The sequence below is a fragment of the Thalia democratica genome, chromosome 4 (assembly GCF_965202585.1).
Source record: "Thalia democratica chromosome 4, ktThaDemo2.hap1.1, whole genome shotgun sequence".
Classification (NCBI taxonomy): Eukaryota; Metazoa; Chordata; class Thaliacea; order Salpida; family Salpidae; genus Thalia; species Thalia democratica.
In genome coordinates, this window is record NC_139168.1 from 79,740,278 (window position 1) to 79,812,366 (window position 72,089).

Below are 72,089 nucleotides of genomic sequence, written 5' to 3' on the forward strand. Positions count from 1 at the left end.
TATATAAACTTTTTACAATGTATGTATAATGTTATTTGTAGTATTTAATTATGTTAATTAACTCTCGATAACGATGTATTATAAAATCAGATTAATTAAATTGGTGATCTTAATTAATTCTTTGTATTATTTAATATATCAGCCAAATAAGTGTAATAATTTTAAAAATTAAAGTATTACCTTTTGTTTTAGAAATATAGTTAGTTTATCAAATAAACAATCAACTCTAAATCACTAACCACGTAACAAATTAAAGTCGTAAAACAATAATTCATATACAGATATATAAAGTAATTTAGTTTTAACTGTTTGCAGAAAAGTAAATACGTAATTTTGACCAGCATGTGCCTGGTATCATAATTCTTAAATAAACAATTAATTTTAAATTTAACAAAAGTTTTTAAAATAACATTATATAAAGTATAGATCTATACATTTGAAAAACGTAACAATTTATACAAGTCCACTAATCAATTGTTAGTAATTACACAATTAAAATAATTTACAAAAATCGAAATGAATTGAGATAGAGTAGTAAAACGAAGTTGTTTGATATTTTTAAGCTGTCTTTCTTTGCTTTACAAACAAAATTACATAAAAAATATGTTTAAAACTAATATATTAGTACAACTATAATGTAGCATGTTTGTGTGTAACTAAATATTAGCAAAACCATAAAAACAAAACTCTTTTATTTTTAAAGTTTATAGCTTTTTTTTACTTACTTTTTAGAATGTGAATCTTAAACTTTTAAGATTCAACCCAACAAAAAAAAACCCAATCACCTACACTACATTATAATGGTCAATTAAAAATATTACTATAACTAAGTTTAAAAAAAATTATAGAAAAAAAATTCAAGAGTATAAACCCTGCCATTAAAGTTTTAAATTAATTAGTTTTCATTAACTTTATTTACCAAGCAATACACGATATTTATGTTTCCTACCTACGTCACCAACAAACTACCACTTACTTTCTACATATATAAATACATAAAATTTATAAAAAGGTTTGCTGTTTTCATTTAATTTCTTCAATTGTATAAAACACGTCAAAAACAATTATCTTCTGTTCAAGTTTCTTAATTCCTGATAATATCAATTATTTATTTTATAACTAACATGAAAGTATTTTCTTTGGAATATTTAACAGTTCATTTCATTAAAGTTACGTTATTTTGAAAACTTATGTAAAACTTGAAAATTCATGATCCTTAAGTTTTATCATAATTATACTAATCTAATATAACTTAACACTACATTTAATTTGAGTACTGGTGTAAAGTTTTTGTTTAGTTTTAAATCAAGCATCAAAATTTATGACTTAAAAAGATATAAGTTAGTTGCTTAGCCTTAGCTGTAAAACAGATTTTGCCTCAAACATATGAATGTTAGTTAGTCTTTGAGAAACTAACAATTTTTTAGAAAGGTTGTAAAAAACAAACTTAAAGCAACTTTGCAATACAAAAATCACAAGTTACTAAAATAAAAGTTCAATAAAAACTGTATTATAATTTTAAAATACTATATCTAAGCACAAACAGTTATATTAAAAATAAAACAAAAACAATGAAAGATCTTGATAGATATAAAGTTTTAATATCTGTTTAGATATGTTGAAACTAAATTCTACAAATTTAATAAAAATTTATACAAAAACAGTTGATATGGCAAGTAAAACCTTTGAGAATCATGTAAAAAAATTAGGAGAAAAGTATGTCTAAATAAATTAACATAAGAGTTTCGTGTTTTTATATATATATATATATATGTTTTAAATAAATATTACAGCTATGTAAACCAACGATTGGTCTATTTAATTTAAAAGTTTTTTACTAAAAACGACATATGGAGTAGCTAAAAATTACTCTAAATCAATATAATAACTTATTTTAAATACGATCTTATTTTATACTCTATTCTTTTAAAATACTTTTGTTAAATTAACAGTATTTATTCACAATTTAACAAAACAAACACAATCACACGCTTCAGTTATTTGTATAAATTTTTAATAGTTGAGGTCTTTATGTGCTAAAACTTTGCACCAGTTTGTAAAGCTGATTGAAACAGCTTTAAAATTGTTGTTAGTATTTTCGAATGTTGACTACAAAAGTAATTTTTTTCTTAATAGCCGAGCTTACTACTCTTTTTGTACCAGTATCACAATTTTTACTTAAATATAAAATAGTCGTATAACTAATAATAATGTTATACTAGCTGTTTTATTAAATATTAAATTATTACATTACTTTTTTAAAATTAAAATGTTTATTTTTCATTATAAGTTTTTTTAAAATTAAATAAAAATAGTTTGCTTTATTTATTTTTTCAATAATCGTACTACTATTATCTAATAACATAATGCTGTGTTTGAGTTACTTAAAAATTGTGATTTTTTTCTGCATTGTAACAAAAACATGCAAACTTTATATATTGATAGATTTTCTATTTTTTATTCGTATCTATTCAGCTAACCAAACCTGCACCTGCAGCTAAGATATAAAGATAATCAATATATGAGCTTGATAATATAGTGCAAATGAGTTAAAGGAAATGACTTTATTTTAAAACTAACTTATCCTTGTACTTCAACTTTTAATTTATTTAAACTTACCAAGATGATAAATCTGACAAAACTGTTCACGGTTACAAAACAGTCTGAAGTTTTTGAACAGATGTCAGTTACGAAAGTTGTATTTTAGATGATATTAAAACAAATACAACCTATCAATAAATTATAAAAGTGGTAAATTATTATTAATGAAATCGTGCTATAAAAATGGGAACGGGTCTAAAGTTCAAGAGGGCAAAAATTGTACGAAGACAATTTTGCACCAATCGTCAATTCTGCACGAATTACATTTTTAGACGAGAGTAAAAAAATACATGAATTTATTTTTAGTTTATAACAAAAACTTTTGATATAATAAAAGTTTAAACATTAGTTTGAATCTGGCACACTACAATTTCATTAAAATATAATTTTAATTATCTGATAGAATTATGAATTTAAGTACACAGAAGAATGAAAAATTTAAAAAGAAATCAAAAACGAAAAATTTTATTGTTCAAACCCCCTTATTGCAAATCTGCAAAAAAAAAAACGTAGGTAAACAGTTTTTTTTTGTAGAATATAGTAACTTAAAAAATATTTCAACAAATAAGAATATAATATTAAGCTACAGCTGAATGACAAACATTGAAACTAAAATAATAAAAAACACAAAGAAGATGAAAAGCTACAATAAAATAAATAAACATGCCCCCTGATAGGATGAGAATGTAGAGCAGAAATTTTAACTCACCAGGCAACAATAAAAACAGACAATAAAAACAGAAAATACACATTTGATTAAGTGCCGATCAGATAAACGTAGAGCAACACACAATTTCACAAATAATAGCAAACCAAACTACAAAAACAACCTCTAGTAAAAAAAAGCAGTTAAACTTTCAAAACTAACACACAAATAAAAAATGAAAACAATAACTACAAATTAACTTGGAAAATACTGAAAAGGGAAAAAATATCTAAACCAGGAACAATAACATGCAGGTTGTGCTTAAAAGAAGATTAATTAATACTTGAATCTGATACAAAATTCTTTAACAAAATAACGGAATTATTGATTCATTCAGACACATAAACATTTTTTTATTAATAAACTGAAAGCAGACAAAACTTAAATCAGATTATAATACTAGTACAAAATAGATGTTTAACTTTCACGTTGAGTTTTGTTGACATTTGGTTTAAATAAAAATTTTTAGATAGTTCTTAATTCAATTTAGATAATTTTTTTGAGTATTTTTTTTTACATAATTCTTAAATCCATTAAAATTTTGAGTAACACACTAACTTAATACAAATTAGATTTCGATATTTTCATTGATTTTGAATTTTATTAATTTTTTATTGATACGTGGCTTAAAATTCTTATTTGAGCTAGTTTTTAAGTCCATTTGTATAAACTTCTACGTAAAAATATCATTAAATTGATTTTTTTTTAATTTCAATTCAGTTAATTTGTTTGACCTTTTATATTAATTAAGTTTAATTCGTTTTATAATAATTACTAATTTTACTTAATTATACACTGAAAAGCTTGAGTTTTCGAATATAAAACATTTTAGTTTTTTGTTTAGACTTTCATGCATGAATAAGTTTTTAAATATCATTTTAGATAAGCAAATGTGCAGTTTATTATTTTAATTTAGTTGAAGAGACTGCAATTTTTTGTTAAATAAACCGGATCGTAAATAAAATATTTAATTTGCACATCTCATTAAAGTGTACACATAAACACAAAATTAAAATATGTACTATGTACAATTTTTTTAACCTATTTTAAATGTAGTTGTGAATATATATCATATAACGTTTGATAAATAAAAATATTAAATCAAAAAATTTCAGAATACTAAATGTTTAATATTTCATAACAAACACTTTTATTTGTAATAATTTTGTTTTCTACAAGCTCTAAAGTTTAGAACTATTTAACATTTTGTGTTTCCATCAATACTATCAAAATTAACAGTTTTTAAAACTAGCTTTATTATTGTTTCGCTTATAAAAGTGTTAGAAAAAAGATTGCACACTAGTTTTACTAACGAATTTACCTAAGTTTAATGTTAACATAAAATTTTAATTTTTAAGAAACAACGAACAAATATAGTCTCTAGCCAATAAGTGCACTCAATAATATGCACAATATATCAAAAGTTTATACTAAAAAAAAAAATAACAGTCTATCTAACTTAAAATATTATAAAAATGTTCTTGATGAGAACAGTTTCAAACAACACAAATGTTAATTTAGTTAGATTTTATTTATACTAGAATAGTTATAAAAACTTTCATTCTTGCTTAGTAAATTTCACTGTAATAAATTAACGATCACTAAAATTTTAAGTTTTACAAAAATTTTTTTATGCTGTTAAATAACATACAAACACTCACTCACATTAATTATTGATATGTTTTATAGTTTCGACTAGAACAGTATTTTACAGTACTTTTAATTTGTCAATTTGTTAAGTCCAGTACATAAACTATAACAAAATTTAAAATGATGCTTATTGTATAAGTGTTATATTAATGGAACAAACTGATATTATTAGTAGAAGTGATTTTAGAAGATTTGACTAATTATAGTTAATATAAAACAGATATTAGTTATCAATAATAGTTATACGTTTAGTCAGATTAATTAAAATACAAATCTAAATACTGAATCATTAAAAACAAAAAAAAATGTTTCGTGACATCAAAAAAAAATTCAAATTACGTAAAATAATTATATCGGGGCAATAATAAAAAAGTAGAAGTATAATATTTGTAAAGACCACTGCCAAAAAGTTTTAACCAGCGCAACTCCTGGCAAAAACGTTATAATTTTAGATTTATTTTATAGAGGTAAATACTCAAAAACTTGTTTGTTTTAAAATTATAAACTTAACTATTTAAAAAAAATTAGATTTTTACCAACTAATAAAGACAAATTTTATTTATTGTGCAACTAAATACTTAACGCGAGCTGTTTTAATAAAGAATAAAAAAAAAATAAAACACAGTTTAGCAGTAAAACAAGTACAACGCTCATTCACTTATCCGGACATTTTTGGCAAGATCTTCTGTAAACATGTCTGGATAAGTATATAAAAATAAATATAACTGTTCTATATTATGCAATGCATAACAAATAATAAAGGCTTAGATCCTATTTTTCTGTTTAGAACTTTAAAGATTTACTTTACTTTTCAGAATGTTGTACAAAGTCAATCTGCCTATGCTAAAGTGCTGAATAATAAAAGACTTTAGCGCATTGTTTTTTACCATTTCACACATTTCTAGTGTATTTTCAATGGTTAATGAAACTCGTTTTTTTTTTGATATCTTTTTCATTTCTAAAACTGGTATGATGAGTGTGTCATGCTTATATATCTTATAAATTAAAATCAAAAGTTTTCATGCACCTCATGTTAAACAAAATTTGTCTTAGTTAAAAAAAACTATAAAATGTTTTGATATAAAAAAAAACATAAAAGAAATGTTATACTCTAGTTTAAACAAAAACTTGAGTTTAATCAACTACAAAAAGTCTTTAAAAGTTTAAATAAAACACTTAAGTCATACTTTGAGCAAAATCATATTCATTGCAAAAGTTTTCTGTCAGCTACAGCTGTTTCGAAGGACAATACTTGTCGTTCTCTTTAGGCGTCAACAAAATGACAAGCACTTTTAAGGCAAATAATAAATACTAATTAGCTGTTCATGCGTCAAAAAAGAAAGCAAGTAAGTGTTTTAAAAGAGGAAGAGAGAGGAACTGTTTTGATTAATTAGATTAGCTGTTAATGATCCGATTAATTTAAATTGCAGTTAATGTTATAATGTTACACAAATAAACTAGATTTAAGCAAAAAAGGCTATAATCTTAATATATTTATACACTATATAAACAAAAAAAAAAACTGAACATAATAAACGGCAAAATTAAAATAAAATACAAGAATTCAAAATAAAAAGAAATGTTTAGCAATAATATTTGCTGACATAAAAACTACGTAAATCAAAGAAATAAAGTTTGAAACTCAGACCCTTACTATTTTTTTTATTCTAGCTACCTTTTTGTTCCCAATTTATCAAATGAAATTTGTTTCTAAGCCTGCAACTATCCTGGAGTTCAGACCTTTTGTTTATGCAGTTGTTGCTTGCTTGTAGTATCTTTAAAGTTTCTTTCAAGTAAAGTTTGCATGTAATTTTCTTGATTTAGGTTTTTTTTTTTCTTTTCAAAAATCTATTATTTTAAGTTGTTCTCTGCTCCGCTTTGTTTTAGTTTATGTATTATTTTTGAAAGTTCTTTTAAGTTAAAATATGTTTTGTAGTTTCAAATACCAAGTTTGTGATCAATATTTGTGTTTTATGTTAAATTTACCTTCTTTATTTGGTTTGCGGTAATTCCATTGTATGTTTTAGTTTTATTTTTTGTACTGACTGATGCTTCGTATTCTACACTTTCAGCTATGCAATTGTCAACTACTAGTGGACATTTGTTTTTGTTACTGCAGTTGCATGATTCATCGATAAAAAGAAACGATCACTTTTAGCTAAATTGAAAGAACGATAATTTTTATAATTAGAAAACTAATATCAACATTTTAAAATATTTTAAAGGTTTATTTAAACTTTGAGGACTTATAAAAAATAAATATGATTTTTAATCCAATTTTATTTATATTGTTAAGGTATGCTAACATAATTACAAAAGCCTACAACCAAAAATTGCTACGAAAAAAACTTAACGATTATTTGAATCAAGACGTTCTTCTTATTACGTATTATACATTGAAGTTACAAATTACAAATTTATAAGCAGACACATAATCTTTAAGGGATATTATTAATTAGGTAATGCCTTTTCCCTGGAATTTTAACCAGCGTATGTCTGGCAATTCAAATCATTTTTTACTACTACATTGATTGTAAATTTTAATATTAGACTTATAAACAGGTATACACATTTGTTTTATTATACTTAATACAACTATCTTATTTTATTTTTAATTAAATGTTTTATTTATATTTCAAATGAGCAGCATTTCTTCGTTAACTAAAGTAAATCTATTTACTTAATTAAAGTAAAAAATATAACCAGGCTCATTTTCTACACAATTTGTAAACCATTTTGTTTTACTTACTTTAAAGTTTGTACAGTAGACATATGGAAATAAATATTTGCTGTTATTACTTTAACGAGTTATTTTATTTATGGACTGTTTGATGCAAATAAGATTTTATAACTGTTTAAAGTTTAACACAAACAAGTATAAATTACCAGAATAAACGAAAACAAAATAAATATAGACACAAACAAAAATTTTTAGCATATTCTACTTTAAAGGCAATAAATATTTAATTATTTTTTAAATCAATCTGTTAAAACAGTATACCAAACATTTAAAACTATACTTATCGTTTGAGTAGAGTAATTAGATAAAAAACTGCAGTTCTAAAAATTTATATTATTAAAAAATACATATTAAGCTAGTAATAAATATATATAATATTGTACCAAGTTTAACTTGTTAGTAAATATATTAAAACTAATTCAATCGTTTGTTTCTAATTAAACTACACAATATAAACTTTTAATAACTTGTTTTTTTGATAATTATTTTTGCATTGATTAAACTTAAAAAGTTTGTTTTACATTTATTTATAACTTCACTACATAGATTTCCGTCAGTTATGAAATCTTCGTTTACATATCTTCTCCTGGTCATGTCAGAAATGTAACTACTAAACTTATATCAGTTGAATAACGCTACTTTAAATTAAAATGGATAGAAATAAATGATAATTTTAAGAAAACATAATGATAATTTACAAGAGGAAAATGTATATCAATTTATGAATTTTCGTATAAAAGATATACTTCAACATTAAAAACTTATATAAAATATATATTAACAGTATCCTAAATCTAATTTTTACAACTGGTCTCTGCTTATAGAATAAAAATATCTACAACAGCCAGTTTCAAATTTAAGTTGTATTGTTTACTAAAATATTGTTTTATATGTACTGTAACTTAAAGTAACAAACTATATATTCATAAATAGGTTTATAATTTTTACGAATTTTCGTAACTTGTTTAGGGGTTTTTCCAACATATTTAACAATCATTTATCTGGCATTAATTACTATTAATAGTGATACTATATATTTCAATGTCAGTCGTGTAAATATGTTATATAATGTTTGTTTTAGAATACTTGATATAACTATTCATAAAATTCATTCTTTATTAAAAATATAGTATTTTTTTTTTATATTTTAAAGGAACGGCGTTCTTTTATTAAGTAATTTAAAGTATGTTAGTTTTTATATAGACTTTATTGATATTTCATACTTTATTTCATGTTATTTGTTGGCAAACTAAAAACATTTGAAATATCACTTAAAAAAACATTGAGAAAGACCAAACATGAATTATGCATACGTTTGATAAATACGTAACTGATAAAGTAAAAGTAGTTATGTAAACATAATCAGGTTCATATCTTACTGATATATTTACTTAATGTCCATCCTTTACTGGTGAGTATATGTACTAATAAATGTCTAAAAATTAAAAAAAACATTTCCCCTTAGTTTTCCTAATTTATATTCAAAGATAATATCTTAAGGGTTTCTAATGTTTTTAAACTAGTGCTTTGAAATTAGTTTGTTGTTAGCTAGCTATATGCTAATTATAATTTTATAAAAAATGATGCTAAATTACTTTAATTTTATACACTTACTCATATTTTTTATGTATTTAAGGTTTAAAATTCTACATAACTAAAAAAATTATGTTTGATTTTTTTCAGAGTTGTTTAATCAGTTTTGACTTGGTGCATTATGATAAATTCAACTTAAAAGTAGTGATATACCGAATACAAAAGTTTTCGATTGGGCCGGAAACCTAAATTTTTAGAATTTAAGATCCTGATCTGGATATTTTATTTCTAAACTAAGATCTAGATATGAATGTTATTTGAATTTAGATCTGGCTGGATCTAAATCCGGATCTGAAAAAGGCATTAGACGGGTCAGTTATGCACAAAAAAAACTTTTTTAACGATGGTTAATTTTTCACAAATGGTCAATTTTGTATTGCAAAACAGTAAAAAGTACATAAAAAAAGACAAATAAGTTAACGAGAAAAAAAAAAAACCGAACACAGGTAAGGGTTAGGGGTAACATTGTTAGTAAAAAAAATTTAGAAATAATATCACATAAACAAAAATAAACTTATGCAAAAGTGACCCTTCGAGAAAAAGTAACTTTTCATGCATTTTGACACTTATCTAAAACGACAATATTCGGCCGAATACTTTACATATAATTTTGTGTCCTTGTATTAGTTTTAAAATAAATAGAAACATTTTCAAACGCCTACACAACTATGTGAGTATCTATAATTGCCTTGTTTGAAAACAAAAAAACGAGGTTAAGAAGATATTTTTTTAAGTTCCTTAAGTTTTCTAAAATAATAATTACAACACTGAAGCTAAATAAAATTATTAAGTGACAAATCTGTTAATACATTTGTGTTTTTCCGAAAGACTCTTTGTCTTTTTTTTTTTCAGTATAACTAATAAAACTTATTGAACTAAAAAAAAATTCAAAAAAAAAGGCTACTGATCGTCGGTAAGGGTTAGGGGTAACAATTTTAGTAAAAAAAAAATAATAATAAAAAATTAGCCATTGCAAAAATGTCTACGTCCAAAATGTTCTGCTCCTGCAAAAGTGTCTTTATGCAAAAGTATCTTCGTTAAATTTTATCTCTGTGCAATTTTATCCCCCATGCAAAAGTGTCTTCATGCAAAAGCATCTTCGTGCAAATTTATGCACTTATGCACATTCGTCCCCTCGTGTAATTTTGTACGCTCGTGCAAATTTGACAGCTACCCATTTTAAACAGCTTTATTTTGAATTATCAAATGAATATACTCGGACCGTTAGGAAGTATTTATGTGTTTTAAAGTTGTAAAACTTATATTTTTAAAAGCTATAAGTTTTTATTTTGAAATCAAATGTTTCATTGCTTAGTTTTCAAAATGCTAATCTTACACTTTTAAGTAAACATATTATGTATAAATTGAACTATTAAATTTTTACTGTGAACTATTAGTTTAAATTTTATATTAGAAAAACTTAAATTTAAGTTTGAATGATTTAACATAATACAACATTTTAAATTCTTTGTTTGCTTTTTTTTAATATAATACGTTAAAACAAACTTGTTACAGATCGCAAGCATAAACTCAAACTACTGAAACTTATAAACTTTTAAGTAAAATTAAAATGTAAAAACTTTTTTTGATATTTTTAGAATAACATTTCTCTATACATTGATTTAGTGCTTGATAAAAAAAAAGTTTTATGAGTATTCATATTATTCTGTTTTTGACATTTTGTACTACCTTTGTCGAATTATTTGCTACATTTTGTAGCTAAATATATTGTAAAAAATCAAATACACTATAAATCATTATAGAACAATGACAGTAAAACTAGTATCGGTCTCTGAAACAAACAATTTTTACTCATTACCTATGTAATAAATTAAACACGAAAAACGAGTAAAGATAAAAAAGTGTAAAATATCGCTTTATAATTAGCAACTATTATGAGCATCACTGTTGAATTCTTACTAGCGTATGCTCTGTGTCATTCAACGCTTATAAAAGTTTATATCACAGAATAAGAATTTTAAGATACACTAGGTTTTTGTTCTTATATTTTAGTTTATGAAATCATAGTTTATATAGTTAAGTTTGTAATATATCTTAACATTGTTATGTAACTACGGGTTAATGAATTTTACATTAACTAATGTTGTTATAATTTAGAAATAAGTTTGAATAAGTCAGTTAAAGTTTATAAAAAGTTAAACACTTTAGTATTATTTTCTGCTCTCTAACTATATAAACATTACTTTCTAAAATAAAATTACAGTTTTTTTCTAAACTTCTGCACATAAATTGTTTATTCTGCTAGCATTAGCAAAAATTTCACGATATATAATATGCAAATTTGTTATACATTGCATTAAGCATAAAATAATGTTGTAATATCTAAGGTTCAAGTTTTAATTTAGTCACTTAATCAGACAGTCCTAAATTTTTAAATGTTTCAACTTTCTACTAGTTTCATTAATTCTTTCTCAAAATGTAAATGTTATTTACTAAAATATAGTTAATTTTGTATTAAACTATTTTGCCAAAGAAAAAATTACTATGCTATCACTGATCGAAATTTCAAAGGACTATTTATGTCGTAGTCGTTTTACATTTCATAATAATTTGTGATTTCGTAATACAGAGCATAATACGACTTATATATAAGTTGATGCTAGTTCTACATTGTTAAGCACATATGAAAAAACTATTTTCTAGTTTTAAAATTAATCTACATAAGTTATTATTAAGTTATTTAATCTATATAAGTGTACGTTACGTATCGTTCAATTTTTAATTTTTTTTAAAGTCTGGTCGAAAATTCCTTTAAGTTACTTGTCTCTCTGGTTATAAGTTATTGTACAAAAGTTTTACAAATATATTTGTTTATTTTAGTTCTTTAGTTAAAATTAAACTATTTACAAGCTGTTTTACTAAACCTTACAAATTAATTTTCAAAAAAAAAGTTACCTCATACAAGAGTATTAACTATACATACAAAGAACGTTAACGATTCTTGGTGTGTTTCTAATAAAATATTTAAATCTATCTTTTATTTTATATATTTATAGGCAGCTTTTTTTTTGTTAACATTAAACATGAAAATATAACTATTTCAAGTCGACAAAAATTATATTTTGGTTAGTATATTTAAAATCAACTTTGTTTAGTACTTTTGTTTATAAGTTTATGCATTATGATAGTTATTAAGACTTTAAACAAAATCTGATAATCTATTGTTTTAAAGATTTAAACTAAGTTTTATATTTCGTACTTTATACTTTAAAGGTGGCAATTAAAGTTCTCAACTTAAATAAAATAAAAGGAGATTGATCAATAATAAATTTATTATTGAAGTTTAATATGTAAGAGACTCATATTTTCAGTTGGTAAAACTTTATTTTAGTTTGAAATTTCATACAGTGAAGTAAAGTGCTGTAGGAAGTCACTTAAAACATTTAGTATATAAATGACACTTGGTACAAATTATTATAACTTTAATAACACATTCATAAAATTGTTTTTGACAATTAGATTAATTTTTTATAAAGTTTTTTTAATTTTAAAATCAAATCTTTGACCAAAAGGTATAAAAGAAATTTGTAAGTCATTTTTGAGCTGTTTTAGCAGATGATAAGGTAAGGTCACTATATAGACGTTTTCGTTACTATTTGTTAAAAAAATTTATCTTTAGAAACCACTTGTACAAATTTAGAACAAAAGTTAAATTTAAATTATTTTTTAAATCATTATTTAGCTGTTTTTCGCAGCTGAAAACTAGATATACTTAAAGAAACAATTCTTTATAAACGATTAAATACATAAACATCAAACGTTAGAGATGATTTGTGTGTTTTTATCAAAATGTATTCAAAAATTTTTTTTATGATAAACTATTTAGTAGATAAATTTTATGCTGTTTTACATTGAAAGCATAAAAGTATAACCTTAAAACAGAAAATGTGATATACAAGGTATTGATAAGTTTAATAAAAATTTAGTTTTGTTTAGTGTTTGTTTTGGTTGCTTTTTGTTTAGAAGTTTAATTTTTAGATAACTTGTACCGCTTTAAAACAAAACCTTTACTTAAAAAAATTTTTTTTTTTTTAAAATTGAATAACAATTAAAAAATTTCATGTTGTAACTAAAACTATAACTATTAAGTATTCTTACCTTGAAACTTAGCAAGTAATTACAAAATTACTGCCGACTTTTGCTTTAAAGGTTTATTTAATGCAAAATTGCTTAAATACAAAAAAAAAAAAATGACGTAATCAAAATGCCCAAAAACATACGCTTAAACTGTATAGATTTTATTAAATAAGTATTTTAATAAGACTTTTATGACTATAATCAAACTTTTTTTTTTGTAGAACTGTCTAAAACAGTTCAAATACATTTTAATACTACTAAGCAAAAAAAAAAACGTTGATATTTTTAAAAATTTAATATGTTTTTTTTATTTCATGTTCAGAAATATTTCTAAAACTCATTTAAACAGTTTTAAATTTGAGTTCTAAAATCAATCAAAAAACAATGTTACAAATTTAAGTGTGTGTAAATCAGTTGTAAAACGTGTTTAACACGTAATAAGTTTTTAATAACACTTACCATAATGTATCACGAGTAGGAACATAAATAATAATTTAAGTTGACCGTTTGAAATTTACCTTTTATTATGTATAGATTTTAACTTTATTTACATTTACTTAGTAATTGGTCTATAAAAAAGTTCCTAAACCTCAGGTAAAATGATTAAAGAATTTTATTTTCATTTAATTAAAAATTTGATTTAAAAGAAAGTAATACTTTAAATAACATTCTAAAATGCAAACTAAAATTCTTATCCATATAAGTTATAAGGTAATAACACATACGAATACTTTTGTTTTAAGACTAAAAGTATTTTTTAAAGCCAATTAATTGCTAATAAAAGTTATTACTAGTATTATTATCATATTTATGATATTTTAAACCATGTTTGTTATTATCTAAACAAACCTTATGTAGAACTGTCAACATTTAATCTAAATTGTTTACTTAAACGATTTTTGGTTAAAAGTAACAGTATGTTTTTTGACTTATGAGTAACTTAAGTATGATCAACTCTAGAGCTTTGTTTCTTTAATTTTTTTTACTAACATTAAAGTAATTAAAACATAACAGTTTTAAAAAATTATAAAATTTTAGTATAATCTGAAGCGTGATTAAAAGTGTTAATTTGAATAAAATAAAACCATGAGTTCTAAGTAACAAAGAAATACAGGACAAATCAAATCCAAAATAAAACACTTATAACTCAAAAACAAAGCATTAAACCACAAATAGTTTTACAAAAATATATATCTTAAAAAGTTTAAACTAGATGTAAAAATTTCTTTTTTTCCCAAGTATTCTGACTAAAATTTTTTAGAGAAGTCCTAAACAATTATAATCTTATATTAATTTTATTTAACTAATTTTAATTATTAATATAATTTTCTTATAGACTAATTACTTTGTTTGTGTTTACTGCGTATAATACGTAGTAAAATGTACAAAATAGATGTTTAAATAATTTTTTTAACCACTTTCATCGTAGAAATTAACATGTAAAAAATTTTAAAGTTGAGTGACACTAACTTAATTAATGAATACAAAAAAAAACTCTAAAAAGACACTTCACAAAATTAACAACGTTTTTAGTTTGTGTTATAGCACTAGTTAATTGTAACAAAAACATAGTTGACAAGTTATTAAGCAATAAATCAAATTTATTCTTGTTGTAGTTTTTTGATGAATAAAGTAATTTTTAAATAAAAATTAACAGTATATGCTATGATGTGACTTTTAAATTTTAGTTAAAACTTTTTTATCTTTTACTTTAATAGAAGCCTATAATGTTGCTACAGTTAGTTTTATATACTTAATGCAAGGTAAAGTATGTTTCTTATTTTAAAATTAATATTTTTCGAACAGCGATTGCTGGTATCATAATTGCATTAAATTTCAACGTATATAAAAGTTTTATATATATTATTTAATTAAGTATTTACAAAATTTGTATGCACAAATGTTAAATGGAAACCAAAAAAAAACTTGGTTTTGATTTTTAAAGAAAATTAACTAAACGAGTTTAAATTTTAACTTATATTGTTGGATATCTAACATCTTGTACTCAAGTTTTAGACAGTATGATTTTTAAAAGTTTTTGAACTTTAAAGAAATGTACTTAATATTTTTAATAGCCGGCGGAATCGTAGCTTTAATTTTATAAACTTCAACTTTTAGTTATTACATTTAATTTTCTTATGTAATACAGTAAAAAATAACTTAACGTTTTTTTTTTTAGAAAGTTATTTAACTTTATTTATTTTATGTTTTAGTTTTTCGAAAATTTATAAAAATATCTCAACTTCTAGAGAAAAAATTATATTTTTAAATATCTTTCGAGACTTTTTAATGCAAACTCAGTCTCGGCCAAACTTTACTTATATTGTAATTTTTTGTACTATAGTAAAAACATCTGACGTCATCATTATAATTCAGGTAAATGCTCGACTACCATGTAATGTTTATTATTTTCTTGACATTGGTCTACACTGCTTCAAACTGATTTTAACAATTTGTATAGCTATTCTTCATAGCTGAAAAAATCATTAAAGTTTTCTTCTAGCAAAGATAGTACAAGACTAGAAGTAGATTGTACTTATGGTAACTGATTCTGACAAACTGTTAAGTTAAACTTAATTGATAAAATATTTTTATTTTTCTAAGTTTTTAACTTTTATTATGTGTCAAAATATTATTAATTAAGTTTAACAAGACTTTAATGTTAATTGTTTAGTTTAATTAAACATGAAATTATTTTTAGCTTTTTAAAATTTAAAATTGCTGTGTAACAAATAAAAAATCATTAGTTTTTTCTAGTAACTGTATTTAATCTAAATAGTCAATTCAGATATTTTTTTCTATCACTTTGCTTGTCGATGGATAACAGTCATTTTAAAAATATGTATATCGTTTTAAATAAAATAGTTATTTTTATTTTACAAAAAAAAACAACAAATTTATAAGTACTTGTTATATTGCCTAAAGTACTTTCAAAAATTCTTCTCATTTAAAACTGAATTTATTCAAATTCTTGCATATAAAAAGTCCAAAAAAAAGTATATTATGACGTAAATATAAATCAAGTTTTAAGGTAAACTTTGTTTTAAAATGCCTGCTTTTGAAAATTTTAAAAAATTTTCAAGTAGTAAATCTTATTAGTATCTCTAGTTTAAACCCGCAAAAAATAAATAAAATAAATAAAAATAAAAAAATATGAAATAAAATCAAATTAAAGTCAAATGACTAAATGAAATTATATTGTTAAACTTTGATGTGTTTGATTTAGTGTTTTATAATACTTTAAAATGTAAAAAGAAAATAAAAATAGTAATAAAAATAGTAATCGAGCTTATTGTTGGTTAAAGTTAAAAAATCAAAAATAAATAAAGTAAATAATCATGATAAATAAGTAGATAAAAGTAGTAGTGCGTATCACCTTAACTTGTTAAGATATTTAGAACTGTAAAATAAAAAAACTTTATTAACATTAAAAAATGTTAAATAAAGTAACCTAGTCAATTATCTGTAAAATGGTAATATAGTTGTGCTTATATTTATTGCTGCTTCGAGTTTATTGACCCATTTACTTTCTAAAAAATCTGAGTCTAAATAATTATTAGTGGTGTCTAAAAAGATAATTGAAAAGGCTTCTTTTAAATCTTTTTTTGATGTTTTGTGTTGTTAGGCGTAATGTAATTTAAGTGATGCTCTATCACTAACATCATCTGTGATTGTACTCTTCCAGATGTGTCTGTGAGAGCACCATCTTTGCGAAAAGGACGTGATTGTCTGGCCGACATAGAACTCTTCGTATTCACTACATTTTGCCGCATATATCCCAAAATTTTTGCAATTTTAGTTTTTTTTCAATTTTATCGTTTTTCTGATTTTTAAGTTTACTAAGCTTGTTTTCTTTACCATTGTATCTTTGCAAAGCAAACACTTATCACGGGCGAATGAAATTCCTTCTTCCATGTTAACTTCATGAGCTTTTCTTGTAGTTAGTTAGTAAAGTTGCAATAGTCTGCGGTCGTTTGTATGTTTTTATCACGTTTTGAATAATTTTTTTTTCTCTTTCTGTCAATTTAAGCTAGTTTGGAAAGATTGTCGTCCAAATGCTTATGTTTTTGTTACTTTCCTTCGTTCTTTTTGTTGATGGTCTGAACCGATCTTTCCATTTATCTGTTTTTTCTAGCATCTCTACAACTAAACCCTCGCATAAGTATGATTTTATGCACTTATCTTTCAATAATTTTAAAGCTTCCAAATAGTCACAATCCCGTTCACACAACCTTTTTAATCTTATAGATTCGCTAAATACAACAGATTTGTAAGTTGAACTAGAATGATAAGATCTTCCATTGATGTAAACCCTATTGATAGCGGTAGGATTTATGTAATTTCTTACATAAAAACAACCTTTTTCTTCTTCATCTATGATGTGATTGACATCTAAAAACTCCAACTCTTCGTTTTTACTTTTGTGAGAAATTTCTCTAAAATAAATTTTAAATCATACTTTTAAAACACAAGTTTAATTTTGTCTTTGATATTATCTGTGGCTGTTCTTTTTTGGGTAAAAAAGATAGTGTTATCGATATAACGCTTGAAAAGTATTGATGTTTTTAAAGTTATTTTAACTTTTAATATTATATGATGTACCGCAATATTACCAATTGAAACAGAATTGTTATCACCGGTAACAATTCAGTTTATTTGCGAATAGAATGATGTTTTTTCGTAAAATAAAAATAACTTTTTTATTTAAAAGATTTAGATAAAGACAAAAATCACGAAGATCAACAAACAACCAAGGGAAGATTTGAAATACTTAAAACTATAATATTCTTAGTGAAAAAATATGAATTTAAATGGAAACAGTTAAGTTTTTATATTTAAACTGCATGTCAAAAATCATTATTGCTAATTATTCGATAAATTACCTTTCACCATTTACTTATAAAACATATAAAAAAAAATATTAGTTAAACAAAAACCTAACTTATTTTTTTTTTAAATACGCCTTAGATATTAAAACTGTCTATAAGGTAAAACAATAAAGTTGATTTTAAAACCTTAAAAACTAACAACATTTAATATAACTAACAAAGTAAAAATGTGAAGTTGATATCTAACAATTAAATATATAACGTTAAAAAAAACATAAGTTTGATAAATAAGTATATTAAACATTATCTAATAAAATCATTTTACATGATTTATCCATTAAAAGAATTACCATTATTAACAGTAAAGTGTGTTTTTTGATGCCAGACATAAATTTTTAATGGATTAATTTTTCTGCAGATGCTTAGACATTAAACAAAAGATTGTATATATTATATATCCGCTTGAAAATAGCACTGTTACTGGTTTATTTATTACGTAAACATTTTAACAAGTTTATTACTTTTACTTTAAAATTATTACTATTGTTTGTCTCCTTCTATAAGTTAATACAAAATTATATATGTATTTTTTTAATTTTCACATTCTTAGACAAAATTTTAAATTTATTTTTAAGTACGAATTCAGTTAATTTTAGTTTCTTTTTCTTTCATTTCGTTTAATTAATTATTTTATTGAAAAGATTCAAATATTAAAGTGATACAAACTTATGTTTTATATCTAGTAAAAATTGTGAAAACAAGTAGTGTAAGTCTCGATATCTAAAAGGTTCCTTTGTACACCAATTCCTTAGACAAAACTTTTGAAACACTTTTTTTATCATTCAATAAACAATTACACTCTGTATAAAATTTTTTATATATATTTTTTTCTACACAATACGCATAACCGATTTTAGCTGATAGTATTAATAGTTTGAATGAATAAAATGAAAATCAAAAATCACTTATTAATATTGTAAGATACATCTATGATATTACTACTTAAACCGAAGCATTCCTTTTAACTTTGATCAACTAAAACTTTAAATTTATAAATTAGTTGCCAGACGTATGCTAGTTAAAATTATACTACGTCAATGTTTCGTTATATTATTGGATAGCAATAATCTATACCTATTTTAATCTAATCAGTTTGGTAAATTTATTTTGATACGTCATTAAGAATACACTTTTTTTATAAAGCTAGAAAAAAGTACTAGAGTGGGAATTTTTTTAAGTGACCAAAAGAAATTACAAGAATATTCAACTAAATTTTTTAATCATTTAATGATTTTTCAAATATAACATAAAACAAATACGTTAACTTTAAATTTTTATCAGAGTATTTTTGATTTATAAAAATTTATTAAATTATTCCTCATTGTCTTTTTGAACAACAAGCATTTAGTTAAATATACTAAAATAATAAATTAAAAATGTTAGCAAGTACTATCTAAATATATTCAAAAATATTATAAAAAAAAAGTTTTTTTTTTATAAAATACAAATGATATTAACTTATAATATTGTTGCCAGCCATTTTCTTTTAAATATTTTTCTAGCTGCAGATTTTTCAAAAATTCTGGTATAAAAGTTTTACAAGGAAAACAAAAAAAAATCTTTTTTAAAATTACAAAGTGTTTTATTTTATTTAAAAAAAGCCTTCGAGTTAAAAAAAAAAAAGTTTTTAAAACTTTTAATTTCGATTTGCTTTTTAAACATACGGACTTGTATTCGTTACTACACATTAAAGAAAATCACAAACTTAGTAGTTATAATAAGCAGCCTTATTTAGTTTTTCAATACAACTACTTGTCAGGTAAAACTTATACCTTCCAGAAATTTCAAACAATATTATTTTCGAGCCATCTGAAAAGTTTTATATCGTGATAAAAGATTTAATTTGCTTTATAATCTAACACTGGTACAAATGTCAATGAAGTTTATTTTTATTGTCTTAGCTTTACGCATTTCTTTCAAATTTATATTCAGCATCATGCATTTATTCCTTTAAACAGGTCTAAAAATAATATAAGTTTTTATATGATCTTAGGTCCTTAACAAGACATTATAAGGTATTTATATCGTGTAATTTGATAATCAAAAGGTTGTTCGTGCACCAAGTTCTAGGACCAAAAATTTTGAGCGTTTATTTTGTTATTTAATAAACTATAACTTATAAAACCAAAGTTTAAAACTATGGTACATTATTTTTTTTCATATTTCAAAATAAATTTTGTATTTTTGTTCAATTTCATTGTTAAGAGGTCAATCAATTTTAGTGAGCAAGATGAGTCACAAAATAAGTTTAAACTTAAAAAAGTTAAGCTAAAATTTTAGTTACTTAGCACATAATAAGAATTAAGTGACACAACTAAAGAAAGTGAGCGTGTGTAGAAGCATGGAAATATTGTTACTATAGTAATTTCATGAAATAGTTGTTGTAGTAACAACTTTAAATTTTACTTTTGTGTCACTAACTGAAAAATATAAAACACTAAAAGTATTTAAATGTTGTTATGCAGTCGTAGAAAATAAATATTTGTATGAACTCTCATATGACATAAGTAGCATATTTCGGTTTCAAATAAATTACTCAATACTGCTTTTAGTTAAAAATATTTATAAAGTTAAATTTTAACTAGTAGTTAATCTAATGTTTGTTGCACACCATTGTAAAATGTGTTTAAACCCTTTTCACTGGAAAAGTTTATATTCATTAGTTGTTTTAATTTTCATTTATTGTCTAAAAAGTTTATTTGTTAAAGTGCGATGTTAGACACACTTATTTTGATTAATCTAAAAAAAAATTATACAGAATTAGTAAATTTCACAAGTTTGTTTTATGCAACAGAGCTTGAAAACAGCTAACGTGCTTAAAGAGATGTCAATGACGTCGTTAAAATGCACAAAAAGATGTTGTATAATGATGTTAAATTGTATTATTTAGTTGTTTAGGTAACTAGTATTCAGTTTGTTAGTATAAATCAGTATTATACTATAAAATCCAAAACACTGAAGTAACTGACTGGTTTTTAAGCTTTGTAAAGCAACTCTGAAAACTTTAAACTGTTATATCATGAATGCAATTATAACAATTTTGCATTAAGTTTATTAGAAACTTATAAATAACTAATGATACGTATGACATTATTCGTAAAAAAATGGTTTTTCATAAATTATGTACATACAAATCTAAATTTTATTACTTTTTGTAGTTTCATACTAATTACTTATCATACAAATGTTAAAAAGGTATACTATAGTTTTATAAAGAGTACTTTGTAAAATAGCTTATTTTGCACAAAAACATATTAAAGTTTTACTTTAGAGATTTAATTGCTATTTTTAGACTAAACAGCATTAATAATAAGATTTTCATTTAAGTTTTTATTTTTTTTATTAATTTTAAAAAAAGTTCATTTGCGAACTGACTCGTTATACAAAATGTCATATTACAAACTAAACAAGATGTTTTTAGAAATTAACATAAAAATGAAAGTAAATATTGAGTTTAAAAAATTTTAAACTTATTTTTCGTTGCTCATAGCAACCATTCTATTATCAAAATAATTTTCAATGCTAATTAAACACTTTATAATATTTGTAAGTTTGTTTTTTTATTTGAAAAATAAACTATAAATTAATATGTATTAAGTAGTAGAAATCTTGGCAACTGGGAGAATAAGTTAAAATTTTGTTAAAAATATTGAAACATATTGAAACATACGTTAAATCCAAAATAAATTTTTTAAATTCATTAAAAAAAATCTAAAATAGGTGTATCTATTCTAATATATTTACATATTTACTTAACTGAGACCAGCATAGTTTAAATAGCAAATTTGTAGAAAAAGTTAAAGCAAAAACTACTTTAGTATAAAATTAGATAGGTTATATGGGTGGGTGTCACTTTTGCACGAGCGTCATTTTTGCACGAGGGTCACTTTTGCACGAGGGGACACATTTACACGGCGACTCTTTTGCACGAGCGTCACTTTAGCACGAAGGGACACTTTTGCACGGCGTCACTTTTGCACGCAGGGTCACTTTTGCACGAGGGGACACTTTTGCACGGCGACTCTTTTGCACGAGCGTCACTTTAGCACGAGTGGACACTTTTGCACGGCGACACTTTTGCACGGAGGGTCATTTTAGCACGAGTGGACACTTTTGCACGGCGACTCTTTTGCACGGAGGGTCACTTTTGTACGAAGGGATACTTTTTCTCGGCATCACTTTTGCACGAAGAGACACTTTTTCACGGCGACATTGTTCATGATGATAACTTTTACACAGCGGAATTTTGCCACGGTGACTTTTTTGCACGGAAAATTAGTTTTCCATATTGCCGATTAAAAGTATTTTAGCTAGTCTCAAATCAGTAACATAAAAAGAAACTAAAAACGAAAATTTTATAATGTACTTACATAAAAGGCAAAAAATGAAAGGTTTAAAATCTTAAACAGTTAAAGTTAAATTAGTAACAAACTAACAAAAAGATAGAATAAAATTATTTTTAAAAGATTCATACCAGGGACAAAAAGTTAAATTTATTTAGAAACTAGAATAAAAAAACTTCTTTAAGTGTAAGTAAATTGTTCTAGTTTATTTTTTTTTTATATATTTTACTATACGGTTACAAGTTTATTGTTGATATGATGAACCCAGGCATTAAAACCGAGACCACTTAAACTGGAAGACACATAAAGAAAAAATAAACTAACACAAATAGTTTATTTATTATAACAAAGATAAAAAAACATAATTTGATATAAAATTCATAGGTTAACATAAAATGCAAAATTTTAACAACAAACTTATTTTTATTTACGCTTTGATGTAGAACGATCAACATCAAATATTTAAATGCATTGACTATCAATAAAAATAAAAACCTAACGCTCCAAGGACATTAACATTAGGCTCTCATTGGCTCATATTATGATCATGAAATGCTGGTGTAAGCAACTCTTAATACTTTTCATAAACATATGTTCAAACTTCCAAATGTTCTACTCTCTAGTTGGCTTATCATGATCATGCAACATTATAGTAATGAAATAATCAAAGTTTGAATCATAAAAAATGCGCTGTTTTATTGTTTTTTTTTTATTCTCACGCTAAATTGAAAAATAAAAGTAAATAACAAGTAAAGTCTGAAATCCCTTTACACTTCATAAACTAACTAAATCCTTTTTGAGTTTAACAATTGTTTGAAATTAAAATAAGTTTAAAATAATTGTTTAACAGTTACATAATGCTAACTTTAACATCAAGAGAAAGTAAGTAAAAAATAGTACTCAAAAATTGTGTTTTAAAGCTTTACTAAGTTAAGTTTATCTTTCTGTTTAAAAATTAACAAAATTCAGATTATTTTCATTTAGTGTATTCAAAATTGTTTTTATTTAAAGTTGTGTATTAATCTAGTTTGTCTAAACTGATATAATAAATATAAATTAGTGAATTGTGGTACCTTATTATATAGTTCTACGTAAAACTTGATTTAAAAACTTTACATTAAAATTTCATTAAAAAACTACCATATTTTATTTATTCAAAACAACTTGCGTATAAAAGCAAATATTATTTAAGTTGACTAAAAAATATTATTTATAATTTTATTAGAGAAAATAAAAATTAGAAGCGTGCAAAAGTGAAGCTCCGTTCAAAATTGTCTGAATGTTTAAAATTTTTGCAGTTTATAAGTAATTTAGTGAAAATATAACGCTGTGCAAAAGTGACGCTTTGCAAAAATGTCGCTATGCAAATGTTACGTCGTGCAAAAGTTTTGTCGTGTAAAAATTTTGCCGTGCAAAAGTGTCTCCTCGTGCAAAATGACGCCGTGCAAAAGTGTCACTTCGTGCAAAAGCGGCCCTCCGTGCAAAAGAGTCGCCGTGCAAAAGTGTCCCCTCGTGCTAAAGTGATGCTCGTGCAAAAAAGTCGCCGTGCAAAATTGTCCTCCGTGGTAAAGTGACGCTCATGCAAAAGAGTCGCTGTGCAAATGTGTCCCCTCGTGCAAAAGTGTCCCTTAGTGCAAAAGTGACTCTCGTGCAAAAGTGTCTCTTCGTTGAAAAGTGACGCTCGTGCAAAAGTGACCCGTTCCCAGGTTATATAGATAGAAAATTATAAAATTATTACTTTATTACCTTGAGAATTGAATTTAGTAATTTTAAATTCTTTTTTTTTTACTTTCGCAAGACATTTAGCTGGTACAAATATTTAGTCGTAGGTCTCATACATAAGTTAAGTTTATTAGTCAACTATTAATTTGTTTAAGAACATATAGGTACAATTAATTTATTTACTACGTACTTATCAACAAGTATGATTTTTTTTTCTCTTTATAAATCCCAATGAAAATAGTTTAGTTTTTTTTTAATTTTCTTTTTACATATCATAAATCGATATTGCTTATTGTCTAATAGTTTGTCTATATCAATATACTTCAAATAATTTAAATAAAAATAAACTTTTTTGATAAAATTAGTAAAACTTTTAAGTATAGTAAACTGTAATTTTAAGTTATAAAACATAATGAAATAAAACTTATTTTCCTTAATTGAACAAAAAATTTTAAACACTTTTAATTAACATGTTAAGCAATATTGCTTAGCAAAAGTCGATTTAATAGATGTATAATGTTAAAAAATATAAAAATTAGTTTAATTAGTATTTGTAATAATAAGCTATTTTACAATTCTAACATTTTAAAAATTAATATTAGTTTTTTTATTATCTAAACTATTGCGAAAAAGATTTATAAAAAGGCATCGACATGTAAATAAAGCCTGATCAGCTGTTTGTTTAAAACTAGTTATTTGTCTCAAAATTTAACTTTATATATATAACAGTGTTTTAAATCCTAGTAAATAAAGACACGTTTTGTAGTAAGAAATATTACATACTTCAATTGACAACCTAACTGAATTGATAACACAGCTGAATTGATTTAAAATATGTGTTATATGAAAATTAAGAATATTAATTTATAAATAAGTGTATGAGATGTTTTATAACAAAGCCATATTTCATGCTTATTAATACTTTTAGAAATTTATAGCTTTTTAAATAATAATCGCCAGACAGATGCTGGTTAAAACTAGAAGTTGAGGTTTGGATATCTAACAAATGCTTGTATAGCTTATGTACTGGTTTCAAAATTATTATGTTATAGTTAATAATCAATACGTAGTTAGCAATATATGTTACAAAACTTGTTTATAAAACCATATCTACTACTTTAATCTATTAAAAAAAAATGTCGTAGGATGTTTTTAAAAGGAGTTACACAGACTCGTTAAGTAAAAAGGTAACTAACAGCTTTAATGTTTATTTTAATTCTTTTTAAAAGAAAATTGCTTTAATATTTAAGATATGATTTTTACAACTAATAGGGTTAAGTATTGATGAAAACCTTTTATTACTTTCAAAGATTATAAAATTTAATGATAGAAGATTATATTGCCAGACATGTGCTGGTTAAGGTTCATAAGACGAAGTTTATATTTTATAACATGTACTTTTTATGTCTCTGCTTAAAAACAGTTGTGTTGTTATATCAGTTCATCGCGTAATTAGGATTACAAGTTTAATTTACAAAACATAAAAAATAATTTAAACAAATAAATAAGTATATAGAAAAATTAAGAAGCAACAATCTGATACTTAAGTACAAGGTTTTTATTAAACTTTTGTAAGATACTTTACAAAATATAGAAAGTATTAACTGTTCTGCTATTGTTTGCTATTGTTCTGCTATTGTCATTTACATTTTGCTTAAGTCTCTGCTATATATTTATTATTTTTAGAATGTATCATAATAATTGTATTTATTTCTATCAAACACTTTAAAGTTTAAAAAACTTTAGATAAACATCATTGATAAAAATTTTATAACATAAAACAGACGTTTTTTATGAAAACTCTTATAAAAATAAACTTAGTTTTTGTAAGTTACTCTTAAAAAGGTTTAAGCTTTTACTTAAATATTGTATTTATATATATTATATTACAATATATAAATACATAATTTTATAATATATAATAAAAATATATATATAAATACATAAGTATATATAATAAGTATATAATACATAATTTATATATATTATGTAATATTATATATATTTATATTATATTAGATTTATACTTAAATAGATTTTTTTTAAATTAGTAAAAACTGCATTTTTAAAACGATTGTTGTCAACATATGAATTTTTACTTTGTAAACAAACGCAATATTTTTTAGTAGTAAAAAAACTAGTAACTACAATTATTAAGTATAGAACTTTTAGTTATGTATTTTACTACTAAATTTTACAACTTTATACTCTTTATTATAAAATATATCATGATCTTTTTTATTGTTTCAAAGCCTCTTATACAGTTCTAAAGTTAACATAACTGTTTAAATGTTTATACAAAATGAATAAATTAGTTGTTTTAAAGTTATTAGAAAAGTAAAACAAGTTTTGTTTAACTAGTTGAATGATTTCTGTAATAGAGATGAAGTGTATCGTAAAAGTATTTGTTTGGTAAATATTTTCAACAAAAAATACAAGATTAGGAACTTTATAAATATATGTTTTTCTGTAATCATATATATATAATTAATCTCAAGGTTTATATTTCATATAGAAATTTATATATTAGTTTCATCATTTATAGAGTTTTATAAAAAATCCATATTACATACTTAATACTATAAATTAAAGTAATACGTTTAAATGTTAATCGCCAGATATTTGCTGGTTAAAACTTTAGTTTAAAGTCACGGACACTAACAATTTGCTCTATAGATTATCTACTTACTTCAAAAAAATTGTGTTATTGTTTAAAATCATTACGTAGTGAAGAAGATAAGTTACAAATCTTGTTTACAAAACTAAAATTATTACTATAAGTTTTGACCTTAGTCAATCTAAAGAAGTACGTTTGTCGTAGGGGCAACTGAGGTTTTTTAAATGGAAGAACACAGACTCTATTTATTAAGTAAAACCTTTATAACCTTATTTTATTGTTTAATTTATTTCTTTTTTATTGGAAACTTTTAAAAACTTAATATATAAATTTCACAGATGTTCTTGTGCTAAAACTTTATTTCAACAAACGGCGTTTCACTGCTCTCAAATAAATTTAAGAACAGATCTACGGAGTCTATAAAATGTTAACACACATTAGAAAAAAAGCAAAAAAAAAGCATAAAAAAAAAAAAAATGTGTGTTAACATTTTATAGACTCCGTAGATCTGTTCTTAAATTTATTTGAGAGCAGTGAAACGCCGTTAGTTGAAATAAAGTTTTAGCACAAGAACATCTGTGATATACATTCCGATAAGCTTAGCTTATCAGGATCTCCAGGATTTAACGCCTATAACATTACATCTTATATAAATTTCATGTCTATTTGGACTAAGTGTTAATTAAGATTTTTTTTTACACTTTTAGGATTATAAAAGTAACTAATAGTAAATTATATAACCAACATGTGCTGGTTTAAGTTCATCGGATGCGGCCTAGATAAGTATTAAAAGGTTATATAACCTATTAAATGGTTATTTACCTGTTTTACAACAGTTATACTGTTGTTTTAGTTCGTTATGTAGTTAGGAGAACAAGTTAACCTATTAAAAAATATGTTTTTGCTTTTATGTTGTAAAAATGTTGTCGTTTTTATAACTACCTTTACTATTAATTTTTTTGAAAAAAAAAAAGTATTTACCATTTGTAGGAATTCTTAAACACACTTGATACTTCTTTTTCTTTATACTATTACTGTTTTTGTTTAATTTACAATGATTATGAAAGTACTAGTTGTATTTATAACGTATTCAATACCATATGCTTGCTAGGTCAAATATTTATGTCGATGTCTTTTTAATGAGTTTTATACATTTTTGTAAGCTTGTATTCTGTTATTTGTTTGTTATTGGGACTGAAGAATTTTTTTTTTATTTGAAATACGGTTAGAAAACCTAGAATTACTGTTTTGTTTTTAAGTTGTGTTTAACAACTCTACAATCTGCAATTTTGATTAAAATAGAACTACATCAAAATAAATTGATATAAATATAGAAAAAAAGTTTATAGAAAATATTTTAGTAAAGTCTTGTTATTAACTTCAATTTAGTTATAATTCTACACATCTAAATTTTATAAGTTAGAGTTAATAAACTAGTAAACTGTTGTTCTAAATTAAGTACTGTATAATGTTTGTAAAAATATTTAAGTTTTAGTTTGTCTTATCATTAGTTTTCTAGACAATAAATTTTTTTAAATTAAAACAAAATAAGTTGCTAACTGACTTATTATATACAATGTTAAATAAATATTTAAACTATAGTTTTAGTACTTATCAATTATTCATTGGTTTAAATGCTATATTAGTTTGCTATAATTGCTAAAGGTTTGTTATTTTATTTTGATAAACTTAATAAACACTTTTAAGTCTTTATTAGGACAAATTTTCATATGCTTGAATACATTACCTGTTTACAACTCGTTAAAAATGTGATTTTAAGTAGATTTCAGCTCATGTGTTGCAATTTTAATATTTTTTTTTGTTTTTTACTTGTCACTTTATTATCCATCAGTAAAATAGTTAGGTTTTCTTAAATAAAATTATCACACCTAACAAGTTTTCTCAACAAACTTCTATTAATTTCAAAACACCTTTGCAATCAGAGGTAGCCTAAGAGAAAGAGGTGTAGAAGATACAAAATCGTTTAGATAATTAGTAAAATGCAAAATATAATATTAATAGCTTAATGATTTTTGAATCATCTAAATTACGATTAAAATATTAGTAAAATTATATAATTGAATAAATAAAATATGAAAAGTTATCCATTAAACTATTATTAAGAAAAAAAAGACTAAAACTTTCAATTTAAAATAAGCACATGCTTGTTTATTATACTCAACTTAATTTATATTTTACAAAATTAATCAATCACCCATAGTTCATTCATTTGTTATAACCAAATAATATAAAAAAGTTATTTGACAAGTAATCAAAATCTTACAAACAATTTTAGAAAATATAAACAAGTAAAACTAATTAAACAATTTAATTTTACTGCCTAATTTAGTAAAACTTAGATGTTTTTTACAGACAGTACAATAATTAATATTATCTGTTAACAAACTTACATAACAATCACTAAGACTTATAAGATAAGGTGCTGAAAAAATGTTTAACTGTAATTTTATCATATTAAAAATATTGTTAAGCTCTATCATACATGTTGACGTCACTTTTTAATTCACACAAATATTGCTTTTAAAGTTTAATATTATTTTATAATAAAGTAAGAAAAAAAGCTTTTTAAAACGTTCTAGTAGTTTGTGATGATTAAACTTAAGTAAGTTTTATTAAAAAGTAAATTAAAAATATTTTCGGAGATTACTAAATTTCAATAAATTTCAACCTTAGAAGTTACATAAAATAAAAAAATTTTATGTTTTACCACAACCACATACATTTAATTTTAATTATTTAATTGGTTTTAATATTTTGACAAGTTAGAAGAAACATTGTCCAATAATTTGAAGTTAAAACTGTTTTGTTCAATTTTTTTTAGTATTTTTTTTTGGTAGTAGTATGTTTTAATTTTTTTGTACAGTAACTTAAAAAAAAATAACAGCAGCAGATACTTGTTTAGTGTTACCTTTTATAAAAGTTAAACTCCTCAAAAAGACAAAAATTATACAAACAATCGTTATCAATTTAAGCAATTAGTGTTGAGTACGAAAAGAAAATACAAATTATAACTATTATAACTAAATTATTTCTAAATATAACTATAGTTTAGTTTGTTAAGTTTAATAATTTATAAAAATCAGTTGTGTATCATAAGTAAATTAAAAATTAACTAAAACAGACAAATGCTAATATAGTTTGTTTATATGCTTTTAATTCAATGTTGACATGGTATACTAAAGTATCACATACTAAAGTAGCAACTGTTATCTTAAATTTTGTATAACGTATTATGTCATCTTATTTTGTTCTCTAGTCACCGTAACAACTAAACAACAGAATAAAAACTTACGAAAGTGTACAATATTATTTTCAAAATTAATTTAGACAATGACATAAAAACGTGAACTCTCGAACACATGGTATTAGCATTATTATACATACAATACAGCTAGTATTTCTATGACTCTTAAAAAAAATACTAGTACAAGAATAATCTAGTATACTAATCGATTCCAACTACTAAAACGTACATTTTATTTTGTGAATGAAAAATAATAATTAAGTAAAGTTAGGAAAAAGATAACAGTTTCTACAATGACATTATTTCGACAATTAAACAAAATTTGACAATGTTATATTTAAAAAATGATATATTCATAAAGGTAAACTTGTACTTCTATTTACGTTATGAAATTAAGTATCGACAAAAGTATTTTTAGGCAAGTATATATTTTATACAAGTTTGAGTCAGTTGTCGAAGCTTGTTGCTCTGAATTTTAACCAGTTAATGACTGGCAATATAATCTTCTATTACTGAATTTTGAAGTCTAAGATAAATAATAAATACTAATTAAGTTTTTAATCCAACTATTTATAATGCTTATGTTTTTTATTTTCAATAAATTACATCAAAAAGAAATTAGATAAAAATAAAGTAGAGTAACTGCGCTTTCACTTAACAAGTAAACTTTGTGTTTAATAATTTGATAGATTAATATTACAATTTGAAGAAAAATATTTCATTAGATTGACTAAAGAAGTTATTTTTGTTTTGATAACAAGTATTGTAACTTTTATTTCTGGATAAGAAATTTTTTTTAATAACACCATCTTTGTATTTAAGCTAGTACAAAAGCTTAACGAACTAGTTTATTTAAGATATAACTAAATATTTATATGAAGTTTTTACAATAACGTCAAACAAATCATTGTAATTTTTGTACAATTTTTTTATACGTTTAGCTGCTCCTTATAGTTTAGTATAATGTTTCTATTAGGTGTAATAAAACTAAATTTACTCTCTGCTTGTTATTTAAATATAAAGTTTAAAAGTACCTTCGCATAATGAAATTTGAATTTGTTTAAAAAAATCAAGATTTTTTTTTTCAAATTGATGAATTTATATTTTCTAATCTGGAGTTTCTGCAAAGTATTAGCTAAGCAATTTTATTTATTATTTTATTTTGTTAACAGTTGCTATTTAAAAACTTAAAAAATATAAAAAGACTATGAGAAAAACATTTTTATAATTGTTCTTTTTTTTATACATAAAGAAGATTTCATTCATTAAAAACTTAGTTTTAAAATTTTAATATATTAAGTTACTATTTAGATTGTCATTTAAATTTAGTTAAATGTTCTATATATGAAAAATCTTTGTTGAAAACAACATCAACTTTTAATGGCAATTTTATGTTTTAATGACATACTTTCTTTATTAGGTAGCTTAAAATAGGAAAACGAAAGTCATACTAAAAATCTAGATTGAATGTTAATTTAAAATTTTCAAATAACTAAAAACTGTTTCCGAATAATGAATCTTTATTATACAATTTAAAATACAAAAATATATATATTTTTACGTACAAGTTTTGTAAAATATATTGATTCTAGTTAAATTAATAAAAACAAACAAAGTCTTCTACATAACACAAGTATTATTCAACAATTTTATTCAGTGTGTTACAATTGTTACAAAATAAAGGAAATATTTAATTTATATAGCCTTATATTTGTATCAGCAATAACTTATTCAAACAAAACACAAAACAAAAAATAATCATGTTTCTAAATAAAATAATTAAACATAACATAAGAGCTCAAACTAACTAAACAAGGATAATGAATAACCTGATTTTTTCTAGTTGTATAGTTTTAATTTATATAAGCACATGTTTATGGCTTCAACCTTTTGAAGGTCATAGATATTAATACAACTTCATAAATTTTATTACAGTAATCTAATTTTTATTTCATTCTAACTTTTTCCACAATTAGAAATTTTTATTAAATGATTTGATATTGAGGATCTTTTCATTAAAGGGCTCGTTGAAAACAAAATAATATAACAAATAAATTACACTTTAATTAGACCAGTAGGTTCCATTAGACCTCGTTTCTATGGTTTACCATAATCACATAAAACTGATATGCTGCTTCGTCCTATACTTTCTATGATCCGATCTCCGCAACATGAATTGGCTAGATATTTAAATAGTCTTTTAAAACCAGTTTTGAAACATTTTTCAAAATATATTGTGAAAGATTCCTTCGAAATTGGAAATGAATTAAAACATCAGAAAGCTAATGATACTTTTATTTGCTCTTTTGATGTAAAGAGCATATTTACAAATGTAACTTTTAATAATGCGAATTATATTTGTGCTGATACACCATATAGCTTAGAAAATCCAGTTCTTAAAAAAATATTTTTTTTTCACTTATAAAACTGGCAACTAAAGAAATTGAATTCTGTTTTAACAATGTACTACACCGTCAAATTGATGCTTTAGCTAAGAGGCCCCCTGTAGGACCTACACTAGCCAATATATTTATGGGTCATTTGGAATAAATTTTTTTTATCTAATTTTATTTTAAGGTGTAAGTACGTAAGATACGTAGACTATTGTTTCATTACTAGTGACAATGAAGAAGTTGTTAGCTCTTTAACATATTTGAAATTAAATTCCATACATCTACATCTTCACAAAAGAAACTGAAGTAAATTGTCTAAAAAAGCTTTTGAATGTCTTTATCAAAAGAAAGATAATAAAGTTATAACGTCGGTATTCAGAAAACCTTCATTCATGGGTAAAATGTTAATTTTCAATCTTATTGTAGAAAGAGGAGAAAAATTTGTTTAATTAAAATCTTATTCCATAGAGCTAGGAAAATATATTCTAAAGAAGATTTTGACTATTAGACAATAATCAATAACAATTTATGATATGCATAAAAAAAATTTAAAAAAAATAAATTATTTTCATTGGGATTTATAAAGTGAAAAAATAATAATCATACTTGTTGATAAGTACGTAGTAAATAAATGACTTGTACCTATATATTCTTAAACAAGTTAATGTTTGACCTAAAAACTTAACTTATGTATGAGACCTACGGCTAAGTATTTGTACCAGCTAAATGTCTGGCAAAAGTGAAAAAAAAGAATTTAACTTTACTTAATTCAATTCGCAAGGTAATAAAGTGATAAATTTATTACTTTCTATCTATATAACCTACCTAATTTCTTATCATAGCAGTTTTTACTTTAACTTTTTCTACAAATTTCTTATTTAATCTTTATTGGTCTCAGTTAATGTAAATATATATATTTGAATAGATACACCTGCTTTGATTTATTTTAAACGAATTTCAAAACTTTGTTTTCGATTTAACGTATGTTTCAATATTTTTAACAAAATTTTGACTTTTTCTCCCAGTTGTTAAAATTTCTACTACTTAATACAAATTAATTTATAGTTTATCTTTCAAGTAAAAAACAAACTTACAAATATCATAAACTAATTTATTACCGTTTAAAACTATTGTGTTACTATAATCGTTGTTATGACAACGAAGAACAGGTTTATAATTTTTTAATGTCATTTTTTATTTTAATTTCTGATTTTAGTTTCATGAAAAATTTTGTTTAGTTTGTAATATGACATTATGTATAACAAGTCAGTTGGCAAATAAAATTTTTCTAAAAAATAATTGGTAAATAAAAATTAAGATCAAAAACTTAAATTTAGTATTTTTTAGTGTAGGAATAAAAATTAAATCTTAAAACTGTAACTTTAATACTTTATTATGCAAAAATAAAAAATACTTTTTATAAAACTATTGCTTACCTTTTTAAATTTAAATAATAAAAATTAAACTTGTTTGCAAATAATTTATAAAAAAGCGTAGTTTTACTAATAACTTCATACATAAATGTTAGTATCAATTTCCCATATTATTAATGCAGTATTTATATAAGTGCACTCATTTACAATTTAAAGTTTGCAAAGTTGCTTGATACAGCTTAAAAATGAAACAGTAAATTCAGTATTTAAAATTTTTAACGATAAAATAGTTTTAGGTAATAGAATTGAACACTATTAGTCACCTAAACAACTAAACAATACAATTAATCGTTGACCTTTCTTTATGCAAGTTAGCTGTTTTCAAGCTTTGTTGTATAAAATAAACTTGAAAGTTTACTAATTATTTAAAATAAGTGTGTCTAGTATCACAATTTAACAAATAAACTCTCAACATAATAATTTAAAGTTGAAATAAAGATTAGTCCGCTGATTAGGGTTTAAAGACATTTTGGAGTGGTGTTAGCAACAAGTATTAAATAAAGTTAAAACTAAACTACTATTGAAAATGTAAATTTATAAACGTTTATACTTAAAAGCAGTATTTAGTAATTTATTTAAAACCGAAATATGCTTCTTATGTCATACAAGAATTACTACAAATATTTACTTTCTACGACTGGATAACAACATTTAAAAAATTTGATTTTACTGTTAGTGAAACAAAAGTAAAACTTAAAGTTGTTAGAACAACAGCTATCGAATTTTTAAAAAACAAAAACAAGCTTGTTATAAAGAATTATAAATTGAGTTTAAAATTGTTTGGAATAATTTTTTTCTTAAGAAAACTTGGTATATTAAATTTGTAAAATTTTTATATTTTATTTACAAAAATTATATGAAGATTCTACATAAGCTTGATCTAAAAACTCTAGATATAGGAAAGCTGCTGTTACTTATTTGTTTATGATACCAGGCATGTGCTGGCCAAATTTTTAGGGAATGCATTGCAAATAGTTAACATCTAGAAACATTATATACCTGTTTATAAAATATGATTTACAGTTTAGTTTATTACTAGGTTAGTGAGGTAGAAAACTAAATTAATATTTATTAAGATAACACTTGTCGAGAGGATTAATGGTAGAAAGTTTTTTTTCGTACTATATAATAATTTCAGTAATTTCAATTAATATAATAAATTCACGTATAGTTAAAGAAATACATTTACTATATTAGATTTTGAGAAACATTAGTATTTTATGATCTTTTATTTTTCAAACAATTTTCAAGTTTTGTAAACAAGTGCTAAAGCAAATCGGTAAACACTTTGTATGTTATGTAAAGTCATTTACAAAAAAAAATTAATACTTTGTTTACAAATGCTTTGGGCCCCTTTACGACAAACGATTTTAAAAAACATTTAAAACTTAGTTATCAAGCTTGTTCTCATAATTACGTATTTGATTGAAATACCAATAGAAAATTTTTTCAGCAGGTACATAAATTATAAAAGTTTTTATCAGTTGTTCAGCTCTGTCGTTTGAACTTTATTTCTGTTGGCAATATTGTTTTCCATTCCTAGTTATAAAAATTTTGTAGTTTTAAAAGACTAAAATATGTTTACAATCAAGACTTAAATAAAAAACAAAAACTAAAATTTACTCGAAGAATATAAAAGTTTTAGTGTTTTTAGAAATTCATTAATTATTCGGTTGTAAAAAAATCACTTACGAAAGTTAAAACTTCAGACACTGTTGGTTTTTCTAAGAAGTAGTACTTTAAACATAATTGTATTGGTATATAAGTACTACAGTTTTTTTTTTTGTTAATATCTCACAAATTTTATAAGTTATAAAGAAGTTCCGTATTTAGATTTAATAATCTTTTTTTACGCTACTGTGTTCTTAAAATACTCTAATGACGTCAAGTAAACAATACACGCAAATAAAATTGATAACAAATGATTTATGTTTTCTAAAATTGTCGATTACCAATTATTTGTATTTACCATAAAACCTGTCTTTTTACAAGACTAAAAATGTGATTACATTCAAAACTTTAGCTAAAAAAAAATTACTTCAAGGTCACTTCTGTAGCACTCTAGTTTTAATAAAAAACTAAAACATGCAAAATTCAAAATCATAAAAATACTGTTTAGTACTTGATAGATTCTTAATAACCTAAGACAATATTCATTCAAAAACATCTTTATTAAAGCAAACAACAAATAAAATCAATGTCAGCCAACACTTTTCAACTACTTTTGTTAGCAACTAATTTTAAGATTTGAATTTTGAGTAAATAAATAGTTAGAGGTTAAATCAGAAAAAATCAATTAACACTAATTAGCAAAATTGAGCAAAAATTAATTAGACAGTCAGAGATCATAAAAATATATACAAAACAGTTGATCAGTAATTTAACTAAGATAAGCAACAATAAAATTAAAAATAAAATTAAAAAAAAACAACAAGCGACAAAATTTCTTTGAACTTTCCTTTAATTTAATCTATAACAACTTATAAAGATTAGATTTATAAACGTATTGTTGCTTAGACAGATTAAGTTTGCATATTTATATATAAAAATTCTAAAACATCTAGGTGATAATCATTACGAACTTTACTTATGATTGAAAAGTTACTATCACTATAGTTCTTTGCACACTCTGAATTGTTTAATAAGTGTTCGGCAGTCGCTGATGATCTATTAGATTGTTTTGTTAAACCAGTGTCCATCCATCTTCTGAGGGAATTAAAACGTGTTGGTCCCTTCTGTATGGAATCTCTGGGACGTTCCGCCAATGTACACACTGTCACAGTGGCATTTGTACATATAAATTACTTTGCTTTATCGTGATCGGCAGTACGGTCTTTATAAATACCATTTAGGGGCTTTCTTGTAGTATGACTAATTCTTAGTTGTACAGAATTAATGTGGAGTTTACTGTATATTCGACAGTTTTTTCGAGGGCAGTTGCTACTTTACCGAGATATGACAATCTCAAATATACAGGGCATTTACTAGGACTAAATTTTACAGGTTTTCAAATTTTGAGATTGTATTGTTAATTGTCTTTCTGATTATATGTGATGGATAAGCAAGAGTTTCAAAAATATTTTTTATTTTATCTAGTTCTTCTTTAAACAACTTTTTCGAACAAATCTTGTGTGCTCTGAATACTAAACAGGAAATCAAACCGAGCTTTTGGGATAAAGGGCAAAATGACTGAAATGGAGTATATTGGCCAGCAAATGTTGGATTTTTATAAACATTAGTAAGCAACTCAGAAGATGTACGCAACAAATGTACATCCAAGAAAGGTACACAATTGTCATTTTCTTTTTCAATAGTAAATTTTAAATATGGGTGTAAATTCGAAATTTTGCTAAATAGTTCCTCAATGCTTTATTCATCATTGTAAGACACAAAAATGTCATCTATATATCTAATATAGTTTATTGGTTTTTGATACTTGGAAAAGGGCATTGTTTTAAAGTATCCCATGAAATGTTGGCTAAAATAGGGCCAAGTGGACTACCAATCGCCACTCTATCTATCTGTTTATAAATATTATAATTAAATCTGAATTCAACATTTTTTACAGCCATAATTAACATACTTTGACAAACTAAAAACACATTCATAACATATATGATTTATTTAATTGAAAAAATCACATTAAACCTATGCTTAATTCATGTTATTTCATACTGAAACAGCTTCTACCTAAACTGTTAGTGCTAGCTTTTATTCTTACAACTTATTTCATTAAAACCTCTAGGCTAAAATATACTTTTATTATTAATTTATGTCTGGTTAAGGTCCATTACTAGAACAAAATAATGAATAAGTAAAAACCTGACAATTTAAAAACCTAAAATTATCTTTATAAAGTTTAAAACTTCTTCATTAAAGTTGCCAATATAGCTTATAATATAGTTATTTTTGGTTTTTTGGTTTTTGCTAAATAGTCACAATACTATTACCCTTCAATTCTTAATAAAAATAATATATATAACAAAAGGATTTTTTTATATAAATACTTCAAAACAAAGTTTAATTAAAAGTTAAAATAAAGCTTTACAAGTATTCAATATAGCTTGAGTTAGTTTTACACAAAAATTTCAAACAGGAATTGAATACATTCAAGCTGTCACGAGTTAGCAAAAAGTTTCTTAGACTTTGTCAAACATTTATAATGATCAATTTAAAGAAAAAACTTCTACCAGGGCTTTCTAGTTTATTAAGAACAATGATTGGTCTTATTTTTAAATCTGGAATATTTTTATCAAGCCAAAAAATATTAAAGCAGATACCTTTTCTTTGTTGTAATGTAGTGTACAACCACACTAAAACCCATAATTAAAGTTATACTAAAATTTAACTAAGTTATACTACAAAGTATTATATACTACTTATAAAACTAGGTATGAATGTTGACTTTTATATTTTTTATAAAAGAGCACATCAAACACTTAAATTGAAAAGACATCACACTTTAGAAAATACTTTAAATGTAGTCAAAACTTTTGCACAAAAGTTAAATGTAATAGAAGTATACTATAATAATGTATTAAAATTAAAAGAAATTTACTATAAAATTAATTACTTGGAATCAAAATAGACTGAATCAATTAAAAGTAATAAAAGTTACTAAAAAAGTAACTATAAAATAAAAAATATACTTGATATAATTAAATCAAATATAGCTTTTGGATTATATCTCGAAGGTTTTGATTAAAATATCACTGCAATCACACTGTGGCTGGTCAAAGTTACCATATCTGAAAAATGTAAACTTGATTCTGATCAACTTGCTTTCTGGTTGACTGATTTTATACAATTTGATGTCAACTAAATCGACTATGTGAACGGGTATTATACTACATCTTTTAAAATTCAACAAATTAAGTAATAAATATGTAACTTAAAAAAAAGTATTTAAAACGTTATTTATTTCTATCTTAAACTTCATTACTAAAACAATCTTATGAATGAATGAAATCGTAGGTAAATTTTTAATACTTTATACTAAAACTTGTAAATAGAAAACAAACAGGCTTAAATTAAATAAAAATTTCCAGAGACGTTGTTTTTTAAAATGAAGTAAAGTAAACTTATAGAAATACAGTAGACTACCGCTTAAGTACGCAAATTGAACCCGACAAAAAAGTGCGTACTTAGCACGGGTAGTGCGTACTTTTGACGACATAGTATAATATGAAATTTAGTTTTTTGTTTTCTTTCTCACAACTAGCCACATAATAATTAAGCCAAATAAACAAGTCTTTTTATTTTAAACAACAATTAATACATAACTCTAATCTGCAAAATTTTTTAATAGATTTTAAAATGACTTTTTTTATATAAAAAGTTTCTACATAATTATTAAATACATTTATTATAAAAATTTTTTTTAGCTAAAAAGTGTTTGATTTTTTTTATTTGAAAGAAAATCGTTTCAGGACTTTTTTTGTAAGAAAGTTTATATCAGTAGAAACATTTTTAGTGTAAGTGCACAATGATAAGATGCTCGAATTTTTTTTACATTTTAGATTTTTTGTTGTTGTTGTTGTTTCTATTTATATGTTTATTTTGACTTTATAAAATTTGTAACTAGTTTTTGTGGTTAACTAGTTTTACAATATGTCTCATTTAAATTAGCCTTTCTTTTGAGGATATTCTGAAAGCTTTTGAATAAAAAAAAAGTTTAGAAATTTTGAAAAAATTTAGAAAAATGGATGGAAAGCGTCAGAAAATTAATCTATGGAACAATTCTAAGGATAAAGGTAAAGTTGCACCACCAAAACCAACATATGACTCCCGTGATAATATGAGGGAACTTCTTAGGATTTTTAATGCTGAAATGAGAATGAATTCTCGATTTTGTCTTTCTTGATAAGAGCGTATTTAAGGCGAGGTGCGTACCAAAAAAAGTTCGTACTTAAGCGGTAGTCTACTGTATAAACTTCAAGATTAAGCTAACTTTAATTTTAAGTTTGTTCTTCTGCTACAAATTTATTAAACATCACATAAATATCTTTTTTTTTTTGACATTTACTTAATACACTTTGCTTAAATGTTTCAAAAAATTTATGTTTTTAAAGGTTATTTGTAATACAATATTATAACAATATTTATTCCTTCAGATATTATTTTGGTTTTCTTAAAATTTCTACAATACTTTTAATAAGTTTTCTGACTTAAAATACAAATTGGAAAATACAAATTTTACATGCTAGTAGTCAAAAAATCATAATTTTCTTTCATTTATTATACTAGTTTTGGATCAGTTTCTATTTTAAATTGAAAAACTCAAACAGAAACTAATTAAGTATTGTAAGTTAAAATAAAGAATATAGCAAACACTATATATTGTATATATACAAACTAAATTAAGTTTATTCTCAAACTTCGCTTCACTTTAATGCAATTCTGTTGATAACTTTGGTGTATAAGTAATTTTTTATCATCTTTTAATTAATTTTATAAACGAATTGTACTTATTTAATGTTGTAGATTGATTTTTACATGTTATGTTTGCATGCTTTTTAAGTTCATACATTTACGAAAACTATTTTTTTGTCAGTTTTACCTGTAGTAATTTATATCTTTAACTTTTAACCGGTTATGCTTAAGTTTTTTAATTTTGTATTAGTTTTTGCAAACTACACAACTTTTAAAGAATACTTTAATGTTGAGCAGTGAAAATATTTAAAAAAATATATTAATTTCAATTACAATAACAATCTAATTTTCAGTATTTTCAGGTTTACTTTTGCGACTTTAAAGTAAGAAACAAGTTTATTTGACTAAAAAGGTAAAAAAGTTTATTATTATTGAAATTAACTTAATATGATTTTAAATAAAATATTTAAACTGATAAAACTATTTGCGATAGTTAAAAAATATTAAATATTTTAAGATAACCAAAATATGTACTGAGTTACGTATTAGATTAATATCATTCACTGTAACCAAATAATTAAATAAAGTTCTATAATGTTACTAAGTTTTAATATTTTTCCTAAAATTCTGACCAGCATATTTATTTTAAAATGTACACAAGTTTTATAATTTCGTCAAAAAAAAAAAGTTTGTTCCAAATGTTTCTTTTATTTGTTATACGTAATTTAAACTATTTTTTGAAGTCGTTATAAACTTCATGTATGCTGTATATGAACATAAAATATTAAACGAAATAGTTCTATTATAATAAACTTTTCTGGTGTACTAACTTTTGAGCAAAGTTTTTCTGACTACTTTAAATATTAAGTGTCAACATTGTCATTTAAAACTTGTTGAAAACATTTAATTACTTTTCTGCGTAGTCCAAATATAAATTCAGACATTATCTTTAAACTTAATTGATTTTTATAGTTTTTCTAGTACTTTATGAAAATAACCAAATTTAGAATAGTATACAGCTATATGTTCTTGAATAACTTTATCTTTATGTACTTATGAATCTTGCATGAGTTTCTCAAAAGTAAAAAGAAACAAAATTAAATTATTTGAAGGTTAACTACACGTTAAACATTATTCCTTAAATAGATTATAATAGATTAATAGAAAGCTTACAATCATTAAAAGTTGCAAATTTAAAGATTATATATATAAACAATTACAAACAATTTATTGTTTGCATTTTTTTAATCCTATTAAATATAATAAAAAGCATGAAAAATTTGAATGCATTTTGAATTTTTTTATTGCTTTTATACATAATATAATTCAATGAAGTTTAATTAATTCTAAAAAAAAATTAACTTTAAACTTTATTTCTAAAATAATATTGTATTCAAAAAACCAGTTTTGATTTATTATGTTAAACTGTATAATAAATGTATAACTTTATCTTTTTAGTTATATAAATAGTTTAAGAACTTAGTTTTAAAAATTCATTTATTACTATAGATATAGTGTAAAGTTCCCTTTTTTACTAGTTTAAATTCTAGAGACTTTACATGGAAAAAGATGTCGTTTGTTCAATAAATTTTATCTTCTTGTAAAAACACTTGTGTTGTGATTTTAAATTGTTAATAAAGACAATAAAATTTTGTTTAAAAGTAGATCGTATTAAAACTAGAAACTTTAAGTAACTGTAATAAATAAAAAATAAAAACAAACTAATGTCATATAAAGAAGTTTTTAAAAAAAATTAACATTAATTAAAACTTTCTAATTACAGAAAAACATTCCTGTGTTAGTTAAGACACACATACTTTTTTAAGGAAATATTTCATTTTGATGTTTATGATTCATTGTCGTTGCAGTAAAAAATTTATTTATTTTTTAATTGACAAATTTAATAAAGTTTGAAAAAAAATTTTTTTTGATATATTTTCCGACTTTAGAGTTTTACTAACAGATTTAATATGTATAAAATTGTTTGCAAAGTTGATAAGATATGAGTAATTTAATTGTGTTAAAAAGTTTACAGAATTCTTTTAAGTGTTTTATTATCATTGAAGTTTCATGTAAGAATATATTTTTAGTAAAAATTCTTAGTGATATATCCATTTTATATCTGCATGCTTGACAAAATCAATTAAAGTTTTATTAGATATTAGTTTAATTACTTTAAACACATAACAAAAACCTTATATATAAATCAAAGTCAAGTTTTGATACTACAGTTTATTATTTTGCAAAAGCATCTGAATACTAATTGTTAAAAACTATTTAAAATTGTGAAACGTAAAAAACTTATAGTTGTTAGTATAATAATATTAGATTAACTAAACAGATTTATTACACACCCAAAAGTTTAGAAATTATATTCAGATTAAGCATTAAAAGCAAATACTTAAACGAAAAAATCAGTTTCTAAAAATTGAAAGTTTAATATGTTTTAAGTTTCATGAAATAAATCATAAACTTATCAAAAAAGTTTGTTAGAAAATGTTTACACATATCTGATAACAACAAAATAAAATATAAAATAGTTATAAATAAAGTTTAAATTCAAGTAATTCGTTTCACAACATTAGTTATCTTACTGACGTCACTAACAAACACGCATCTAAAAAGATTTAATGTATAAAAAGAAAAATAATAACTGTCAAGTAAGAAAATAAGTCATAATTTCTATAGCTGTTTTAATCAGCTAATTTAATGAGGTTTATTATGAGTACATGTAGAAGTTAAATAAAGCTGGTCATCAAATTCATTGTTTATATGATCAAAACTTTTAAAACGTGGCAGAAAACAAAATCTAAAATATTAAAATTTTTCAAACATTTGTTTTTTATTAAACATATGAACTTCGATAAAACTTTTTGAAAATGTTCACTTTGTTAATTGAAGTTTTATAATATAATAATATATATGAAATACATTTTTTAATTATCGCAAACAAAGTGAAAAGTGTAAATGATTAAAAATATATTAATATTATCTCTTATAACTCTAAATAGGGGCTCTTAATACATTCTTGAAACTATTATTTAAACATTGTTATAATTAATTTTTAAGTTATTTTTGTATTTAAAATATAGTTATAAGATATTTTGTTGATTATCAAGTGCACATAAAACACCATACAATTATTTTATATATTTTTTGTAAGCATTTTGTAGTGGCGGGGTGAACTTCAATATAAATATAGTTTTTTAATCACAAGTCTTTACTTGTCAGTTAATTTGTTTCAACTGGATTTAATTTCCTAAGTATAAGTTTTGTTTCAAAGTTATACAAATTATTTTAAAAATTGAAAACTTAAGTTATATTAGCGACAAAAAACATTAAATAAAATTATAACCCAAGTTTATTAATTTATATCTTATCTATCACAATATCTGCTTTAAAATTATACCTTTATGGTTAACTTTTTTTGCAATGATTGCATATATGCTGAAAATTAAAAGAAACCTAAATATAAGCTAATTTACTTTAAGTTGTATAGCTAATTCATGACAAAATATATAAATTTCTTATATAAAAGGTATGCTTTAAAGTGTTTCTTTGAAAATTCTAATGAAAACGAAATTATTAATGAAAAAAAAAATATTATTGGTAAACTTGATATATATAGTCTATAATTCTGTATACTTGAATTAATTTTTTTTTTTTAATTACAAGTTACAAAAGAAATCTTGGAAAATATCAAGTATCAATTTTTAAAGTTGTTATTTTAATATTTAAAAAAAAAACACTTGCTCATGTAAATAGTATAATTGTTAAAAAATTATTTTCAATTATATTACTATGCGAAGCTGTAGAAAACGGTTCATACACAGTAAATAACCCAGTACAAATCAAAATAATACCTTAATTACTTTTGAAAAGTTTAATATTTTTATTCATCGTAGCACTTCTTACTAATTGTATTTATTGCTTAAGTTTTATGCAGTTTATTAGAACTATTAAGTATATATAAAGTATTGTTTTACTGAAACTTGACTAACACTAAAACGTAAAGCTTGGAATAAAAACAACTTTACGAACTAGAACAAATAAAAATCGTAAAACAGGTTATGTTTTTATTAACAAAATATATATATTACTTAAAGGTCAGTTAAAAAAAAGTTGAGATTTAGGTTTTGTTTTTACAGTGCTTCTGTTATCGTGTGATTGAAACTTCAAAAAGTACTTATATGAAACCGGGCATATGCTAGTGAGAATTCCAAACTAATGCTCATAATAGTTGCTAATTATAAAACGATATTTTAAACTTTCTCATCAATATTCGGTTTTCGTGTTAAATTAATTACATAGGAAATGAGTGAAATTTGTTTGTTCCGGAGATCGAGACTTGTTTTACTACTATTGTTCTATAATGACTTATAGTGTATTTGAAATTTTACAATTTATTTAGCTACCAAATGTAGCAAATAATTCAGTATATTTAATATAAAATTTCGAAAACAAAATCATAATACTTATTTTTTTAACAAACACTTAAGCGATATATAAATAAACTTTATTCTAAAATAACAAAAAAATAATTCACTTAAACGTTTGTAAGTTTTAGTAGCTTGAGTTTGTGCTTGCGATCTGTAAAAAATTTGTTTTAATGTGTTATTTAAAAAATAGCAAACAAAGAATTTAAAATTTTGTATTATGTTAAAGCATTCAAGCTTAAATTTAAACTTTTCTACTATAAAAGTAAAACTAATAGTTCACATTAAACATTTAATAGTTTAATTTGTACATAATATGTTTACTTAAAAGTGTAAGATTAGCATTTTAAAAACTAAGCAATGAAGCATTTGATTTCAAAATAAAAGTTTATAGCTTTTAAAAATATAAGTTTTATAACTTTAAAACACACAAATATTCCCTAACGGTTCGAGTATATTAATTTGATAATTCAAAATAATGAATTTTTATAATTTTAAATTATTAAGCTGTTTAAAATGGTAGCTGTCAAATTTGCACGAGCGCACAAAATTTTACCAGGAGACGAATGTGCATGAGTGCAGAAAATTGCACGAATATGCTTTTGCATGAAGAAACTTCTGCATGGGGGATAAAATTACACGTAGATAAAATTGCACGAATATGCTTTTGCATAAAGATACTTTAGCAGGAGCAGAAAATTTTGCACGGTGACATTTTTGCAAGGGCTGATTTTTTTTTAGTTTTTTGTTTTTTTGATAATTTTGTTTTTTTTTTTTATTAAAATTGTTACCCCTAACCCTTACCAACGATCAGTAGCCTTTTTTTATTTGGTATATTTTTTTGATCAATAAGTTTTATTTGTTGTACTCAAGATAAAAAAAAAAGAGTGTTGATAAAATACATATGTCAATAAAATTTTGGAAAAACACAAATGTATTAACAGATTTGTCACTTAATAATTGTATTTAACTTCAATGATATAATTAATATTTTAGAAAACTTAAGGGACTTAAAAATATCTTCTAAACCTCGTTTTTTTCATTTAAACAAATTTTTTATACATGTTATAACTAAAAACTCAATCAAAATTGTTTCGATTTTCAAAAAAGGCTGTAATACTTAGGTAGATAAATTTAAAAATAAAATACATATTTTGTTTTTATTTTTTAAAGCTTTTGAACCAAGTTTTATATTTCATACGATAATTTTTTAAGTTAATTAGTAACTATGTTATGAAGTTGGAATACTTTAAATCAAACTAAAACTTTCATTTAATATTTTAAAACAAATTTATCTTTATCATAAGCTTTTTTAGTCAACTAAACAAACTGTTGAGCAATGATTTAAAAAATAATATATAAACAATATTAAAAATTTATACAAGCAAACTGAAATTAAAATATAAACTTTAACATTTGGAGCTTAGAGTAGCCTTAAAGATGATTTTTAAGCTAATAGCTTTACAAATTTTACTAAAATGTTTCGAGATAAAATTTGAAAATGTATGAGAATATTGTAAAGTAATACTGAAGCGCTTGTTTTAGTGAATTCTTAGTCAGTAGCTTTATTTTATTATCAACGAGAAATAAAAAGACGGCAATTACAAACTAAAATGTACATACATACTTTATACAGTACTTGTTTTAATAAAAACAGCTTGTAATCTAAAAGCATTTTGTTTTTTAACTAAATTTAATCAAATTAATTAGAAAAATATAAGCTAAAAACTTAAAACGTATTTGTAAATTACTACTAAGCTGTTTTAAAAAACCTAATACTATAACTATAATAGTATAAGTCGATATTAGATAGTTTAGGGTTAAAAGGTATGTTGCTCCTAAGATGTCTTAAATAAAATTATTTGAAATGTCAGCAAAAATAATAACTCAGTTTTAAGATTATTTTAAGTCGATTATCATCTTTAAAATAGTATCATGTTCTAAATTTTCAAAAAATATAATAAAAACAATGTAACGCTTGTTAAAATGAGATTTTTAATAACGTCAGTGTAAAATATAAAGTTATTAAAAATAAAAAAATAAAAATTCAAACTATACTGTAAAATTAAGATATAGTTAGACCTTTAAATATAACTAAGTACCATTTAATTGCAAGCCTAGTTATAGTTGTTTTTATGATAAACTTTATTAAAAATTATAATTTTTTCACAATTTACAAACTCCCTTATTAAAAATACTATACACTCACTAGTTAACTTATACAAAATAAATAGAGATTTAACAAATGATTTAGTTTCATTTTATTTATTTTAAGTTTAGTTAAATAAAGAGTGTATAGTATTTTTGAAAAGGGAGTTTGTAAATGCCGAACGCGCTATAATTTTAATAAAGTTTATATTGAAAAAAAAATTGTCTTGCAATAAAGTGGTACTTAGTTACACTGTAAAAACTTTATGGTTAGATTTAGGATTAAATTTTTTTTATATTTTTGTATACTTTGTAGAATATTTTAATTATGATGTTATAAAGTTTTTAGTCATAATAAATTTTTAAGTTAGTTATAACTATGATTTTTTGAAGTAAATCTTTTATCAGTCAAAAGCAAACAAAATACATATCTATTTTATTCTGTTTTAATCAAGCACATAAGATGAAATATGTATCTAAGTAAAAATACTTTAATCTAGTTTAGAAACTGATATAACTTGTAGGAAATTAATTATTAAGTTGAATTTAAAACTTAATTAAAAACTAATTTAAACTAGTTTAAATTTAGATTAAACGACTCAAATCTAACGTACAAAATGTACTTTACTTTGTGCTTTACACATAAACGTGCTTAAAATAATTTTAAAATATAAGAATTAGTTAAAACCTTAGTTAATTCAGTGTGTTTTTACTGTAAAAAATGGACATTAGTACAAAAATAAAATAAATATCTCTCTTTCAGTTTTTAATCAGTCAGATTAAGATGGTTAAGATTTTTAATTATTTATTACTTCTTTTTCTGTGGTTTTATATTGTTACGTATTGTAATTCATTTACCAGTTATAAAAATATCTAGCTAAACAACGCTCAATAACTTTATCTTATCTAGAATATTGAGCAAAAATTTTAATATTACTTGTGTTATATTAACATAACTGACTTACCAGCTTATTTATCAAATTGAGTTATGTTGCAAAGTACTCTAACTTTGAATAAAAAAAAAGTAAAAAATTATAATAAATAAAAACATAGAGAATGGGCAATCATCACTTTTTTTGAAATAAGTTACGATAGTAAATTTTTCTTTTTTAGTTATAAGTAATAAATGTATTTCACTATTTTGACATTACAGTAATTTTAAGCTAAACTAAACTTTTTTAATATTTGACAGTAAAAATATAACTGTTCAAGTATTACGAATCAAAACTTAGGTAAATTAAGTGTACAATATAGAAGTCTCATAACACTATTAGTTTTCCAATCCTCAACCTAAAAGTTTTAACCAGATTATATCTGGAAGCAAAATATTTAATTTAAATTATTTTTATATAAAGCTTGATAAAAGAATTTATTCACAAAATGGTTAACTTTATGTATTTAACTGAATCGTTAAACAACTATAGGTAAGTACTTTTGACACTTTTGGTAGTATAGAAAAACTAGCTGAGGTATTACTAGTTTAGTCTTGAAGTTTAGTTTTTAAAAATGTATAACAAAATAAAGCTAAAAACATTTAAAAAATTAACATTTTATATAAAAATCTATAATAAATGGTTACAAATCTCACTTGTACTAAAAATATTAAAAACTTTCTCAAAAAACACTTAAATTATTAAAAAAAATATATAATAGATCCTAGAATTTTTAGGTCTTATCCAAGTGGCGTAGAACTTGATAAGTGAAATATAATTTTGTACGCAAATTCCTAGAACCAATAATTTTTGGCGCCTTTTATTATCTGTCAATTAATAATAATAATACTCAGCTTAGTTCATAAAACATTTTTAATTAACAATTTTCTTTCTGATATCTTGAATATAAAGTTTTCTGAGCGGAATGAGATTAATTTTGTTATTTTGTATTAGGTTAGTAAATTATAATAATTAAATACATTTCAAAAACAAAGCCTTGTTCGGATACAATTAAAAAAATGTTGTCAAATAACTTAAATAAATTATTTCTTAACAGTAATTTTTAACTAGCGCTATAGAAAATGTTAATAAATTCTTAAACTTTTTAATAAAAAGTAAAGTAAATATTGTTTTTAAGATTTGTATTCCACAGGTTTACAAATCTTTAAGTTGTAAATAGCATTTGCTAAAAAGAAACAAAAACTTTTATTCACAATAAAACTAGTTTAAGTTTTATGCTTTATTAAGTGGATTTTTATTTTATAATTGAAAGTATTTTTTCAAAGTTTATTTTTTTTTACCTTATATCTCAGCTATTTATATTGAGTAGTCTTCCAAGTTTATCTAATATAATTATTAATTTTTTGAGTATTTCAATCGTATTTGAAAAAATAGAAAAAATGAAGTAAAATAATAAGTAAAATAATTTTATTATCGAGTTATTTTTAACTGTAAACTTGATTTTAAGTTTATAAAAAAGTTTGTTTCTAATTATGTATTAAATATGTGCAACAATTTTTTTTTTTTTAATTTAATTTTCTTTTATTACTGTTCCAAATATGTATATTGTTTTTACATGAAGGAACTTTTATCCAACATAAGTCTTGTAAAAAAATCAAAGCTATAATTTTCATTGTAGAGACATTCATCAAAAATGTTGTTTCTTTATAAATGAATTGTTTTGAGTTGATTAAAAATTGTAGTTTTATTTTACTATTTAGTCCTAAAATATAATCATGCTGTTTGACAACAAAATAAAGTAATTTAGAAATACAATTTTATCATTAATATCTATATAACATTCGTTAAAAAATGAACTCGTGAGAAAATGTAAAATGAAAATTTATTCTATTAATAAGACCTATTTATATAAGACTGAAAATTTTTTGTCCAGACAAATTTGTTTTGTTAAAGTTGTTCTAACTGTCTCTTAGCGTCTTAGCTTTAAATTTTCTTAAACGGAAACATCTTAATAACTTATTTTTAGAAATTTATTACTTTAAAACATATTTTAGTAACTTGGTATAAAACTTAATGTATTACCGAACTATTTTACAAATTTATTAACTTTATAAAATTAAATAAGGTAAAATAAAGTAGCCAATTTTCAATTTACAGTTGAAAGAACAGTTAAAACAAAATTTTAGCTTAAGCTTTTGTATTAATAATTTCATGCTTAATCTATCTAATATTAGCATTTTTCCTTATAAAATTTGTTTCGTGGTAATAATCAAATTTTGCAGCAAACATGTTTTTAACTTTTAACTTGCATATAACTTGCAATTTAAAGTCAAGCTGTATTAAAACAGATTCCCACAGTCTTTTGACGATTCATATTATTTCAAATAACTGATAATATTAGTTACATTACAATTAAAATTCGGACAACTCAATTTCGGATAATTCGAATTCTTAGAAGAATATATAAAATACTTCAACTCAATAAGTAATACACATTTAAGATAAATAAAAACTACATATGTAGATCTTATTAATATTTACAAGCCAATATTTTCTTTTCTGCAAAATCTTAAACATTTTCCAAAATATTTAAAAATTACTAAAAACAACTAAGTTTTAACTTTATTTAAGCCATATCTCAAAAAATATTTAATGTTTTGCAAAAATAAAAAATTGTCTTTAGTTATTCATATGACCTACATAAGTATTTTTTATGTTTGATATATATACATTACTTTATTATTTGTTTCTCTTAAAATTGTCTTTTAAGAACTTGAATTGTCCGAATATTATTGCACCCGATAGTATTTATGGTTAGTAATTTTTAAATTTTGTAATAAAAGTCTTATTTAGTTTACTTACACATTAAACATGTGAAACAGCTTTGTATATTGATAAACTTAAATTCACTCAACTGCCGAAAATTTTTTATATTAAATAAATTTTTAACTATTGAAAATTTATACTAGCAAACACATAGTACGGATAATCTTTATTATATTTGTTTGAAAAATTAAACAAAATAGTATTAAATATATTAAAGTAACAAGTTTGTTGGTCTAATTCCACTATTAAAAGTATACAATTTTTTGAAAATAAAAAGCACTGTAATAAAAAAAAACTTAAATAAACTTAAAAAAAATACAACTATTTCTACAATTTAAAAAGTTTCTACAATGAAATAACTTAACAATGACATTTTAAACATGTAAACTTTTTCTCCTAATTACATATTTAATTGAAACAAAAATATAACTATTTTTAAGCAAGTACATATGTTTTCCAAGTTTTTGTCTTAGTTTCTTGGAGCATTATCTTATTAATTGTAACCAGCACATGTCTAGCAACATAGTTTTCTAGACTATTTGTCATAGCCGTAGAATTTCAATTTATTTTTTAATTTTTGCTTATACTTGTTTAATATTTAGTAATTTATTATTTTGAGATTAATATACGTTACTTTAACAAATAGAATTTATGTACATTGTTACATATTAAACTAATATTGAAACTTAATCTAAAAATTTATAAAATATGGCATACCATTATCAGTTATAAATATCTCGACTGGAAAATTTTAATTATGAAGTGTCTTGCATTTAAAATCCAAGATTAAGCGTTTTTAGTAGAAACATATAGTGAAAAAAAAATGTTTTATAAAATAGTATTAATTCAAAATTTATTAGTATTGATTAAATTTATTTTGAAATTTAAACAATTTAAGTCTAACAACTTTATAAAAAAATCCATTTTAATTAGTTGAAAGATGCTAATCTAAAACATTCGAATTTTTTAAGTTATGCCTTTTACTGTTTGTATAACAGATTAAATTGTTTTTTTAAAAGTATGTGTGTAATAATTCAATATAAACTAGAATATATAATAAAAACAAATTATACAGTAATCTTCCTTTATTGTACCAACATATATTTATGTGTGTTAACGAATCAACACAATTCAACTGGGTTCTGTAAAAAAAAATTACTGTAATGTAAGAATAGAAGCATAGAATAAAGTAGGTTTATACATTTAAAAAACCTAAGTATAATTATCATACATCATTTTGAACACTTTAAAGTCATTTTTTATTCATTTAGTTAGCTTAAAAAATATGAAACAAAAGTAAAATCTAGGTAAGTAAAATAAAATAAAAAAATTTTTTTTAAATATTTCCGGCATTAAACTATGATTATGTATTTTAAAATAACAAAAAAATGTTCTTAATTACGAACTAGATCAATGCCATAACTTTACTATAACATAACTAATTTAAAAAATAGCTAAACTCTTTTTATTTAAAATCTTAATCGTCAATATTTTAAGCAGCATATGCCTGGATACAAAAACTTATGTTTAAACTTGTATTTTATAACATTACATGGATAAGTTATTTTATTTAAATATAAATAGGTTTAATTGACTTAAATGATTTTAAAATAATTTTTCTATTTTGCTTTTAATTACTAAAACTTTATGCATGATGTAATGAAGTCAGAAATTGAAACATAATTAACAACTTTCGTATAACAATAAAACGTTTTTTATGTTTTATATTTTAAGTGTAGTCTTCCTGACTACTATTAATGGTAATTAAAAAAAAATATTAAAATACAGCGTATCTTTATCATTTTGAAATAAATAAAGATATTAATATTATCTTAACTTAGTTATTTTTTTGAATTCTTTTAATCGTTTAACAAAACAATAAGTTTCTGACAGTAACCATATTGAGATATTTAAACCAATATTTCAATATAACTTAGGTTTGAAAATTATTCGTTAAAAGTTAATTTCAAAACATTTATAGATTATAAACAGTTTTGAAACTATTCCTTACCCAAACAACTAAAAACATAAATTATGCTTTTAAATATTGAGAGTTACGCGTTTGTAAATTAGATAAACATTTTTTTATTTCAATTCTTAGAATAAAAGGATAAAAATACTAATACTGATTTTTTTTTTCAGCTAGTTTGTCTTAGTTTATTAAAATATATTACACTTGAATAACTGCCTTTTTTCTTTCTTAACGATAGTACTTTATTTAAGAAAAAAATTTATCATTTTAAGTACCTGTATTGATTTAAACAAACTATAAATTTTATTTTGTATCAGAAAAATGCTTATTTGATACAAAATAGTATAAAATACTTTTCGAATGACAGCAAATAGGTTTATAGATTAGACAGAATATTAGTTGTGTTCGACATTATAATGATAATATCTATTCTTATTGTATAAAAATAGATACACTCATATAGCGATTGATAGTGTTTACAACGTCTTTTACAATTGTTTTCTTGAAGTGCATTTTTACAAATGTAATATGTTTAAAATTTTTTGCAAAGTTTACATTAACTGATTAAGTAAATTATTTCTAAAATTTGCATAACTATATTAAAAATATTCAGTGTTAGATATAAAAAAAGTTGCTCAAATGTTTTCCACATTGAGAATTCATTATAAATCTTGAAACTAAATAAAATCCAAACACGTAACAAATTTTTACCACAAGTTATGCAAATTAAATGTAGAATATAAAAGTTTATAACATTATTAGTTATTTAATCCTTGCCCAAAAATTTTAACCAGGTTATATCTGGAAACAAAAAAATGAGTTTAAACGTTTCTAATTTAAATTTTAATAAAAATTTATTTTCAAAAAATGGTTAGTTGCTATGTAAACTGATTTGTTTAACAATGATAGGTGTGGACTTTTGATATTTGTGGCTGTATAGAAAACTTAGCTAAGGTATTACGAGTTAAGTTTCGTAGTTTAATTCCTAAAATGTATAAAAATATAGCTAAAACATTAAAAAATCAACATTTTTTGTAAATATCTATAATAAACGGTTACAAATCTTACCTATACTATAAATATTAAAAACTTTCACGAAAACACTTAATTTTTTTTAAGGTTAACATAAAAGGTCCTATAATTTTTAGTTCTCCAAGGTATCCAAGTGGTGTACAACTTGATAACCGAAATGTATTTTTGTACGCAAAGTCCTAGAACCAATAATTTTTGGCGCCTTCTATTATCTTTCAATAAACAATAATACTACTTAGTTTAGTAAATAAAACTTAATCAAACAACAACTTGCTTTCGAATATGTTGAATATGAAGTTTTTGTGCGGAATGATATTAAATTGGTATTTCTTATTAGGTTAGTAAACTATAATAATGAAATATAAAACAAAAACAAAGCCTTGTTCGGACACAATTAAAGTATTATTGTTAAAACCTCAAATAACTTAAATGAATCATTTTTTAGCAGTCATTTCTAACTAGTGCTGAAGTAAAATATTAACAAATTCCTGAATTTTTCAATAAAAAGTAAAGTAAATATTGGTTTTTAGATTTGTATTCCACAGCTTTACAATTCGGTAAGTTGTAAATAGCATTTGCTGAAATTAAACAATAACTGTTATACACAATGAACTAGTTTACGTTTTGTGTTTTTCTAATAACATTTTTAATTTTATACTTGAAAAGTATTTTGTTTAATCAGTCAACGTATTTGAAAAGTACTTATGTATAAAAAAACAAAGTTTATTTATTTACCTTTTATTACAGCTATTTTTGTTTAATAGTCTTACAAGTTTATTTCATGTATTTATTTGCTTTTTTTGAGTATTTGAATTGTATTTTAATAAATAGAATGATAGTAAAATATTAATTTATATAAGTTTGTTACTGAAGTATTTTCAACTGTAAACTTGATTTTAAGTTTACAAAAGAATTAGTTTTTAATTATTTATTAAAACTGAGCCACAAACGTTGTAAAACAAATTGAATATATTTTATTACTTTACCCAAAATGGTTACTGTTTTTTTTACTAAGAAAGTTTTAACCAGCATAAGTCTGGTAAATTTATTCAAAGCTTTGTAGAAATAAAATGTTGAAACATACATCATAACAGTTATGAATTGAACATACATCGAAAAATGAATTATTTTGAGTCGATTAAACAACTGAAAATTTATTTCACTATCTAGTCATAAAATGTAATCATGTTGTTTGATAACAAAAAAAGTATTTTTAAAATACAATTTTATCTATAATAGCTGGGAACGGGTCACTTTTGCACGAGCGTCACTTTTGCACGAAGACGCTTTTGGACGAAAGGACACTTTTGGACAAGAGGAGATTTTGCACGAGCGTCAATTTTGCACGAGGGGACACTTTTACACGGTCGTCCATTTTGCATGGCGACATTTTTACAAATCAAAACGTTTGTACGAAATAACATTTGCATGGCGACATTTTGCAAAGCGTCACTTTTGCACAGCGTTATATTTTCACGGATATACTTAAGAACTGCAAAGATTCTAAAAATAAGTCAATTTTGAACGGAACTTCACTTTTGCACTCTTCTAATTTTTATTTTTTTAAATAAAAAACTAAATAAAGTATTTTCTTTTTGTCAAATAAAATAGTATTCGTTTTCAAAAGCGAGTTGTATTAAATGAGTATAATCAGGTAGTTTTTTAATTTAATTTTAATGTAAAGTTTTTATGAGTTTATTCTTTCAAGAATTTATTTTACAAACTAAGTTTCGGTCAAAGACCTCGTCAGTGCTTAAACAAAATTTTTTATTTAAAGTTTTACGTAGAACATTATAATAACTTACCACAATTTATTAATTCACATTTACAACCTTAATTTTAATAAACTATATGAATATACATTTTCTAATTAAAAAATAAAAATTGATTACTTCAAATAAAAAAATCTGAATCTGGTTAAATATTAAACAGAACGATAAAGTTAATTTAGTAAGGCTTTAAAACACGAATGTTGAGTATTACTCTTTACTTATATTCTCTTGATGTTAAACTTAGCATTGTATAGTTGTTATACAAATATTTTAAAATTATTTTATTTTAAACAAATATTACATAAAAAAAAAGGTTTAGTTGAGTTATGAAGTGTAAAGGTATTTTAGATTTTACTTGATGTTTATTTTTTAGTTTATATTTTAATTTAGCGTGAGAATAAAAAGAGCAATGTAAAAGCGCATGTTTTCATGATTTATATTTGGATTATTTCATTACTATAACGTTGCATAATCATGATAAGCCTATGAGAGAGTAAAATTTGGAAGTTTAAACTTTTTTTCCAAAAATATATTCTTTATAAGTCTTTAACTGCTGCAATATTTCAATAATGAGGCTTGGCAGAATTTTTTTTATATCGGTCAGTTCAAATATGGAACAAACTTCCAGCTGAATTATTTTCTTGAAAAAATTAAAAGAAAATTTAATAAAGTTTAAAAGTTTAAAGTTTTTTATTCTGTTAATAAGACCTATTTTTTATAATTATTTTGTAACATTTTAGAAGAAAACTGATCACAAACCTTTTTGACACATGATTAAACTAATTATAATTTAGAAATAAAGCTACACATTGGTGTTAGTTCAACAGTTTTTATTTTCCAAAAAAACTATAAACTTTAAAGAAAATAAACAAAACGATGTTTTAGTTAACAATTTGAGTCTGTGCTTCTTCATTTTAAAAGTCGACACGAGAATTAGCTAAGAAAAAATATTTTTAAAGATTAATTATCGTGATTTTTTAAAGTCTTGTAAACGAAAGTATTTATGTTTTTTATTACGTATAAGTTGAGATCACAACACAAGTATGTATAAGCAGATACAAAAACTATAAATAATTTTATTAAATATCTATTCTTGGCCGATAAAATTTTAACCAGCAAATGTCTGGCAGTTTCAATCTATCACTACTAACTTTTTTTTATAATATTAGATTTATCAAGTAGAAATAGATTTATCAATAACGTTTTTTAACTACAGTTTTAAATCACCTTAAATTAAACTTTTTTTCTCTGCTCTTGGTTTCAAATCGAAAAATGTACAATGTAATATTAAAAGATTTGTTTATGCGGGCTAGATTTCAATAAAATCGTGACAAAGTTTTGATACAACAAAATAAATTAATTTAATTTTGAATCTTAGACAAATGGCATATCATCATCTAGAAATTTATAACCAGCAAAAGTCTGGCAACAAAATTCAAAGCTAAAACTTGTTTTGTAGAAACATCAAAAAGTTATTTGTTTTGACATAATTTATTTTTACTTAGATTAATGAAATAAATTAGAGTTTTTTTGTACATATCATTCAGAAAACTTAATGTATATTGTATGACAACAAAAAAATATAATTAAAGTAAATTAGTAATAATATTTATATAAACATGAACTCCTAAAATAAAAATTCTGTAAAAAAGACTTAAACACAAATAGTCAAAATAAAAAGTTTATTAAAGTTGGTTTAACCGTCTCGATAAATTATTTGTTTGTCTATACAAAATGTTTTTATTATGTATGTTTTAACTTACAATCTCAGTTGTAATTGTACTTATCGTATCTAAAACAATTTTTTATAAGTTTTTTAAAACAAAACTTAATTACGAATTATTTAACAAGCATATAAAATTTCAAACGTAGGTAAGCTAGTTATAAAAAATCAAATTAGCTTTTCGTTACTACATTAAAACAAATAATTTGAAAATTATTAGAATTAAAAATATTAGTATAAGTAAGTAATTTAAGATTTTGCATTATAAATTGTTTAGTAATATTATTATTAAAACCTGCTAAATAATGATAACAACACAGAGACTGCAAATTACCTTTCATTTTATTACATAAAACTTAAAATAGATATGCTTTAAGTCAGATTCCCACAAACTTTTAGCACTATGCTTTCTATTTGATATTAAGTCAATTTTAACTCTCTAAATTGGATTATTAAACTCTAACAAACATTTTTTTTTTTCGTTTTGTGACTTAAAAATTTTTATTTGCCTATATAGAAAACTAATAAATAACACGTTTGTATAAACACTTAAATTGTCAGCTGTAAATGTGTTATTTTATATGTATGAAACAATAAAAAAGAAATAAGGAACTTAAACAAAAAAATTCACCCATCTAACAATTCACAAAAAATAATATTTATAGTGCCTTCAACTGCTGAAACTTTAAAAGTTATTATCACCTAAGTTATCGTAACTAACCAGCAATTACAATTGCCATTTCGTTTTATTAAATCATTACAAAGAGTTGAAGTAGTAGAATTTTAAAACTTTCTATACGTAAGGAAATTTTGAGAAAAAGTGTTTATAAGTTGTGTTGTGGACAAACAGAGAGGCAGATGCCGGAAAACGCACACAACGATGCGTTGACGAAAGGATGTTGTGTATAATGTATGGCGAATGATGTAATACAAATTAATATAATATATTGTGTATGATATATTGCGTATAAATAACAATCGAGAAGGGCTTTTATGTGTTTAATGTAGTTAAAAATCTTTATGGTCAAGTCTTTTTACTGTTCATGTCAGAAATATGTTCAGTATATACTTAACGTGCCTACTGAGCTCTTTTTAGCATTTTTTGTAACACTTTTATTGTATTTTGTCACTTACTACATTTTGTCTTGTCGTATTGTTTTGTATATAAGTCACGTGCACAAATAACAGATTGATAAAAACTATTTGTATAATAATTTGTATTATATTAAATTAAGCCGGCGTTCATCTAAACATGTGTAATACACAAAATAACCGTTATTAATAATGTATATAAGCGCAGCAACAATCTTTCAAAAACCCAACCTATCAACATCGTTATTGATGACGGTTACATTAATATTTTGAACTTTAGTTTTAAAAGAAACTAACTACTAAAGAATATTTCTTACTTTAAAATGTTACATAAAATTTATAAATATTTTTTTCTTCCAGTTACGTAACAAATTTATATTAATGCACTAATAAATAAAAGCAAATACTGTATTTTTTTTTTACAATTATTTGTAAAAAATCTGCGGCAAAATAAATTTAAATTGAAAATGTCTGAAAACAATATCATAACGTTTGTATTTTAGAAACACCGACATCAAAAATCTTATTTTATTTTAAAATTTTTTTGAATATAACTAGTTTATACTGATAATATTTTAGAAATTATTACTTACATTTTAAATTTATAGTGTTACTTTACTTAAATTAATGTCTGCTTTTTGTAAAAATTATCAAAAATAAATTAATCAGTTTTTACAAACTAAAAGTACTCTCAGTAGAACGTTAATTTTAACCTGTTCGTTTTTTGTTATATTTGAATCGTCATTTATTGTTTAAAAAAGTCAATTAAATAATCTTACAAACTCTTTTTGACACTTTAATCACTTTTTACTTTAATAATTGATTCTAGTTTTATAAAAAATAAGTATGTTCTAAATTACGTATTAAACTAACATCACAAAACTGAATAAATTAAATTGGATACACTTTATTGTTATGCAATAACATAACAAAATATAATCGTTTTATAAATTTAATTTAGTTATTGGTAATAGTTTCCAAATTATAAGTTTTAGTTGATCGAAACTTAGAAGAATGCTTTGATGTGAGAAGTAATGAAAAAGATGTACAATTTTATGAATAAATGATTAATGGTTTTCATTTACTATGTAGTTAATGATTTGTAAAAGGTTTCTCAAAATCAAAAAAAATATTTTTTAAGCAATGTTGCATAGTTATAGTTTATTGAACAAAAAAAGTCTTAAAAGTAGTTGGTCTTTAGACCTTGTGTACAAAAAAACTAAAACTATGGTTATCGAGTCACACAAAACGAATACTTTTCAACGTCTTAAATATAGTTACGAGATAAAGTAATGGTTTTTTATAGGTTACAAAGCAACTTTAAATTTTAAGGAGCTTAATAGTACTTTGTGTTTAATTAAACTAAACAATTAACATAAAACTATTGTTATGTTAGTTAAATAATATTTTAACACATAATAAAAGTAAAAAACTTATAAGAATAGAAAATATTTTTTTAATTCAGTTTAACACAACACTTTGTCAGAATAGCTTACCTTAAGTACATTTTTTTCCTACTCGTGTAATAACTTTGCTACATGAAAATTTTATTGATTATTTCAGCTATGCAAAATAGCTATACAAACTGTTAAAATCAGTTTAAGTACAGTGTAGACGAATGTTAAGAAAAAAATAAACATTACATGTTAGTTGAGCATTTACCTGAATTTCAATAATGACGTCAGATGTTTTTACTATCGTTCAAAAATGTATAATAAAAGTAAAAAAAAATCTGAAATATTATCCTTGAAAAAATAAGTACTGCAATTAAAGATTAAACCAATCTAACACTTATCTAGTGGTGTTACAGTTCACATACTACATAAAAAGTATACTTGAGAAAAAATTATTTACTTTAAACAAATAATCAAAATGATAGTTATAAATATTTTAAAAAAGTCAGTACTTTGTGAATTTAATTGATAAGTAAATTTAGAGCAAACCTTGATTTTAAAAATCAACTTTTAACTATTGTCTTAAGTAATGTTTTTTAATTTTATAAAATTAATTTCTTAAAACAGAGTGTTTTGTTTAAATGGTTATAGCTTTATAATAAGTAAAAACAAACGTTGGCATACAAAGAATTAGAAAGTAAGTTTTAAAAAAAAGTTAAAAATCATAAGAAATAAAACCAAAAAAAATTGGAGCCTAAAACGCCGTCATGAGAGCCTGCTGAAACAAATTTATTTTTTAAGATTTATGTGATACATTTAATTTTTATATACAAATAAATTTGTTTTCTTTACTACGTAGTTAACTTAAATACTTAAATAACAACCCAAGTGTTTATAAGTAGGTATAAAAACTATCAAATATAAATTAGTTATCTAGGCCTCTTCCAAAAAGTTTTAAACAGTATATGTCTGGCAATAAAAATTCTGTTTTACTAACAGTTACATAACTTCATAAACAAATAAAAATGTAGGACACATTAATTTAAGGGAAAATGATTTTAGGTGGCAGTCTTATTAGGTTCTAAGCCGTCTAGAGCATTTCAATTTCAATTAATTAACTAAAATTGTTTTGTTATACGATTTATTTATCAACAAAATACCGGTTTTATGTGATCTTCTTTTGACTGCAGATTCAAACCCCCTAAATTAAATCTAAGACTATTTTTACTCTTCACTTCCAAACCAACAATATTCAGTGTAAGTTTCGGAATTTGGTTTTACTGTAAAGTATATACGCTCGAGGGATGCACTTTTGCTGGTAAGAATTCACTTAATTTCGTAAAAGTTTATTATTAGTTCAAATTATTATTAATATTACTAATATTTTTAGTTAAAATATAATTGTATATTATAGGAAAGTCAACGCTTTTGTCTTTTCATTCATCAACAGCGTCTAGTTTATTAGAAAACTATATAATATTCGAATATAATTAGTAAACTCATATTTTAATTGTGTATATCAGCTCTAAAATTTATGTGTCAATATAACCTGAGATAAGTAAATGTACTAATTTACTCCAAAAATAAGTCTTTAATAATTTAACTTCCTTGTATGTTGTAAAATTTAAAAATAAAAGTTGTATTTTACTTTTAAATATATAACTTCTACAGTTTCAATTAAGGTACAAAATAAAAAAAGTATTGTGTCATTTAAATCTAAAAAGTGGTCACCTTAATAATTTAATTTGTTTGTTGTTTTTATTTATTATAAAAACTTAAGATTCCAGACCTATGCTGGTTAAAATTTAGACGGATGCGTAAATTGCCGAAATATATTTTGATTTTATATGCCTGTTTTTCAACAAATGATTTGTGTTTAAAATTATTAAGTAGCAAATGAAATGTAAAATATTTATTAGAATCAAGTGTTGAATAAAATAAAAACATCAGTCAAAATCATGATGTGCATTATGCAAAAAAAATAATGAGAAAAAAAAATAGTTATGAAACAATTACCGAATACACATTTCAAAGTAAGTAATAGAAAAAAACTACGGATATTTAAAAATACAAACTTTAGCTAAAGTGTTTCTTACGTACTTTTAAGTTTTTTGTTTAGTTTTAGTAATTTGAATCATTCTTAAAAATTAATAAACAACTTAAGCTCGTTTTTAGCGTAAGGTTTAAAAAGTATTAAAAACAGTTACAAATTAATCGACATTTAAAATTGTTCTGTATATTACTTTTCATTAAATTTTATCAAACCTAGGGATAAATATCCTCAAACTTAATTAATAAGAAAACCTTCTATTTAAAACTTCGAAAACTGAAATTTGAGATTTTTGTTTAGTATTTAAAATTTACACAAACACTTTCTTATGTTTATTTAGATATTTCTTAAAATTATACAATATATATAAATTCTAAAGGTTTTTAAATTTGAAAAGCTGCAAGTTTTGAAAAGCTGCTTGACAGCTCATAAACAGACAACAAACATTATTTCTTAATTCAATAAGTTTTACTACTATAGCAAATACTAACAATTAGTTGATGGTTTTGTAAAATTAATATGTTTTAAAATATAAGTTTTTTTTTAAAATTTTGTTTTAATTGCAATTGTTATACTTAATATGTTTTTCTTAACAACTATGATATCAGGCATAAACCGGTTAAAACTCGTTGAAGATGATTTACAAATGGTGGTACATTTTATATATCTGTTTATAAATAAGGGTTTAGCAATTTTAATTAATTACGTGGTTAGTGAGTTAAAGATGATTGTTTGAAAAACTTAACATATCTTTTAATTAAACACTTCATAAAACCTTACATTTTTGTTAAAAATTCGTTTAAAAATGGCTTATTTTCACTTAACCGAAATAAAATACATATACAATGATTGCAAAACAAAGATATTTTGCATTTCAAAAAACTAAACAAAATTTACTTTGGACAAAAGAAATAAAAATAACGGCTTATATCTAATATTTTAGTAAATTTAGTTTAAACTATAGCGAACTTTAACAATCTAATGAATTATAACTATTAATTAGTCAAATTAAAAAATAGTTTGGCTTTTTAAGGTAAATATTTTATTGATGTTGTTGTAATAATGTAAATTTTGATTTTACATTTTCAATTAATAATCAATAATGTCATGTGCTGGTTAAAATTCAACTAAGAATTTCGATAAACAATCTTTGCAACTTATTTTAACTTTGCAATTTTAACTTATTACGTATAGAATTGAAGTTAGTTGTTTGATAAAGTTAAAATAGATTTATATTTATGACTTTGTAATACATTACATTGTATTAAAATATTTTGACCACTATAAGTATATAAGAAAAATATAAAAACACAATTACACTCAAGCTGTTTTATAAATATGTAAAACTGATAATTGAGGTACAAAAGGATAAAGAACAGATAAGCAAAAATACTATAAAAATTTGAGTAACTATTGAGTATGAGTGAATTGTAGTAGTTATAAAAAAAAACTTAAACTGAGTTCAAAAAAAAATCAGCTGTGAAATTTTAAAAAGTTTGAAGAAAATTAATTTAACTATAAGTTTTACTAAGACTCAAAGTTTAAATTTTATAGATGTGTTAGTAACTATATAACTTTAATACAACCATATAAAAACCTTAAGATAAATTAAAAGTGCAAACTTATTGATAAGTACAGTATCAATAAAAACAAGTTCATATGCATTCATAAACAGATATTTACGTAAACAGAAACAAATGTTAAAAAAAAGAGATACGACTATCTCAAAACAATAAAAATTTAATAAAACTAAAGTTTTTTATTCCTAAACGAATTCACAGTTTTACTTTTAATAAATAACTTGATTATAGCTTTTTGTTTACGTAAGATAAAAAAAAACAAAAAATTGTCGATTGTTTTAAAATACAGTTTTTTGTAGAATATGTGTTTTAGAGACTTTTTATAAACATGAAGAACATACAACTGTGTTGTTTTATTTTAATTTTAACCTGTGTAAAATTTATTTGTTTTTTCAAAACAATTAAAATGTTTTAGGTTGTGGAAAACAAATATTTAATAGTCTGAAAATCATATAAACTTTGAGAAACACAAAATACATTTTCGATAAATTTATGGTTTTTTTTTAAAACTTAAAACAAACAAAGTCTTAAAGTTAAAAATTAATCATAATAAATTTATATTTTTATTTTTTAAAATTTCATTAAATGACAAAGTACAACAGAAATTTGTTATAAAGATCATATAGATCAAAATCTCGAAAATAATGTGAAGCAATAAATATTTTAAGTACACTTAGCTTTATAGACTTTTTAATATAACGCAAGTGTAAAAAAGTTATGTTTTTTGACCCTCTACTTTCTTGTTAAAGACATCTGTATCTTTCATATTAATATGAAAAATTGATTAGTTACATAAAAAATAGTTAAGTCTGTTTTCCTTATATTCAGTCAAATAAATAGTTTGATAGTAATCCAACTAAAACTGTTAGCTTAAATAATCAAATTAAGATTTTGCACCGTATTTTATCTAGTAACTGCTATTATTTTTCAAAACTGTTCATTTCTAGCCAATAAAGTTGGACGACACAATTCTATATTTACGCAATATATACGTTAAAAGTATAAAAAAAAGGAAATGGATTGTTTATGAGTAGATTTCTTAAGTTATGGAGTCTAACAAATTTTGTTTTAATGACTAGTAATTGTGTGTTTATTTAAGTTTTGACTATTTTATATGACTAAAAATTACCATACAAGACTATAGCATTATTAAAGTGAATTTTAATAAAATTATGTTACCTGGCTTTAATTTTTAATATCTTTTATATAGACCAACAAATTAATCATTGTAACATTTCAACATTTATGAGTTTCTTTTTGTTTTTAATTTATAATGTCTAAATATAAACACAGCAAAACTTTAAATTTAAATAAATCGAAAAAGTCATTATAGTTAATGTCTACAATTTTTTCACCAACAAAATCAATTGATAGTTTTTGTTGAACTATATGAGTAAAAACTTATTAATCTAAATCAGTTTATCAAACTTTTATAGTTTAAATTTCAATTTATACTTCATGTAATGAAAAAAAAACATAATAAATAAATATGATTAACAATTTAGTGTTATTTATATAACTAGTTTGTGCTAAACACGCTTGATTCGACAAAAGTATTTCTTAATAACGACTATGTTGATAATTTCGACCTGTAAAATAATCTAAACTGTATATCTTACGAGGTAAAAATCACAACTTTAACACTGACAAACAGGTTTATATACTATAAAGGTGATTACTAATTGTTAAAAGTTCAGTTAAGTTTTTTATGCAAATCAAGTCTCAAAATAATAGTATACTAGTACTGTTAGTTTTAGTATTAAACGTTTAAAATGAGTTTGATATATAAATACATGATAAAAATATTTTGAAATTTTATTTGTTATTTTTTTAAATATTACGCAATATTTTAAACTTAAAAATTTACTAAAAGCAAATACTTCTAAGAACTTCAAATAAATAAATTTTACTAGTTTTCAATAAATCATAATTTGTTATACTTTTATTAGAGTTTTGTTGTAAAATAACTATTTTTCTCTTATATTTCCTTAGTCAGCAGTATATATATTGTTTTTTATTTTTTTAAAATTTAGTTATTTGAAATTCCTTTTTTAACAGTTTTATGATATGTTTAGGTAACGTGGTTTAGGGATAAAAGTATAAAAAAATAAAAAAAAAATTGCCGTTCATCAAATATTAGGGGAATAACCGTTACACTACAATCGGACCCGTTTTTGTTAAACTACCATGTACTGTTAACTTAAAAATAATTTAGACAAAAAAAAATAAAGTTATATAGTTATTCTGTACTTGAAAAGGCACTTATATAAACATTTAAACAAATAAACTTTTAGAATAACATAACTTATATATAAAAAAGGTTATATAAAACATTTGCAAAAATAAATACAAAATAAATTTAAAAACAAAATATTACTTTTGGTTTTTTTTTATTTTAAAATGAATACTTTTCTATGTTTGTTAAAAAAAAGACAGTTGTACTTAAAATTAAATATTTCGTTTAAGTAAGATGTTTCAATTTCAAAATACAAACAAAAAAAAATATAAACAATATCCTTTTATTTTACTATTTTTACATAAACATAATTTCTTTTTGCTTGACCAGCTTTCAACTTAAACACGACTCGTCATAATGTATTCAAACTAACTTGTTTAGTTTACTTTTTTTGTAAAATAAAAGAGACGAAGTTATAAAGTTATTTTTTAGATGATCAATACAATCGTACAGAAAGGTTACGAAACTTATTTTTATGAGTTTTACAAATATTTCTAAACATGATATAATGATCATGTAAAATTAGAAAAATATCAACAGAACAGTTTATCTTTGACTTGCTTAGTAGCAGGGACGTAGCTTAGTACGTTTTGGCAAATTTACAGAAACGTATACTTATGTGCGAAAAAACTTCAAAAGACTCTACTTTCTTAGCTTTTAGTATTCATTTATGCTTAGGTACGCACTTCTGAGAGATATTTTTTACATTCTCCTTGAGAAAAATACATCAAAATTGTAGTATTTAGCGCGTTGAAGCTTTGTTTTGTCAAAAAGCTACAATGCAAAGTTGAATCTAATTGAAGCTGTAGCTTCAAGAATTAGAATCATAAAATTTTATGTTACAAGAATTTGCATAACTTGTTGTTACTATTGATTACGTTAAATGTTTGTTTTATACGTTTAAATGTTTGAATGAAAACAATATTAATGTTTTTGAGTTAAATCGTGATTTTTTATACTTATTTTTAATAAATGTTTTCTGGGTTTACACAAGTGACATGACATAAAGAGTCATATGGGAAGTGGAGTAAAATAAATTGCCATGTATAAAGTTATCACTCGTATTACAACATTCCATTTTTGATGTATTAACATAACTGCATATTTTCAGATTAAATTTAATAATATTAGAGTTAGTTTAAATTGCTGTGTTCCCGCCAGGACGTGTTATTTTTGCAGATTCGTAACTTTTTTGAGCTACGTCCTTGCTTAGTAGTTTTAAATAGGTTTTTGAACTGTTTTAAGCAGTTCTACAAATAAAATGTTTAGATTGAAGTCTTAACAGTATTATATTTGTTTTAAAAATAAATATATAGTTTAAGCGTATGTTTGTGGGTATTTAGATTACGTCATATTTTTTAGTTTTTAAGCAATTACGCACTAGATGAACCTTTAGAGCAAACGTCGACATGCATTTTGTATTTATTGGCTAAATTTCAAGTAAGAATATTCACTAGTTTCAGTTTTAGTTATAACATGACATTTTCTTTTCGTTATTTACTGCGTTATTTCAAGAAACCGGATAAAGCTAAAGTTTACTTAAGAGTTTATTTTTGAAAGATTTAATGGAAGTGAATAATAAAAACAACTAAACACAGGACCAAGTATATTGTTATACTACACCTTGTTTTAATAATACTAGCAAAACATTTTTGTTAAAGTTATAACTATTTTCTGGACTTATAAAATAAGTTAGTCATAGACAAAATGTTAATTCTTTACGAATTTCAAGACCAATTTTTATGTAATTATGTACTTGCAATAATAAACTTAATTAATTTCTTAATGTTGAATCTTTTAATTTTGTTACTAGTAAAGTTAGAATTTTTAAATGAAAGTTTCATTTAAATTGTTATTTGTTAACTTTATTAAACAATACTTTTACTATTTTTTAAGCTTTATAAGTTTATTTGCTACATTTTGTGTATAAGTTGTTAAGCGTTTAACTAAACAAATAACTTCAAAGCATATTTTGTGATAAAGGATACAAAATATATCAATGTTTTTAACTGAATTTATTATATTATTGGTTTGTGAACTAATAAACTAAGCTTTACAAACTTAATTAAAAGTGTTTTTTAATGAATTAACATATCAATTATAAACTATAAACAAAATGCAAATACGCTTGTTTGTAATTTGAAAAATAAGGTAACTTGATTTTTAATTATTTTTTTAATAATAATTTTATAGTTATTAGAATATTTTAAGAAGTATGATCTAAATAAACATGCTAAACAATCTTTCTTGGCATTTTAATGAAGTTTCTTTCTTGAAAGCAAGTTAATTATTTAAAGCTAACCGCGTAAGATAAATTTTTTTAGTTTACTTAATTTGTAAGTTAACATGTGTTTCAGGTTTATGTAAAACAATTTAGTCTAAAAACAAATTTATAAAATAAACTATTAATTCTTAAATCAAAAAAGTGGTAAATAATTAAAAAAGTACATTTTAAATTAGGGTTAGCAAAAACAGTAAACAAATTTAGAAATTTAACTGCTGGTATAAAATAAAAATATTACTAAAAACCATATTTGGTAAAATAATTTAAATCAAAGTATACGAGAAAAACCACAAATCTTGACTTATAATATAAAAATATATATGTATAACTATACTACACAAAATAAACATTCGCTTGGGACAGCTGTTTCTGCGTTTAATACGCGACTTCAACCAAATTTTATTCAATGAAAAACAAACTTGTAAGTACAGCAATAAAATTATACAAAATTAGGTACAGTGCTTATTCACTTAACCGGACTTCACTTATGCGGACAGTTTCAGTCAGAAGAAAATTCAAAAGAAAATCAATAGTAAACACAAATATTCATTCAAATAGTTTTGCATTTTTATAAATTCCATGAGTTTTCTGCAAAAAATATGATAAAACTATAAAACAAACGTCTATTATTTCTAATTTTAGTAAAACTTCCAATAAAAACTAGTTTGTTAGGAGTGATGTGTTTCCATTAAATTGACTTTAAACTTATTTAAAGTTTCCTGTTTTCTTTCTATAAACAATGAACTTTACCGCAAGATCAACAACAACAGCATTCGAGACAATCCTACGACCGGTTTCGTCCTTATTAGGACTCATCAGGCAGGAATAGTCGCGAGAAACCGCTATTGTGATCTTAAACAAGCGGGCTTAAGTACGAAGTACTGAAGCGATCGTATGTGGGTAAAGTTGAAAAAAAGTCTGTTTTCTTTCTGTCTGATTTTTTAACTTAAAAAAAAGTCTTTCATTTCTTTTTGAGAGAAATGTTTGCATTTTTTTTTATTTTTTAAGATAGATTTAATTTATATGTTCTATTAAACAAAAACTTTTTTTTTTTTTAATTGATAGTTAAGACAGGTGGAATTACAAATGATAAATTTTACGTGCTTGACCCATAAAAATGTATATAGTTGCAAATGGTTAGTAAGTCTGATGTTTTTGTACCATATAAAAGGTAGGCCAATAAGATTTAAATTGAGTTGTAGTATTATATTATGTTATAATTGAAGATGATATATATTAAAATATAAAGTCAATAGTAAAAAAAACTATAAAATAAACTTAAACAGTATTCGTAACTACAACTGTTTAAAAAAGTTGTACTATAATTATCGCAGTAACCATTCAGCTTTAAGTTTCACCAGAAGAATTAAAAAATTAAATTTTATGTAAAGTATTATGTTTTTTAAATTGTTGTATTTTCGTATTTTGTTAAAAAAAGAAATATTTAGTTTAAAATAGTACCAGTTTTATGTATGTATAATGGTCTAAAAATTCTTATTTTAATCTTAATATGTTTTTTATAATTTGATCCTAAAAAATATCTCTTAAAAACTTTTTTATATAAACTTCAAATAAAATGTAGTTATTGAAATCTTTTAGTGTTTAAAACTAGAATAAGATGTTCTTATATATGCGTAACAATGTAAAACTAGCATTAACTTATATATAAGTCGTATTATGGTCTGTATTACGAAATCACAATTTAGTATGAAATTTAAAACGATTACGACATAAATAATCCTTTGAAATTTTGATTAGTGGTAGCATAGTAAGTTTTTTTGGACAAAAAAAAATCAAAACAAAATTAACTATAATTTAGTGAACAACATTTATATTTTTGAAAAGCAGTAATGAAACTAGTAAAAAATCAAGCATTTACCCTTTAACATTAGCTTACTAAATCAAAACTTGAACGTAAAATATTACAACATTATTTAATGCATATTGCAATGTAACAAAACTTTAGCATAAATGTTTGCTAATGCCAGCAGAGTTAACAATTTATGTGCATTATTTTAGAAAAAAACTGTTATTTTAGTTTAGAAAGTAATGTTTATATTGTTAGAGAGCATAAAAATTACTACAGTGTTCAACTGTTTATAAACTTTAAACTGACTGACTAAAACTTATTACTAAAATATAACAACATTAATTATTGTAAATTCTTTTATCCGTTGTTAGATGAGAATAATAAGATATTTATAGACTTAACTATATAAATTATAATTTTTAAACTAAAATATATTTCAAGAACAAAAACTTAATTAATCTAAAATTTTATTATCATTTTGAATCAGCTGTAAAATTCGTAAGCTAAGCATTTTTATCTAAGTATCAAATTAATATGAATATTAATATATAATGTATAAGTTTAAGTAAATATCCAAAATTGTTACTTTAAATACGCAAAAATAAATAAAAATCAAAAGTATATTTTTATATATCTAAATAAATTCAGCTAATAAACTAATATTATTTAATTGTAAACCTATTCTTATAATATACTAATACTAATTTAGAACAATAGTATTGTGAGAAAAACAAACTTTTGAATTTATTTTTACAAGATTTATAATTATGGATTATGTTTTTAACTTTAACTGAAAAGAATTAGATGTGATTCGGGATAATAAGAAAAAAAATCACGCACAACAGTTAGTACAACTTATACCTAAATATCTACTTCAGTATTAAAATAGTTGTAGTGTACTCCATTGGCTAGTTTATAAAGTTGTTCAGCAGAGCTTAAAAACGAAACATTACTTTAGCATTCTATGTATTGTGTACTACGCCTTTTTATTTAAAGTTTTAATATAGTTTCCGTAGAAAAAAAACATAATATAGGTAACAAAAACGTATAAAGAAACATTAAAGCTTATTATATATAATTACTTAAAAACTTTAAAAAGTAAACACTTCCTTATAAATACAACTAGTTGTTCGAAGTATTTATAGTATAAAAATAACGACAAAATTAGAATATAATAATTAATTTCCTAATATTAAAATATATTCTATATTTCAAAATATATATAACTTAAGTAAATTTAAAATAAGATATACTATCAAAATCAACCTGCGTTCAAAATCCATCCATTTTTTTTTTATATTATCTATATCTTTTAACTTAAATCAATTTTTTTTTTATTTTTTATTTGTTTATTTTTTTATTATTTTTCGCTATCACTGTTACCCCTAACCTATAATGATTTAAGGAAGTAGGTAAAATAATTTTTTTTTTAGTTACTTGAATTATATCCCCTTATAAAACAAGTATCTAAGTTATGATAGTAAAAACTTAATTACGTATAAAACTCATATCACAAATAAATTAAGTGAAAGTAAGAGTATATTGTTGTTATACCATTTACAATTATTCGAAAATGAACTTCAAAATTTTAACCAGAATATGTCTGGCAACAAATGTTTAATTAATATTTGTTAATAGGAAACAAGCATAGAAAAGTTTGTTTGTTTTAAATGATTAGCTTTACTTTTATCAAGCCAATTTATAATTAACAATTAAATTTAAACAACATTATTTTTGTTTTATGTTGTAAAACTAATCGTTATTAAACAACTACAAAAACATTTTCAAAATAAAACAAAAGAAATGAAACTATTTACAAAAATTTCATGAAAACTTAATTGTTTTACAAACTTAACTCTGTTATTAAAACCCTTTTTTTAAAGACTAAAGTATCTCAGTCATCCTAACTACTTTAATGTGTCTTTTTTATAAAGTATTTTTAGATGTCTTTATAAATTAATGTATTCCTATACACTTCATAGTTTCGTCAAATTCTTTTGTAGTTTTTTTATACCTTAAAGATGTTTTTGCAGCTTTGTTAAATACAAAACGATTTTTCGAACTGCTTTATATACACGTTAGTTTTTGAAAAATGGTGTAAAAACTTTAGATATATATTTTTTAAAATACTTAAGTTAACAATTTGAATAATTAATTACCAGTTAGTGTTAAAAATTTTAACAGAGGTAATCAAATTAAGTTTATGTAGAAAAAAATATCCAAAAACCCTAATAAATATTGAAAAAGGTAAATGCTTCATGTTATAAAAGTTGTATTACGGTGAGAAAGCCAGCTTAGATTTAATTAAAAGTAACAAAAATTAAATCAGTTTCCCTCAGTCTTATCATAATGTTTCATTTTTTGTAGTTTATAATGTTATTATAATTTTATTTTACTAAACCTCATCATAATACTTAGA